Genomic DNA, 60,948 nt, shown 5'->3' on the forward strand with positions numbered 1-60,948 from the left:
ACATGTACACATACACACACATACACATGCATACACATACACATATATATACATACATACATACATACATACATACACACACACACATACACATACATATACACAGTTTGTCAGCCCCGACAACCACCACGCACGCGCGCTGCCACCAATCACAACATCAGCCACCTCCCTGCACCAGACCCAGCAGCCACGGGCGCCCACACCACAAACAAACGGCAGCAGAAACAGCAGCCACAACACCCCCAGACAGCCAGCACCACCCAATCAAATCAAAGCGATCAAAAAAAAAAACGCGACGGCAACCACACGCCAACAGGATCACAGAGACCAGCCAGCGCCAGCCCGCCAGCAAGCCCAAACGCCAACACACAAACAAGAGACACCCCCCCCCCACCCCCCCACCAAAAGACCCCACCACCCCAACCCAAACCCGCACAAACACACCACCGCCCAAACAACCGAGACACAGCATCCAGACCAGACACGGGCGCCGCGCCGCCACCACATCAAGTCGCCAACAGAGACCCCACAGCGCAAGGTCGGGCCACACGGGCACGGACCCCACCCAACAGGAAGCGAGACCCGCGCGACGCCACACACACATAAATAATAAGATTAAACAAAAATAATAATAATAAAAAAATAATAATAATAATAATAAAATGAAATACAAATTAAATTAAATTAAAAATAACAAATACAAATAATTAAATAAAATAAAGTAAGTAAATAATAAAAATTATTTGAAAAAAAAATAAATAAATAAAAAAAATACATTAAAAAAATAAATAAATAATATATATATATATATATATATATATATATATATATATATATATATATATATATATATATATATATATATATATATATATAAAAAATAATAATAATAATAATAAATTAATAAAAGCCTGGCAGGCCACCAGAACGCAGTCCCCGGAATCCGCGCCGGCCGACGAGGCAATGAGGGGTGCGCCGAACCCCAACCCCCCCACATGCATGTGTACAAGGCCCCCAGAGTGTCTACTGTGTAGTTAAAATTAGGAGGTCAGCCATTACAGCCGACCTCCAGTCCCTATTCATCCTTAGTTAAAACTAATTTTTTTTTTTTCTTGTCTCCACAAGTGTTGATGAAAAACTTGGTCCCCATTCCAAATAATTACCAGTATGTGTGTGTGTGTGTGTGTGTGTGTGTGTGTATGCTGGGTATATTGCAGGGTTTTTTTTTTATTTCATGCCATGTGGCGCATGGTCATAATTGATACCTTGTCCGACAACTTGGCATTTTATTATGGGGACTATGCATCTTTCTGCATCACAATATGTTTGAACCGTTAATTAATTTAAGTCATTGGTGTCAAAGTGTGAATGTTGTCTGTCTATCTGTGTTGGCCCTGTGATGAGGTGGCGACTTGTCCAGGGTGTACTCCGGCTTCCGCCCGAATGCAGCTGAGATAGGCTCCAGCACCCCCCGCGACCCCGAAAAGGACAAGCGGTAGAAAATCGATGGATGAGTGTCAAAGTCCACATCTGGCGCACCACATCATTTTACATGGCCCACGAGCAGAGGTGGGTAGTAACGCACTACATTTACTCCGTTTCATCTACTTGAGTAACTTTTGGGATGAATTGTACTTCTAAGAGTGGCTTTAATGCAACATAATTTTACTTTTAATTGAGTATATTTATAGAGAAGAAACACTACTTTTACTCCGCTCCGTTTATCTACATTCAGCTCGCTACTCGCTACTGATTTGTATCGATCTGTTAATGCACGCTTTGTTTTGTTTTGGTTTGTCAGACAGACCTTCGAAGTAGGATCTATCACCAATCAAATGCAGTCACTGGTGACGTTTGACTCCGTTTCACCAATCAAACAGAGCCAGGCGGTCACATGATTAACTGCACATAGAGTTTCAGCGGCAAACAACAACAATGGCAGCAAAGCAGCACAACACAATGGCAGAGACAACAATGAACGCTTCGCGTCAACCAGAAGAGGAAGAACATCCCTGGCCTCACATACAATCCATGTTCACACTTCAGACATTTCAGCTTACATGAACTCAACGTCAAATTTGAGGAAGCACATCGCGGTAAGTAACGTTCGTAGATATTTTTTTGCTGTCACCGTAGGCTAATGTTAGCTTCCCTGCTATGAATCACTGTCAAATGTACAGGGTGTGGGTATGATTTATTAACGCACTGCAGCCTCATACACACACACACACACGCATGCACATACGCACACGCACACACACACAAAATGGTTATCATTTGGAATGGGGACCAAGTTTTTGATCATCACTTGTGGGGACCACCCTTTTCTACAGGTTGTGGAGGCATTAAAAAAAATGAGGTAAAACGGCCACTGCCCAGTTAGCTCATACACGTCTTTAAATATCTGGATTGATGAAGTAATGTGCCGATCATTCTTACTGGGGACCCTGGGGAAAAAGAGTTAATATGGTTCATGGGGACCAAATGTAAATAATTTTGCATAATTCACACAAATTTGTACGTGACTACTGAGGACCATTTAAAAAAAAAAAAAAAAAAAAAAGTTCAAATGAATTATGACATGATCCTCAGAATACAGCACTATTGTCCTCTTATAGGAAGTTTCACCACTTAAATGTTAAAGCAAATCCTGCATCTTCTGTGAGATGACTGAAAACTGCTATTTAGCTGTAATGAAGTTGTCTGCAACTCCAACTACCATATATAGAAGGATGGAAAATTCTGAATGTGAATCATACATTAAGGTAATAATGTTTTATAATCATGCTGTATGAAAATGTCATCCGGAGGAACACTAAACCAGATTTTGTTTTTGGAAAAATATATTAGTTTTAACTAAGGATGGATACCATACATAATCACAGTACTGTTAATGCCAGGATAACAAATGTTTCACTTTTCAAGAAAATTTATTTTCGCTTTTACCAATATTTGAAACACGTAAACAAAGTAACCCAAATGTCCCTGTTGTGGGATCAATAATGGATTATCTTATCTTACCTTAAACCACAGAAATAAAATACAAACTCATTTCAACTTTTATTTTTACTTTTTATTTTTAACATTGGACATAAAGAACATAAACAACTGTTCTACTTAACCAATCTTGCTGATTATCTCTTAATCTACTATTTTACTATTTTAAAAACCACTTAGGCATCTTCAGAATGGATCTGACTATCATTTAAAAAGGTTTCCCTTTAGGGGACCTGTTTTTTTGTACCCATACCGTCAGAGGTCCCCTAAAGGTGACTGTGTAAACCAGGGGTGTCCAAACTTTTTCCACTGAGGGCCGTACACGGAAAAATTTAAGCATGCGGGGGCCATTTTTATATTTTTCATTTTCAAACCTTAACAAAATATACGGATTTTTTTTTTTAACCTTTAGGGCTACCGGGGACTATAAAGGCTCTCAGTCATTAAACTGTTAAAAATAAGTCAAATTATTATTTTTATTTTTTATTTAACGCTTACAGTACATCTCTATATCAACTTGAGGTTGATATACAGTAAAAAAAAAACAACTTAGTTTTTTATAGTAAAACTGAAATATGCAGTATTTAGTAATTAGAGCCTTAAAAGATCAATAATGCAGGACACCATTGATTTTAATTCTTTAATATTTTGGAGTAATCACAGTGAAAAGTTAAATAAAATCCTACGAAATATATTTGGGATCCAAAAGGTCCCCCACTCATAAAGTGATACATTTTTATTAGTTTTTTTCACTCTTAACACTTAAATTACGAGATCAACTTCAGATATATCTGTCGATTTTACGTTTGAACTATTATTTTGTTTGTATTATGCTCTTTTGTCGAATAAAACTTTGATGTTTTTATATGGCAACCACACAATATATGCAATATTTTTTCCACATAAAACATTTTAAAGTGATATTTTTTAAATAATAATTCATTATAACATAGATTTTTAGTCTTTTTTTTTTTTTTACCAATGGCAAAAAAAAGAAATAAACAAAGACAAAAGAAAAAAAAACAGCCTGCATGGCAGCTTTGTGTCAACATTGCAACTTTTTCTTGTTAGATTTCACCTCTTTCCACTTTTTTAAAATGTTTTTTGAAATTTTTGAAATATTATCAATTTTGCAATTTTTGCAGAATGTGTGGCGGGCCGGTAAACAATTAGCTGCGGGCCGCAAATGGCCCCCGGGCCGCACTTTGGACACCCCTGGTGTAAACAGAGCGATGTCCCCATTAAGTAAGCATTGCAAGAACACACACACACACACACACACACACACACATAGCAAAGCAGAGTAATTTAGCCACGATGGAGAGTAAATAAAGTTCAAGCTCAAAGTTTTGCTTGTTGATTTCAGTGAATGAATCGGCTTGGCGAAGTTGGGAGAATGGCCGTTCCAGCAATCTGAGGGTTACTGGTTCAATCCCCACCTTCTACCATCCTAGTCACGTCCAAGGGCTTTATAAATAAAGTTGGTATGGTATGGTATGGTATGAGCAAGACATTTCACCCTTGCTCCTGATGGGTCCTGGTTAGCGCCTTGCATGGCAGCTCCCGCCATCAGTGTGTGAGTGTGTGTGTGAATGGGTGAATGTGGAAATAGTGTCAAAGCGCTTTGAGTTCCTCAAATGCTGTGGAATAAGACCAGCGGGTCAACCACAGCATTTGAAATTGTGGAACGTGAATGCAAGATGCAGTCTCTCCGACCCAATCAAACTCGTTGGCGCTCCCTGTTCTTCGCTGTAGAAAGGAGAAGGAGAAAGGAGAAAAAGCACTCCGCAATGTGTGCATAGCATTGCGGACAAAGATGTAAGTTGGCAGAATTCACATTGTTTAAAGTGTAATAGAACACGTGGGCATTGCTGATTAATGTGGGTGAATCCACCTGTTTTAAGATCAATATAATGCAACATAATATAAGTTTCTTTACGTGGCCATGGGATAATTGTAGTTGATTTGTTGTGTAGTTTGTATGTTCATTTAACGCACATAATGAAAATGAAAAAATGGATGTATCAAAAGTTGCTAAAAGCTAACTTTCATCTTTACATCTTTTATAGGCTCAATACAGCTGCAATGGCATTTTTGACTGAGTACGCTGCTGTAATGAAGCCTGTTGCCATGGCCCTGAACATCCTCCAAGGGCAATCATCATTGCATATGGGCTTCCTGCTGCCAACACTTCACCAGTTGCAGGACAAGCTGAAGAAGTTGGAGTGATCTTGCCAAGTGTGTAGTGCAGGAGGGGATTCAGAAACGTTTTGGAGAGATGATGAAACAACCTGAGCTGATTGCAGCAGCTATACGCCTACCAAAATTCGGGACATCCTGGACCACTGATGAGAGCATCTTAAATGACGGTAAATATACTTATGCACATGTACACATGTTCCAAATGAAGATGTGTGTATATCAGGGGTGGGCAATTAATTTTTACCGGGGGCCGCATGAGCAACCCGAGCACTGCTGGAGGGCCACATCGACAATATTTCAATTAAATTTTGCTCAATATTATTTTTTATATATACCGTAAGATAAATAATAATAATAATAATAATAATAATTAATAATAATAGTAATACTTCAACATAGTGTGTGTAACAGCATTCCATGACTAATATAAATAAATTAACATTAATAATAAATGACAGTAAAATAAGCACACGTATGACTGAGCAGTCATAGTGTAACTTTGTGTGGTATTTGAGTTGTCCGACTTTTTGTGTGGCCATAAACGCACCAGTGGTTTAGTGCTATGCGTGTTGGTGACAGATGACAAGTTGGTTTTGGCCTGGTTTGTACGGCAGAAAATGACTAGTTTTTCCAGATAGAAGTGTTTTACTCATGTTTTTGGTGTGGTTATGTCCGAATATAAACAGTTTTGCTCAATAAAGTGATCGATATAATTCCTGTCCTCGAAGCATCTCGATAGACGTTACAATAATTGAACGGTGTTCAATTGAAGGGTGTTGACGAACACCGTTAGGGCCGCTTGTTGTCACTGTCACTCAAAGTTGCATTGCAAAATTACATAGAATAAATATGTTTATTTTGTTTAGAATTCAGATGGGATTTGATTTGGTGCGCGGCATATACTTGCTGCGCGCAGCGGACGTTTGAGCAGTGCGCAATTGCGCAGGCGCGCACCTTAGAGGGAACGTTGCTTTGCAGTCCATGTCTTGTTGGAAACACGCCATTCCTCATCAACTTTTCTCTTTTTAGCGTCTCGGGTGTAAACCGTGCATCACTTGTCGCTGTGCACCTTCACTCGCAGGTTACACACGGACATACGCCCATAAATAACACTTTTCTAAATAAAAGCAGCACAGTTGTATTGCGCGCACGACACAGATGTTTTTTCAACTTTATTTTGTGATTGCAGCTGTTCACATTCACTCACAATCACGCACACGCATACGTCCACACGGAAGTAATACAAATAACGATTTTCAAAACAAAAGCAGCACCGTTGTATTGCACACTCGACATAGATACTTTTTTAAATTTATTTTGTAATTTATAATTGGCCTCACGCGGGCCGGACAGGGACGCACAAAGGGCCGGATGCGGCCCGCGGGCCGCAGAATGCCCAGGTCTGGTGTATATCAATCCATTTAATGTTATTTTTATTTAAGTTCATATTGTATCAGTGACAAATTATAGGCTGGCAAGAGTTAGGAGCACATAAAAAACCAGCAGCTTGGAAGGCTATACAGTAGAAAGGAAAAAAATATGTTCAGACCTAATTCTTTTGAAATCACTTTCTCTTGCCACAGGCCTCGACTATATGGACACTGACTTGGACTTAGTCACTCTGATGAAGATGACTTCTTTGCATCGCTGAGTACAGGACAATGAAAAACAGGAGTGCTGGAGAGGTACCTTTCATGTCCATCTACTGGAGGTATGAATCTCTTGTATTCCTTTCCTCAAATCAAGAGCCTGTCACTGAAAATCAACACAGACCTCCCAGCATCTGCAGCCTGTGAGAGACTTTTTAGTCACGCAGGACTCCTGTTCATGGCTTCACAGTGTCAACCTTGAGAGCCAGTTGTTGTTGAAACTGAATAGTCACTTAACTGAGTGATTCTGAGTGAAAATGCAAAACTTCACATGCACACACACACACACGCACAGTCGCACACACACACTCACGCATGCATACAAATACCAATAAGAAGTGCACAGTGTGTTCCCAGATGCAGCCCACATCTATCAGAGTTTATGGTTTGCGTAAAGGCTAACTTGTTGTTTTCCTTTGTAATCTCTGCCTACTGAGCCTAAGGTGCTGTTAAGTTATTGTGGCTCAATTTGCCTTAATTTGTTTTATTTTAATGTATTATTATTTAGTATATTATTGTTTTAGTTGCTTAAGAGATATTCCTGGCTCTGAATTTGTTCATTGCTATTTTTATGTTTTTGTGCATTATTTGTTGCCGTCATCATTAAACGAACAGGTTACTCATCAGTTACTCAGTACTTGAGTAGTTCTTTCACAACATACTTTTTACTTTTACTCAAGTAAATATTTGGGTGACTACTCCTTACTTTTACTTGAGTAATAAATCTCTAAAGTAACAGTACTCTTACTTGGGTACAATTTCTGGCTACTCTACCCACCTCTGAAGAAATCACTAAATGTACTTTTTTTGTGCAATTGCATATGTTTTAAACCAAGGGTGTCAAACTCATTTTAGATCGTGGGCCACATAGAGAGAAATCTACTCCCAAGTGGGCCAGACTGGTAAAATCACGGCATGATAACTTAAAAATAAAGACAACTTGAGATTGTTTTCTTTGTTTAAGAATAGAACAAGCACATTCTGAAAATGTACAAATCATAATGTTGTTGTTGGTTTTTTTACACTTACATGTTGCGGTTAATAGTATTCTATACCTTTATTTGTCGTTATTTATACTTTCTGAATAAATTATGTTATAATGTTCATCAGTCAACTCATTGGTGTTCATTTTCAATCCATCAAGATACAAAAATAATATCAAAATCAAATTACAGTTCGCTCATTTTCCTTGACTGGTGCACGAACATCATGTGGTTTATTTTTTTTTTTTTTTTACATATGTAGCATAATCTACAAAGATACAAAGAATTGCTATTGCGACATCAAGTGGACACATTTAGAACAACAGTTTCTTTCATTCAAAAATGTTGGCTCATTTTTATACTTGGCAAACTCATCCCGCGGGCCGGATAAAACCTTTTCGCGGGCCTGATCCGGCTCGCTGGCCGTACGTTTGACACCCCTGTTTTAAACTTTATTATTATCTGATCATGGAACAGTTATTATTTTATCATATATTCCAAACATTTGTGTTAGAATAATTAATTAAACATCTGCTAGTCACCATGACTTATGATTTCAAAGCAAGCTATTAGTATGTACATAAATAATATAATCATCCAATTATTATCTGTTTTGTATTTATATTTATTTAGTGTTACAAGCGACCCTCTGGGGGCAGTAATAACTTCAATGTAGCCCTCACAAAAAATAAGTTTGACACCCCAGACTTACATAGTTAAATTCATAAGGATTATATCTTACAGCTAATTATTAAAACAATTTCAGTACCTCATAAAATATGACAAATGGTCACACAGTAGAATATTGGAAAATACAAATTCACACTTAAATTAGCCAATTAACTAAAAACCTTCCTGGTCTGAATTGAACTATGGAAATTCAATAACGTTATTCAAATGTATAAAACAAACACATAAAGGCCACCTGATCACTGTACCTACAAGAAAATAAAATATAGTTGGTCTCCGCTTTGCAGTTTAATATAATATACAGTAACTTCTTCCACTGGGGACACTTTGTACGATGTGTCGGCGCGTATCTGGGTGACTTTTTTGTCCATTCATCCAGAAGAACATTTGTGGTGTCACAGGTCATTGATGTTGCACCTGCTGAATATCCTCTCTTCCATAAAAATGGAAGCCTACAATTGTCCAAAAGGTTTTGGCGAAACCATCAGGTGTCAATATATTTTTTCTTTCCATTTTTACATTAAAAAAATGCATTTACTGCATGCAATTGCATGTCTTTTATTCTTTACCATTATCTAATAAGACAACACATATTATACTATCATATATTTCAAACTGTCATAATTCCCACACGACAGTTTTGGACTTGGCCAATGTTTTCCTGGGCTTTATGTTTGTTTCTGTTTTAGTGCTCCTTCCCCTCCTTGTTTTCAATTTCCTGTTGGTGTGCTGATTTGACTCACCCGTCTCTGGTAGCCAATCGGGATGCGTTATATGCCAGTCTTGTCCTCTAGACGAAGCTGCGTCATTTTTGTTTTACTTTGCATACTTTGTTACCCAAGCCTGTTTGCCCTTTGTGTACTTGCCTGCTCCACATCTATGTTTTTTTTTTGGTCCTTAAAAAGAGGCCTCTTACCTGCATTTCGTCTGCCATCTCTACATCACAGGGTGCAGACAAACACCAGACCATAGCAAGCATTGTTTTTGTTCAAATAAAATACTTGAATATCTGCATGACTTATGATTTATTATTTTACATTGTACGTAAAACGTAAGTCAATCAAATGCATAGGCAACTGTGTAATGATATTATGAGGCGACTATACATCTATGTTCATATATATTCACTGTTACAAGCGGCCCTGTGAGATCCACATCACAGTCATGGCTGCCCCTTGACTGTGATGTGGACCTCAATAAGGGGTACAGGGGGGTCACAGTTGGTGTTTGCACAGGGCTTTAAAGGGGTGTGGTTTGAATGGGAAATAAATTGTTTGATAAGTAATTTTTTTGTAGAAAATCAACGGAATGAAATACAAAACTTTGTTTTTGTTTTTTACCATGTATGTCCAGTCTGGGAATGGATTTACTTGGTAATGATACTGAAGCCATTGTGTTACTATTTGGTTTGAGCATCAGACTCCTCTTGGTTGGATTTTTGTGATTCATATTGCTATGTGGTTAGCTGCTGCATGCTGTAAATCAATGTCATATTGGCAAGAAGGCAGCCCCAGAAAGCCAATCAATTTGTGTGTGGCCACTCTAAAGGGACGAGCTTCACCCTTAACGACCGTTTTCCGCCTTTCACTAGTGTTTGACTTGTCTCCATTCAATAGTGTAATATTATTTTTTTAACGTTATGAAGTGCAGGGGACAAACAATGTATTTTGCTTTGATGACACAGTACTCTATCAGGAAAAAAAATAGCATTGCTTTGACACTTCTTTGGATGAAATAGCATCTTGAATGTGTCCTATCAATTTCAGCATGAAGGAATTTACACAGCAACTACTCATCTTGCCAATTTCTCAATTTCCATTAGTAACATCTATCCTTGTCGTTATGCATCAAGGTTTTTTATTTTCTACTGAAGCTGGATGAGTGTTGACACATAGCATTCAAGGATGCCAGTGTGTGGGCGGCATACGACGGGGTGATGGTTGACAAAAAAGGTAAAAGACAATAATTTGAGTAAGGCTGCAGATTTTGTGAATGACAAAAACATACAAATGGTTTGTATTTGGCAATCCCCTATAATTTGAGTTCCAGTGAAGAGTTTTATAATAGCATGCTCATTTTTGAATTACATTTAAAAATGCTGCACTGGCTTCAAACTGCAAAGGCCAACCAAAATAAAGAATTTGTCAGCCATGACGGAAGGTCTCATCTTTTTTACATTTGTTGAAATAATCATTTACACGGTACGCTCTAAATATACCTAAATGTCTTGACTGTCAAACCTGGATGAGATGAGATGCGTGGGTGAGATGTCTGTGAATACAAACAATGTTGATGGTCCATAAGTGGGCAGCCCATTAGGAAATTTGATGCGCATCAGTGTATGCACATCCTCGTGTGTGTGTGTGTGTGTGTGTGTGTGCTGTTCTGACATCACTGCTGCCGTCACTGCAGCCACCTCACAGTGACTCCCTTGCGTGTGAAAGCCTGACAACCTCCCACGCTTTCCCCATCAACTCCTGTGATCCTCCCACCTCTTGCTGTATCTCCTCCCTAACAGTTCATGTCTTACTATTGTTGCCATTTTGATCCATTTTCACCTCCCTCGAACCATCGTTGTTTACCCACCTTTGTTCTCCTTTCACCTCCCTCCCTCATCTGCGGCGTGGGTCTTTCCTGTCCGCCGTCATGCTCTCCTGCACCCACTATACTGTGTCTCTATGGAAACATTGAGTGGACAAGAGTGGCTCAGAGGTCTGTGAGAAACCAATAGAGCCAAAAAAGATCACGCACTTCTTCGTTCTCGAGTGCGGCGCACCTTTGTGCACACAAGTGCGAGCCTACACCGGGAGTAAATAGATTATGTGTAAAAGTACCAACCTGTTATCCCATGGGAGCCCCTGACGGCATGTTCCCTGTGCGCCCATGATATAATTAGTGGTGTGAAGTGGAAGGGAGTCAGCTGGGAGGGAGTCGCCTTATTTCATTGTACTGTTGGTCTGTTTCATTACTAGGTGGAAAACAACAGGAATCGACCCCTCCTCCTCACATGTTGTTGAGCCAGCTGTGCTGCGTTTCTGTTTCTCCAACACATCTAAAGGACAGGTGATTTGCGATAAGAGGCCTCATACTGACACAGCTTCATGGCTTTGGGTCACACTACATTGCACCGTCGGGATGTGACTGTTTGGCTTAAGTGGATCATTGCTGCATTAAAATCACAGGTAGGCGGCTGCATGCGCTAGACAATAAAAGCTGAAGTATTGTTGATGGCAAATAACATAAAAACAAAGCAACTTTGGGATTTTTTTTTTTTAAAAATCACTCAATTTGAAAGGTTTGTTGAGTATCCCCTTTATTAGAAAAAAGACATGAATGAACTACAACCAATGACTACATTAAAGAATACATCAAAACAGGCAGCAGTAACAGGGGTCAACAATTAAACACAAAACCTGTACCCCAGGTCCAGACCCACCCCATTGACACCCCCCCCAAGCTCAGTAAGATAAAGGCATTCCAAGGACGTCTCACATTTTTAGGCACTTGATTTCCCTGCACTACCATCTTTGGTCAGAGTTGTTGTTACCTTATATTAGATTAAAAAAGGTTGAGCCTCTTGTGATATTGTAACAAATTAGATCGCGAGAAGAGATCACAGCAGTTATTTTACTGCTGCCAATGCTTGGAAATGACCCAAAGATGGTTTTCAGTCTGACCACCTCCACAGAGTAAACTTTTGCCTTAAATAAATCAAACTACGAAATGGTTCAGTATACTTCACGTAACGACAGAAAGGACTCTGGCACATTTCATTACAATTTACCTGAAAACCATGGATTGTATTCACACACAACAGACAGCAACCAATATGCTGTACAGTCTATCAGAAAGGCATTGTTTTTGGCGTGGTGTACAACCAGTAGGATTACCGCTGAGTATTTTTTGGGAAATTCTTGCAAAAATATATAAATTTTCTATTAAATTAAAAGCTTTTGCCTTTGTTATATATGTATATTTAGCTACTCATGCATTGTCTAAATTCCCGTACATTAAAATTCACGTGTGTGTCTGTAGTTGTGCATGCATGTACTTTGAATATAGCACTTTACACAATGGTAAACCCAATCTTGTATACTTCTTTAAGTAAATTTAAGTTACATTAAACTGTCTGAAGAACATAGTCACACAGGATTTGGCAGTGAGAGAATAGTCCCATGTTATCCATGCACAATATTAACCACAGGCAAGGTCCACATTCCAAACAAACCCAGTAAGAACACCACAGTAAGAATATGAGGATACACAGGATTCCAAGGACATGGAAGTGCATTTAAGTGTGCATGAAGGAACCCATTTTTAGTGTCAGGGACACCACAGGTGCGCACAGCATTGTCGGGCACAATATCAAACTTTTTTTTTTCTTCTTCTTTCTTGTCAGAATTTCAAGATGGAGTTTACCCATATAACCACCCACGACATGTCTATTTTAGGCCAAAAGTCAGATTTTCACCATTCTCCACAATTCTCTACAATTACCATTAATACAAGCATCATTGCCTTTCGCTGTATTTTTTTGTGTTTTTTTTAATAATTACATTTATGTTTGCATGACTTAAACAAGTCCGGTCTGTGTGTGCAGGTGTAACGGGTATGGTTGGTAAAGGAGAGTTGATGCCCCTTGGGGTATGTAGTAGCTGCAGTAACTCGGTTCTGTTAAATAGGGGGCGCTGTGCTCGGCAAGATACGGGGCAGGTTGATAGAAGCATGTCACATGGTCTGTGTTGGGGATAATGTTCTGCTCCCCCAGAACTTTTAATGCCAGCACTGTGATCATGTTGAGAGTCTGTCTCCTCTCATGACCCATCAGACACACGGTGCTGTCGTCCACCACACGACGTAGAGTCATTAGGTACTGGTACTTGCTTCTCTCCTCACCAATGAAGTGATTCTTCAAGTAGGACAGGATCTTCCTTTGCTGCTCCTGCACATCAGGAAAATCAATAAAAAAGCGTGAGCACATGTAGCGCTCCAGTGTCTTTATTTGAGTCTCACTGGCTGGTCGATAGTCCCTAACCAGTAGGTTGCTGTATTTCAACAAGCCGCCACCTCGAATCTCCTCAGGATTCCTTGTAGCGATTAAGCGATAGCGCAGGTGGTCCATGGCGGCCTCAAAGTCACCATACATGCTCTCTGCCAGAACCTCGACAGCAGGAATGCAGTTTTCTGCCTGAGGAGCTTCGGTTTCTTCAGTCTTTTTCTGAATCTCATTGTTCTCAGACACAGAGCTGGAGCCCTCATCTGCATTTAGAGGGGTGGGTTCCCTCAGGTCACACTGAGAGTGAGTCAGTGCATGCGAGGTTGCACTGGAGATTGGAAAAGAGACGGTCTCTGGAAGCTGTGATGACAATGAAACAACATTCTGCTCCATTTCATCCTCTGGTTGAAGAACAGGGAATCCTTGCAATGTAATCTGTTGATCACTGTCTGTGTTTATCAAAGGTGCATCTGATGATACCTGAAGTATAGGATCCTCTGGTTCCATTGGAGGAGTGAAGCAGAGAAGGGGAGGGCTGAGGGACGGAGAAGGAGGAGTTAGACAAAGAGGGGAAGGGTTGAGGCTGAGTATAGGAGGGGTGAGGTAAGGTGGTGAGCTGAGGCAGGACGAGGTAGGGCTGAAGCTCAGGGGTGGAGAGCTAAAACTGGTTACTGGGCTGACGGTGTGCAGCATTGAAGACAGGCAGTGGGAGGGAGGGTTTAAGCATGTTGGGGGGCTGATGCTTGGTGGGGAGGGAGTGAAGCAGGGTGGGGACAGACTGAGTACAGGAGGCTGGGGACAAGAATCAAGGGTATTGTAAGGAGGTATTGAGGTCTCTTGAGGGGTCTCATTTGACCCTACAAAGTTGGCCAGTAAATTTTTGTTTTCCTCTTCCTCTTTAGGTTCAGCTTCTGAGGTATGTGTGGACTCTTGGACATTGGAACAGGACTCGTCTGTGTGTGAAACTAATGAGTCCAAAGTATTGGGAGAGTCAAACTGTGTCAGTGGCAGGGCATAATCTGCATCGGAAGACTGCGTATGCTCGTCCATTTGTGATCTCTCATCCTGGCTTTGAATATGTGTCTCACACGAACCCTCTGAAATCAACTGAGAAGATGATAGCTCTTGAGGTAGTTCAAGGGTGGGATCAGGAGTGAAGTTGGAGTCCAGATTTGACGGAGGATTACTGTCTGTGCTGCTTTCAGACCCATTGGCTTGTATGATCAAGATGGTGGCTTCTGTGGCGACAGAGCTAACAGGCGCGGACTCAATATTTACATTTTCACTAAGTTCAAGTTGAGGGCCTGGAGAAGCGTTTGGATCTAGACAGGAAGCTGTTATGGAATCACTCTCAGGAGCCAGGCCGGTGCAAAGAGTGGGGGGAACCTTTCTACACATCCTACGTGGTGGTTTAGGAGATGCGCGTTTAAGCACCACCATGTGAGAGAGTCTTTCTGAGGGCTTACAGGTCTTTTTGTCAAAAACAAGGTCAGGTGTTGCGGGTGTGTCCTGAGTGTCTATGGTGCTGCCAGGTGATCTTTCAATCTGCAGTGTCCTGTGTGAATCCTGTGTGTTGTTGTGTGAAGGTTTTGTGGCAGACGTGGAACAGAAATAGTCATCTCTCTGCATGCCGTCTATATTGTCCTCTGATGTTAAACTCTCTTCTAAAATGTCACTTTTTTCTGTTTCATTTTTAATATTCGCTTCCAACTGCATATCAACCTCAAGTTCTATTTCATCCTCTAAATGAGTGTCTGCTCTCACTTGTAAAGATGTATCAACATCTGGTGTATACACGCATTGTGTTTCATCGTTGGCATCCTCATTTAAACGCTTAGGGACCTTTATTCTTTCAGACGGCTCTTTGTTGTCACAGTCCTCTATCGGCTCTGTCTGGACAGACTGTGGGTTTTTTTCCAGTTCAGTTTTCCCTGTGAGTTTGTCCTCTTCCACAATGGTTGCTGCACGGTTTAAATAGGCCATTTCTGATTGTTCCACGTTTGTCGGGCATTCTGTTAAGTCATCGATTTTTAGTTGCGTCTGAGTTTCAGTGTGCTCAGTGGTTTGTTTTTCTCTTGACATCATGTTTAAAGATGTGTTCGCCAAAGGCTTTAGTTCACTAATGCTTGCTCTGTTCTGTTTTAACTCTGTGGTTGGTTTGTCTGTGTCATCTCCTTGCGGCATGGTGTATTTTGTCACTTTCAAACCATTTTCACTCTGGGCATTCTTTGCACGCATCTCATCTCTCTGGTCTGCGTTGCCAAAATGAGTTGCTTTTTCTATATTGGATACATCTTGACTGGTGGATTTTTCTGTTTGTGCATCGCTGGTCTGTTTAAGCAGAAGCGCAGCGTCTTTAGTTTCCTCCGTTTGGTCCCTTAGAGTAACATCATTAAGTTTATGCTGTGACTCCTGCTGCATGTAGGACTCAAGAAGACGATCCAGAATGATTTGGAAGGAATCAACGCTGAACTCAAACTGCCTCCTCAGCACGCTTACGAATTTGAGCTCCAGGTTTTTGCCGCTGTTGTTTGACAGCGAGATGAGGCTCCAGCGGTCGTGCTCACTGAAGACCTTCACCATCTTCTGGACGTAGGCCTCTTTCATTGTGGCGCTGCTGATCCTCTCTCTGTTGACCCCTGATGGTAGGCAGTCCAGCAAGCAGCCCAGCACTGACTCTTTGATCACCTGTGGGAACAAACCAACAACATGACAGAAACTATAACTAATGACTGCAATACTGTCTGCTTTAGTACACTATTCCTGCCTGTATAATTCAGTTACAAATATTAATAACAAATCAACCTTCTTTTGAAATAATCTATAATTGAATTAGCTGAGGTTACAATTATCTCCCTGTCGAAAAGAAAGCACCAGAATCAATATTGCAGTCTGCCAGAGACACAAACAAGAAGTAAAATGAAATTGCAGGAGTGATTTTTACACAGACTTTTCTTCCTCTTCTGAACACAAAAACTTGGCGAAGTCATACCTGAAACTCTTCCTGACTGGGCAGCTCTACCCCAAAGATGATATCTAGGTCCTTGTAGCTCATTCTGTTGTCTTGGACCAGAACGTGGCTAGCTGTAGAGCCATTTAGACGCACATCTCTTACAGTGATTCCTTGCTTCTGCAAACTGGCCCGCACAGCGATGATGATGTCACGAGGGCGGAGCTCCAGTGTTGGGAAATTACCACGGCCGTGGATGGGGACGATGTCTGACAGAACTTGATGGAGAACTGCCACTTGCTCCGGCTTCAAGCTGTGGAACCGCTGGCTGGATTTGGTTTCCGACATGCTACTGCCCTAAAAAGAAGGAAAAGAGACAACACGAGAGTTTATTATCAATATTGATATTAAAAAAAACGTTAATGGACTCTGACACTGACAAACATGGACTCTGACACTGACAAACAGACAGACACACATGCAAACACATGAGTCTCTGCCAGTCGTCAAGTCACAGCTTGGCTGACAGCTTTTCTACAATCCTAATGTAACAAGCGATGCACGATGACGGAAATTTTAACCAATATCAATAACTGATACTTTCCAGACCTTTGCAACCGATAAACGATAACAATAACCGACATGTATATATATATATATATATATATATATATATATATATATATATATATATGTATATATATATATATATATTTACACAAGATTTTGTTAGAAGAAATTAATTTAACAGTTCACACGTTTTCTCAAAACGTAGACACTCTAACAAAAAATATACAAATCTATAGTACTGATAAGTATAATGCCAACTGATTCACTCTTCACTTAAATAACCCTAATTTGAGTACAAGTACCCCTCTGACAATAATTCTTACCCATGTAAACAATTAGAATACTATATAGAATTGAGCTAAAAAATGTTGGAATTTATTGATGTTTCAATTTTTCAATGATTTCAATAATAGAAGACGTTTCGCTTCTCATCCTAGTAGGCTGAATCAATTCATGCTCACAGACTTAGATCGGTCAGATCTAGTCTTACACTTAGATTGGTCAGATCTAATCTAGGAGCATGAACCGATGAGGCCTATTTAAATGACAGGCGAAACGTCTTCTAAGACGAACCAAACAGTCCAGTTGTTATCGATTGAATGCCCTGAGAATACAATGACCTGGATCAATAAGAAGAGCTATAGACATTTTGAATATAATTTAATATAAGGAAAAAAAACAACAACCTGTCCAACACAACATACATAAATGAGGCCAATAGAATAAGCCAATACGATTATGCATTGTCGTTAGCAACAACACAAAAATACATGTCACATCTCTTGCGTGGCGAAGTTGGTAGAGTGGCCGTGTCAGCAATCGGAGAGTTGCTGGTTGCTGGGGTTCAATCCCCACCTTCTACCATCCTAGTCACGTCCGATGTGTCCTTGGGCAAGACACTTCACCCTTGCTCCTGATGGCTGCTGGTTAGCGCCTTGCATGGCAGCTCCCGCCATCAGCGTGTGAATGGGTGAATGTGGAAATACTGTCAAAGCGCTTTGAGTACCTTGAAGGTAGAAAAGCGCTATACAAGTATAACCCATTTATCATTTATCATTGATTGGCAATAATCAAATTACATTTTTTCCCTGAAAGTTATAAAGTAATACAATATTGAAATAAGTGCTGGCCCCTTAGAAAGGCATCATTCAATTGTAGAACATAAAGAAAACTGCCTCTAGATAAACCATGAAGTTAAACATAAACAACATCTCATTTTGTCGTCAAATTCTTTCGCCCTAGGGTATTTTCTTTCAAACTGTTGCCTCTTATTAAACACTTTCTCATCAGTCCTGTGGTTTTACGTTTGCTACGGTCGCCGCTATTAATGCTAGGTCTCGGCTCAGTGGCACAGGCAGCTTCGTACTGCTTCCATAAATCTTCACTGAAGTGAATTTCAAGGTGGCTTATCAGATTTGTTGCGTTGACATTCGTCCTAAACCCTCCCCAATACATTTTCACAGAACAAGTTTTGCAAACTATGAGTGAATGTCTTCTTCTGACATGCTAACTAAATAAATCCCACACCAGTGACTGCTGCGCCTTGATGGTTTTCTTTGTACACAACATGCCGTTGCACGCAGTATAATGACATCACTTGCATGTTCGAAATAAACTCAAACTCAAAATTTAAACTCAAACTCAAACAAATATGGGACTACGCTGTAGGGAATGGAGGGGACGAAAAGCTCGGTGACAGCACAAGCCAAGACCAACGACATACATTGACATGATAAACCTTTATTACTATATGCTTTTTTTGCTTTTTATTTGTTTATGCTTTGCTTTTTCATTATCGGAATGATCTATGTGACGTCATAATTACCATTATTGGTCTATAATTATCGGCCACCGATAATATCGTGCATCCGTAAATGTAACTGGTGTGTTGACAAGCCAACACATGGAGCCAACAAATAAGCTGCAAAAGATATTTGCATAAATAGCCCTCTCCAGTGCAACCCGATCGCAACAAATTTAGTGTTTCACTGGGATCACGTGAACTGTAATGCATAATACACTCTGCCAGACTCCAATGAAATAGAGTGTATTAACACTCCCTCTCAGTTGAAATATTATATGGATGAAGCTATGAGCCACATCTCAGGATATACCAAGATGAAAACCAATACTAATACCAACTAATATGAATGTGCCATGGTTCAGACAGCTTAAAAGGATGTCTGTTGAATATTTCCACCAGCGATACAAGGGTTAAACTGAATGAGTCATCGCCAGCAGACTTCATTAATCACACCAACGTCACTAATTAAGAACACACATCTGTTTTTGTGTCCGTATGCATGCAGCACGTGCATATTTTACTGACAATAACTCTGGCACGCATCCATCCATGCGTGTGAGTCTGCTCATGAAAGCTTTTCCATTACACTCTTGGAATATGGATCAAAATCTGCAAGGGCAGAATTTTATATCATATTCTTGATTTTGTTTATTTTCCGGTGTACATTTTTGCAGGCAGTTAGTCTCAACTTCTACTCTCATTTTTGACAAATTAGCTCATTTTTCAGGAAGCCAAATCACATTGAATTCTCTTTCATGGGACACAGTGTGTATTAGTGGGCACATGTCAAAGTATTTTGGTGAACAAGTGCTTGAGTTTGACTGGTAGAAAGTGCTCCGTAGCAAGCCATTATGATTTATTGTTTGCTTTAATCAATGCGTGTCACTCACTGACTGCTGCTGAATGCTATGATTTGTCAATACACTCAGGGAAATATTGGGATACTAATGAACAATGATGGGTTTTGTTCCTCTGCAGCAATTTATCAAGAATTGAGTCTGTAATAACCACCAACAATTTACAACAGGCAGCCTTCATAATGCTTTCATTACATCTACCACTTTCAGCACACAGGAATCATCCTTCTACTCATGTACACAAACAGTACTTTATGTAGCTACAGCAACGTTGTACAATAGATTTGCTCATTCAGAGGAAAAATATATGCTTACCTGGGAGCAAAAAAAAACAAAACTTCAGTCAGGGAAAACAGAAATCTTCTAAAAATGTTGCCAGTCTTAGCAATAGGAGTTACAGAAACAACAAACACAGAGCATATGGAACCTCTAGGATGTTGACACTGACCATAAAAAAAACAATACAACTGTGTTTGGAAGGCAGAGACACTGCAGGACAGCTCTCCAGCTGGCCCCTGTATCCCGTCCTCCCCTCCCCTCCCCTTTCACACTCTTCTGCAAACTTGCAGCCCGAGTGACTCATCCAGGCGTATCAGCTTTGCTCGCACATAACGCTCAGCTTTGGTACACACACAGGATCTAAAACAAACAAAAAGCACTGATATCCTCTCCGTGTAACCAGGCTGTTGCCAAAGTGGTCCAGATCTGTAAATTACAGTGCGATGAGGTTTTAGTGAAGGGGCAATTATTTATTGATATCAAGTATGTAGTGGTGTACTGTCTTTTGTGTTGAATTGCCAGGCAGGGCACCAGAATGCTGCCATTGTCCGGTCCTATGAGCCGGACTAATGGGTAGGGTATAAAAGCCAAAAAGAAGGGGATACTATAAATCAACATTTAATAATCCAAAACATAATCCAAGTAGTTTCTATTAGTAAGTTTCACAAGTCATTATTTGAAAGTATAAGTGGAGTTTTCCATAGTTCAACCCTGCCATTCATGTCAGCCTTGATACTAAATTTTATCAGTGAAATGTGGGTAACACTTTTATAGGGGAACATATTCTAAGTAGCACAGACTTAATTTACAGTTATTTGGACACTAGGGGAACATATAAGGGTTAGGGTCAGGGTTACTAATAAGCAATAATTATGAGGTTATTGAGGGAAGACTCTTAGTTAATGGCTTACTGGTTGTATAATGAGGTCATGCAGAATAGGTTAATAATAATAAATTAAGAGCCAATATGTTACTAATTTGCATGTTAATAAGCAACTAATTAATGGTGAGTATGTTCCCCATACTAAAGTGTTGCCGAAATTTGAAATAACAGCTATTATAACGACTGGTTCAGATTACCTCCACAATAAAGCAGAACATGTACACAGCGGAAAGTGAATGAGCCAACTTGACAAAAAGCACACCGGTCTTACCTGTTGCTGAGGCAGCGCGGCTGGCTGTCTCCTATGGTCTCGCAGCGGGATCGAACCAACCGGCACCCCCGTGAGTCACGTCTTGGGATGCTGTGACGGCGTCGTGGTTCTGTTATGTGGACGTCCACACCCGCACTGCTGCTGCTCTTCTGTCCCTCATAAGACATGTGATGGTTCAGGAGCTGTCCAGCAGGAGCGTGGTGCTGAAATGAAGACTCCACTCCGGTCACCCACCCAACCCCCGCTCTTGTTTTCTTCTACGGTCGCCCGGAGCGTAACGCAGTTTCCATGGCGACCTGCCGTCATTCACTTATGATTTTGCGTGCGTGTCTGTGTGTGTGTGTGTGTGTGTGTGTACATCATAATAAGGGTGTGTGTCAGTATGTGTGACGAAGGCTGTGAGAGTGCTCAGAGGTCAAATAGGCGTTACCAAAAATGTCAGAATCGTTACAGAACCAGCATGGCGGGTAAAGTTTGAGCACGTGCTGCGTGGGACTAGCCTATAGGACAGGGATGTCCAAAGTGCGGCCCGGGGGCCATTTGCGGCCCGCGGCTAATACTTTAACGGCCCGCCACACGTTCTGGAAATGCTATTGCAAAAATTTAAAAAAATATTTAAAAAAAAGTGGAATGAGGTGGAATCTGACTCGAAAAAAGTTGCAATGTTGACACAAAGCTGCCATGCAGGCTGTTTTTTTTTCTTTATTTTTCTTTTTTTGCCATTTCTCAAAAAAAAAGAAAAAAATAACTCAATGTTATAATGAATTATTGACCTATTCAAGGCTCCAATTATTTCAAATATTTAACTTTAAAATGTTTTATGTGGAAAACATTGTGTGGTTGCCATACAAAAACATCAATGTTTTCTTTGACAAAAGAGTATAAAACAAACAAAATAATAGTTCAAACGTAAAATCGACCGATATATCTGAAGTTCATCTTGTAACTTAAGTGTTGAAAGTTAAAAAAAAAAACTAATACAAATGTATCACTTTATGAATGGGACACCTTTTGGGTCCCAAATATATTTAATGGGATTTTATTTGGCTTTTCACTGTGATTACTCAAAAATAATAATGAATGGTGTCCTGCATTATTGATCTTTTTAAGGCTCTAATTACTTCACATCAAACATTGCTTTTTGAATGTTTTGGGCAGTGGGGGAAATACTGCATATTTCAGTTGTATTATAAAAAACAAAGTTTTCTTTGACAGAAAAGGCATAAAACCTTTTTGGTTTTTTTAAACTTTATTTCAACCCGAAGTTGATATACTGTAGAGATTTACTGTAAGAGTTAAAAAATATATATATATAATAATTCGACTTGTTTTTTTTTAAATTTTAATGACTTAGACCCTTTATGGTCCCCGGGAGCCCTAAAGGTAAAAAAAAAAAAAAAATCCATATATTTTGTTATGGTTTGAAAATGAAAAATATCAAAATGGCCCCCGCATGCTTTAATTTTTCCGTGTGCGGCCCTCAGAGGAAAAAGTTTGGACACCCCTGCTATAGGAGAACTAGCTAGTTAGTTTGTATACTAACTTCAACTAAAATCCTCCCTCGCCCACACAAACACACGCACATTATATCCGGTGTCCACGCCGGGTATAAGGAGCTATGAGTCATCCATGCTGCTCCCTCCTTGACCCAGCCTTAATCCCACCCCTCCTTCCCCTTCCCCCACCCCCTTCCACCACAATATAGTTTTTAATAACAATAATGGTTCTTATTTGTCACTCACCCAGACTCATAATGGGTGTGTGTGTGCAAAATATGTTTCATTCTCCGTGCGTCACACAAACTCAAGTGAGGAAAAACACACGACACACACGTTAAGATGAATGGCGTGGAGCTTTTTTTTTCGGGGAAGACAAGTCAAATTACTCCTTCTACAAGACAGCCTAAATGACGTCACTAGACCTACCGATACTGGGTGCGCACTATTTTTAGCCCGCGCTGAACTTGTTGGCTTCGGACACGCGCGCTTGTCTACTTGGAGAACAGTCGTGACGTAGGAGGCGCGGTCACGCGATGCTAAAATCGTGACGGCGGCTGTCTTCGAAGACGACGACTCGTACGAGAGCGTACACGTACCCTTCCTCCTCGCAACGTGTGGGCGCCTTCGTTTTGAAATTACCCAAAATATGTGTAAAGACTTACACATGACAGTTATTACAGTGAGTAAATAATTTTTGCAAACCGTTCAAAAGAGCTTTCATCAGTTCTATTAAATAGTAAATCGAGAAATAAGCACTGCAGCCATTTTTTATTTTATTTTGAAGGTAAAGCGGAAGTACACTTGCTTGTATCATCTTGGCTCGTACAAAGGTGGTAAATAAACACACTGGAAATGATGCGTGGTAGTCGGCGCTGGTGCATTCGTCCGAGATGAACTCGCTTGTGTAAGACACGTTTTTCACTCTTTCACTCACTCATCGTTTCTATATGTAGACTATAATGTACTACGGTATATGTTTACAAGGTAAAGTGTGTGATGTTCCCACACGCAGTTTTACCCGGCCCAGTTCCTTTTTTTTTGGCGGGTTAACAAACCGAGCAGCACTTTCCCCCCCTTTTTTATAACTTCCCACAAATGTAATAATATTCTATTTTACCCACACTGTCAAATTGGTATGCATTTTTACAGGACGTTTATTAATCGTGGCTCGACCAAACTCGACTCCTTAACAAGATGAATGAGAATTAAGTAAAAAGTGACACCAAGTGGACAAATGTGAACATGACACTGAATACAGTTCAATACAAATCCATCCATCCATCCATTTCTACCACTTGTCCCTTTCGGGGTCGCTGGAGAATCACAGTTAGGAAAAGAAATGACTGAAACCAAAAGTGTTTTGAGTAATGTACAGTACAGGCCATAAGGATCTATGTAAACATGGATAATTGGTTATAGCCTCGACAAAAGTCCCAATTTTATATATATATATATATATATATATATATATATATATATATATATATATATATATATATATATATATATATATATATATATATATATATATATATATATATATATATATATACACACAAGATTTTGTGAGAAGAAATTAATTTAACAGTTCACACGTTTTCTCAAAATGTAGACACTAACAAAAAAAATAAAAAAATAAAATAAAATATATATATATATATATATATATATATATATATATATATATATATAAATATATATATATATATATATATAAATATATATATATATATATATATATATATATATATATATATATATATCTGTTATACAGTGCTCAATACCAGGGTGAAGTGAAGTGAATTACATTTATATAGCGCTTTTTTTCTCAAGTGACTCAAAGCGCTTTACATAGTGAAACCCAATATCTAAGTTACATTCAAACCAGTGTGGGTGGCACTGGGAGCAGGTGGGTAAAGTGTCTTGCCCAAGGACACAACGGCAGTGACTAGGATGGCAAAAGCGGGGATCGAACCTGCAACCCTCAAGTTGCTGGCACGGCCGCTCTACCAACCGAGCTATACCGCCCCAACATTCCGCTCTACCCAGGGTAGAGCGGAATATACGTTAGGTCAGAAAAATCATCCCTACAAGCCTGTTTCGCAGGTTTCTCTGCTTGTTTGTTTTATAAAATCCCCTGACAAGCAATTATTAAACTGATTATTAAACTGATTTTCAACTTAGCTAACGGCTCTTTGATCATGATGTCAGATTTGTAAAATAGCTGCCCATCTCTTTAATGCCACTGCACATGTCAAAATAAAAGCATTGATGTACACACAATTACACTCCACACAATGTCACTTGCGCATGTCAAAATGAAGGCATACACAAAATGCTCTTTAGAAAATGAAGGGCAGAACAACTGCTTTATAGAAAACTGTTTCAAATTGTCAAGTATTTATGATCACCGAGCTATAGCATGTTTTTGCGCTGTAATTTAAAGGCCTACTGAAACCCACTACTACCGATCACGCAGTCTGATAGTTTATATATCAATGATGAAATCTTAACATTGCAACACATGCCAATACGGCCGGGTTAACTTATAAAGTGCAATTTTAAATTTCCCGCTAAACTTCCGGTTGAAAACGTCTATGTATGATGACGTATGCACGTGACGTCAATCGTTGAAACGGAAGTATTCGGACACATTGTATCCAATACAAAAAGCTCGGTTTTCATCGCAAAATTCCACAGTATTCTGGACATCTGTGTTGGTGAATCTTTTGCAATTTGTTTAATGAACAATGACGACTGCAAAGAAGAAAGCTGTAGGTGGATCGGTGTATTAGCGGCTGGCTGCAGCAACACAACCAGGAGGACTTTGACTTGGATAGCAGACGCGCTATCCGACGCTAGCCGCCGACCGCATTGATGATCGGGTGAAGTCCTTCGTCGCTCCGTCGATCGCTGGAACGCAGGTGAGCACGGGTGTTGATGAGCAGATGAGGGCTGGCTGGCGTAGGTGGATAGCTAATGTTTTTAGCATAGCTCTGCGAGGTCCCGTTGCTAAGTTAGCTTCAATGGCGTCGTTAGCAACAGCATTGTTAAGCTTCGCAGGCTGGAATGCATTAACCGTGTAGTTACATGTCCATGGTTTAATAGTATTGTTGATTTTCTGTCTATCCTTCCAGTCAGGGGTTTATTTCTTTTGTTTCTATCTGCAGTTAAGCCCGATGCTATCACGTTAGCTCCGTAGCTAAAGTGCTTCGCTGATGTATTGTCGTGGAGATAAAAGTCACTGTGAATGTCCATTTCGCGTTCTCGACTCATTTTCAAGAAGATATAGTATCCGAGGTGGTTTAAAATACAAATCCGTGATCTACAATAGAAAAAGGAGAGAGTGTGGAATCCAATGAGCCAGCTTGTACCTAAGTTACGGTCAGAGCGGGAAAAAAAAGCGTCCTGCACTGCACTCTAGTCCTTCACTCTCACGTCTTCATCCACAAACCTTTCATCCTGGCTCAAAATAATGGGGTAATCGTCACTTTCTCGGTCCGAATCGCTCTCGCTGCATTGTAAACAATGGGGAAATGTGAGGAGCCTTTCAACCTGTGACGTCACGCTACTTCCGGTACAGGCAAGGCTTTTTTTATCAGCGACCAAAAGTTGCGAACTTTATCGTCTATGTTCTCTACTAAATCCTTTCAGCAAAAATATGGCAATATCGCAAAATGATCAAGTATGACACATAGAATGGATCTGCTATCCCGGTTTAAATTAAAAAAAAAAATGTCAGTAGGCCTTTAAATTGCAGTATTGGCTGCCGAGAGGTATTTATTAACTATACATTCAAAAATGAACATTGGTGGCGTGGCTTGGTTGGTAGAGCGGCCGTGCCATATTTTATAAAATCCCCTGACGAGCAGGGAAACCTGCGAAACAGGCTTGTAGGGATGATATAGCCTCTGTGTTTTTTCTGACCTAACAGTACAGGCCAAAAGTTGGGACACACCTTCTTATTCACTCCGTTCTCTTTATTTTCATGACTATTTACATTGTAGATTGTCACTGAAGGCATCAAAACTATGAATGAACACATGTGGAGTTATGTACTTAACAAAAAAAAGGTGAAATAAAATAACTGAAAACATGTTTTATATTCTAGTGTCTGCAAAAAAGCCACCCTTTGCTCTGATTACTGGTTCGCACACACTTGGCATTCTCTCGACGAGCTATAAGAGGTAGTCACCTGACATGGTTTTTACTTCACAGGTGTCATAGTTTTGATGCCTTCAGTGACAATCTACAATGTAAATAGTCATGAAAATACATAAAACACATGGAAATGACAAGGTGTGTCCTAACTGTATATGTGGTTGTACAAAGTGAATGTTTAAAAAAAACAAAAGTTAGTACTTCACTAAAAAAGAGTTCACTCTTCACATTTAAGCTGGAATGTTGTTATTTATTTTCAATGGTGCTTTAGATATGAAACTTAGATTTAACTTACAGTGTACAAATTATATAGCACTATACATTCACTAAAAATAAGTAAACAAACAGCCTTGATATTGCTGGTAACACACGTGAGTGTACAACATTAAGATCGTGCCAGTATTTCATGTTAGCCCCATTGTTATCAAACACTGCCTCCTGAGACATTTCATTCACTTCTTATAGGTTCCCTCCGGGTACTCCAGCTTCCTCCTACCTCCAAAGACATGCACCTGGGAATAGGTTGATTGACAACACTAAACTGGCCCTAATGTGTGAATGTGAGTGTGAATGTTGTCTGTCTATCTGCGTTGGCCCTGCGATGAGGTGGAAACTCGGCGACTCGGGCAGAAGACAGGGTACACCCTGCGTCTGACCCCGAAAGAGACAAGCGGTAGAAAATGGATTGATGGATGCTTCAAATGGCTCTGTAGCATTGGCGGCAAACTTGCATATGTCACGCGAAATTGTCAATTATACTCAAATACATTCCTCTTTCAGTCCCATACGCTCTGAACTTCTGAACCAAGTCGTAAATTATGCTTTTTGATGAAAATTAAATTTTACATATTTATTCAAAGATTTGTGGGCTCTTTTCTTTTGGTCGCTCTGTATCTATCTAACTACAGTTTACTGTTCTGTATTTAATTGCTTGACTAAGGAGGAGCCTACCTAGATTTGTTTCAGAAAGCAGACTATTTACAATGCTCAGTTACTTACATAAATATAATATAGACAAAAGTATTTGCATACATGGGCTCTGTACATGCAGTAATTTAAAATGTAAGAATGTTTAGTTACCAGCTATTGCAGACTTTCTACAATATGTTATCTTATTTGTTATATTTTGAGCCATTTATTCTAAAAAAAATCCTTAACAAGCTCAATGATTACTGACTTTGGACCTAAAAGAGGGCCAGCTGGCTCACAGCCTTTGTTTTAGTTCATCCTAAAGGTATTTGATAGGCTCGAGGTTATGGCTTTGTGCACGTTCTTCTGCACCAAACTCATCCAAACATTTGCGATATAGAGCACAGAAACTGTGAGAACTGTGCCCACAAAGTTGGAAGCATCTCCCTATTGATTGAGAAGTGTGTCTGAATACTTTGTCTTCTCTATACTGTATCGGCTTATTTTTTAAAGTAGTGCTTTTTGCCATTTGCTTGATTATAATTTTTACTTGGCACTTTTTCAATAATCCGGGTCCCACCTGAATCTTTCCTTTTCCATTCGACCCCTACCCCCTCTTCTCCTCTGTCAACAGGGAACAGATGAGAGGTCAAAGGTGTCACCTGTAAAGGAAGCGGCCTTCTGCCGCTCGCATGCCATTGCCTTATTACACACATACGTAGTTGACTAGATCGGAGGGGGGAGGTGAGACTCAGCTGGGAGCCATTACAGGTGTTATCAAAGCAGGCACAAATATCTATACATGAACATACCCGCGGCCTGGTGGATGATGGGAGTTCTCCAGAGTGACACTCAGCCACCTCTGACCCTTTGTGTGTCCTTCCTAATTATCATCAGCGCACACTTAACTGCGTCCACAATCACCATCATCGCCCCCAAACTGACACAAATCTCCATTTTGCCTTTTTACCAGGCACTTTGATGACTACGGTTCCTGTGGGGAGTTTGTGCGCACACATGATTTTTTTTTTATGTCCTCAGAGTTACACCCAACACACTTCCCATTTTCCACTGACCCATGTGATCTAGCAGCTGTCAATCATCCGGGCCAGGAGTTGGATTACAGAGAGGAAAATGTCCCTCAGCAGTTAAAAGGAAACACAAATATTTGTAAAGTGTTTCATTTACTTATCTACGTGTAGCTCTCAGGAGCAATCCAATCTCTTAAAAGCTAATAGATTCTGGCATATTGTTCTGTTTACTCAGGGATGCGCTGTTGTGGTGGAGACAGCTGCTCTACAAACATCTGTGCAGGCCTGCGTTTGCCACTGTGATTGTCAGCGTTAAGAGTTGTTACCAAGTTTGAGGCGCCATCGACACCACCTTCTGCTTCCCAGGGGTCCGCCGTAGAACTTGCAGACAGACAAGGATCCGGTGGGTCTCTGGTTATGTCCATGTGGTTGACCTTGTGCTTCTGCACAAGCGAATGTAGGAATTTAACCATATGAAACTTTCATACCATGTTTATGAAACTGTCATACCATGTTTATCAATATTATCCCGGTATTGTTGAATGTGCTCAAAAAGTACTTGTAAACCCACTCAAATCTTTCAAAAAAATTTAGATTTTCTTTGAAAATAAATACGCGACACATACAAACATACACTTTCCTTCGTAGAAGAAGCGTTACATATTGTTCTGGTTTCTTAACAGCCATATTATTGTTATTTGAATTTTTGAATAGGTTTATTTTCTAACGTATTACTTTTAGAGCAATGCTATTTAACTGGTGGCCCGAGAATGATACATACCGGCACCGAGTTGAGTAAAAAATTTGGGAGCATTTTGCAGCAAATTCCTAAAAACACTCCATTTGTATACGCAAACTTGGACCACTGTAAACACATTGGTAAATTTTTGCATTGACATTTCAGATCCAAACTTATGATTTACAAAACTGAGGTGTTTCTTAAGGCACCCCTTTAAGTCCGGCAATTACAAATCATTTTGGGAATGTAATTTGTGTTGCTGTAACTTGTTTACTTCAGATGCAGTCAGTAGTCATTTGTTCAACTACTTTAGTTATACTAGTAGTGTTCCTTAAGGTTACATTTTAGGTCCTCTAGTTTTCATCATTTGGGCTATTTAACTGTTGGCCCGCAAGTTCAGTTGAAACAACTTCTGGGAGACTCATATTTTTGTAGCAGATTCTTAAAAAGTGCTGTCATAGAGATGATGTTTGACTAGCTTTTTGCAGAAGGTCCTTAAAAATAGCAGATTGCTACTAGGCCAGAATCAAATGTGTACTCTAGAGCAGAGGTTCTTAACCTTTATGACCTCAGGGCCCAACTTTTCCACTACAGACGCGCCCGGTCACCCCCTAATATGTTAACAATGAAATAGTAATTTTACTCTTAATTGTTATCGTATTCAATAACTACATCTAACCTACTTACAGTTTAACAGGTTAACAACCTTGTCAGATGATATGAAACCATGTGTTAATCACAAATATATATTTTTTTACCACATAGACCTTAGTCTTAGGTCAGGCTGATAATAAAAATAAGTACTAATCAAATATACTGCATAAGGAGGGACTAATAAATAACTGATGAAAACTATGTACTGCTAAAGTACATAAAATAAATTAATAAAAAATAACAATAAATATGTTTCAGCTGAGATAGGCTCCAGCACCCCCCGCAATCCCGAAAGGGACAAGCGGTAGAAAATGGATGGATGGATGTTTCACTGTCAATTACATTTAAGTTAAAAAAAGATACAACTTCAACACATTAGTAATATTTTTTGCCCTTATTTTAAACTTCTCTATGACTTGAGCTCTAGACTTCTTCTGTTTAAGATTGTCATTAATGACACAAGGGGTGAAAAAGTGTATTACAACTGAGTACCACTGCAACACATAGGGACCACAAGTATTTATATTTTACATTTTAGTGCGTAAAGATGGGCTCTAGGAGAGGATCAGGCACTAACTTTGAGCATGTGTTGGAATGTTCCAGGCGCAGGAAAATGCAGATTGCAAGATACATATTTTTTCCTGTAGGAGATATGGTAATACTATATCTCCTATGAAAAAACTAGTGTCATTAAAAAAAACACAGACACCTAAACACATCAATTAAATGTGTTTTAATTAGCCCCTTAAGTCATCTAGAAGTTAGAACATTATAAAATTATATTGCTGAATAGACAATATGTCTAATATTTTCATTTTCGACAGTCCAAATATGTTGACAAGCATAAGTAGGACGGTAGTGTGGGCATCATCGCCTCCTTTCTGGGCAACTGCCAGTTTGCACGTTCTTTCTAGACATACTAAATAAAGACGCAAAGTATTATGAGCATTCATGAAGACAGACACGCTAAATGGGTTGCTCTCCTTATTTTGCTCACTTAAGAGACGCAATGCTCACTCAGCACACAAACTTAATAGATCAGCTTTACATGTTCTATCTAGTTTGCAAATGTTTTGATAAAAGCAAACAAGTAGGAGATGAGGCCCTTAGTGTGCAAGAGTATTAGGCAGACACATTACAAATATGTATTTTTTGTTTATTTTTGAATTTTCACAGTGTGTTTCACAAAGAGTAACGATTACATCAAATGTTGGCTTTTCAAAAATATTCAAAGACTAATATAGTCCGGCATTTTTTCAATAACCCTGGTAAAATTTCAATCTATGGAATATTCCTATTTCAGTTTATGATGTACTTCTGTTGAAACAGTAAGCACTGCTGCCAAAATATTGACGTGTAGTGTCTTCCCTCACCATAAATTTGACATTTTCAATAAGTCTCATTCAGATGAGACTTTTTGAAGTCTCAAGTCTCAAAAATGGTGGGTCGTTATGAATTGAATGACTATAAGAGTATTGTCTGGCATAACGATGCTGGCATTCTTGAACACACTCTGCCTTTTCATCAGCCCATAAAACCTTTGTAAAATCTCAAATCGGGTATTTCTTTGCCAATCTTGACACTTCAACTTGCGTCTTCAGGGGTGGTTTCAGCCTGGTCATGATCCGAAGCACTTTTGGAGACTTCTGGTGGTATACAAGTAGAAATTATGGATGGTTGCTTTTAATAGCAATAAATAATAACCCTTCTTCTTAGGGTAATTTGTTGTCACTTTTTGGCGTTAATTTTTCAGTTCTTCTGAGACACTATTTATTCGTAGCAACAAACTGTCTCAATAGTTTACATATTATTGTTACTCCAATACAATTGTTTGTGCAACTTTTAGGATAGCAGAACATTCATACAGTATTTTAAAACATTACTCATTGCATTACACTAAAGCTTGGCGTGGTGCTGTGCCTTCCATGTGTTCAGGTAGGACAGGCCCTCATTTCTATCGTTTTCCATCCGGCCTTCAATTTTAAATATTCAATTACTATGTGTGAAGGGTCAGGTCAAACACAGGAAGCTGAGCTGATTGGTTCTACTAGGGTATCGACGGGCATGTGTGACCAATCGGCTGCTAACGCTGCTTCTTACAAGTGTGTGTCTAATCGTTTCAGCTCAAAGGTTTCCCCGTTTTCCATTCACCTTTTGACCACCGCTTCCTGTCAGTTGTGTTAATGCTTTTAATCAGGTTTACTGTCTCGTGCACGTTTACACACGCGCCACTACAGCTGGCCCTGTCCTTCCTTGTTTTCCAGAGCACGCTTCATTAAGACCCAACACATCTTCGAAACATAACACACACCTGATCTTGCTACCCCTTCCCTTTATTCACCCTTTTAACCCCCTACTTGACCGTCACCTCAACCCCTCATCCACTCAAATATCTCATGTGGAGAAACAAGCCATTAATGTCCACTTTTTACTCTTTATGGAAGCATCGAGAGTGTCCAAATCAGACCAAAACACGTGTCGCACATTTCCTTAATCTGTATTGCATTATCATGAGTTTACACAGAGAACCGTGGCCTGGAGCTAAATTAAACAAATGACTCACTGCCCGGTGATCTATCCCAACTGTAGAGCCAAAACTGTCATCGGTTTTACTTGTCCCCAGTTATGTGTTGTGTTACGTTCACATGGGCCCTTTTGTTCGTGTTTTACAAACATTAACTTGCTCATTAAATGGCTGACATTGCTTACTAAATACCTACTAATTTTCAGGAAGTTCAGTATCTGGACTGAATTATTTAGGAAGTACACTCACTGGACTCTTCTTGAGGAATACATTTATATTCGAGAGAGTGATGTATCAAATATTAACTGATAAGGCTTGGCGATAAGTAGGGGTGTCCGGATACGATATTGATATCAGCAAAAACACATGTATCGGGTAATAACGTCTAACATCCAAAATCTTTGATATAATCTCTGACGTGTTTACTTGTGCAAAGCTGGACAAACTGTAAACATGGTAGACTATAGGATACCAGAACCTAGCAGCTACACAGCAGCTAAGCACACAATAGCACACAAGCCAGACATACATAATTAGTGTCCTTAACTGAACAACATTGCAGTCTTAAAGACCACATTTTTCAATATAAATAAATATCAAGTAATTATGTTGCATATTATTTACACGTAGTGTACATACACAGTGTCCAAGGCAGAAGCTTATTAGAACGTATCCAGTAACAAACATGTCTGTGTCATTCAACTGGTACTTTAACTTTTTAACTTTAAATTCTTCAGGACAACCTAAGATCATCAGCCCGGAGGTTGGGTCTTGGGCGCAGTTGGGTGTTCCAACAGGACAATGACCCCAAACACACGTCAAAAGTGGTAAAGGAATGGCTAAATCAGGCTAGAATTAAGGTTTTAGAATGGCCTTCCCAAAGTCCTGATTTAAACGTGTGGACAATGCTGAAAAAACAAGTTAATGTCAGAAAACTAACAAATTTAGCTGAACTGCACCAATTTTGTCAAGAGGAGTGGTCAAAAATTCAGCCAGAAGCTTGCCAGAAGCTTGTGGATGGCTACCAAAAGCGCCTTATTGCAGTGAAACTTGCCAAGAAACATGTAACCAAATATTAACATTGCTGTATGTATACTTTTGACCCAGCAGATTTGCTCACATTTTCAGTAGACCCATAATACATTCATAAGAGAACCAAACTTAATGAATGTTTTTTGTGACCGACAAATGTGCTCCAATCACTTTGGAAAAAAAATAAGAGTTGTAGAAATTATTGGAAACTCAAGACAGCCATGACATTACGTTCTTTACAAGTGTATGTACACTTTTGACCCCGACTATGTGTAATAAAAACATTTAGTTCTTGATTTGGCACATTAGCTTTTTGTTTGTAAATATTAACACGCTTTTTTGATAGAAACAAGTTGCATACACTCTTGAAATCCAACAGAAACTGCGAAATAGAAACCCGGCCATTTATAGTAGGTCTGGAATAACTGAATAACTATCTAAAGGGAGTTTTTTTTAAAAAAAGAGTGAAACCGACAGAGCACAATTGACGTGAATGACATTATTATCACACCAGTCGAATGGTGATAGTTGTGATTTGTGTGTGCCTGTGTGGTGCATATGGTAAAGCACTCAGCAGGTCTGCTGTTAGTCACACTCCTGCGTCTCAAATTGAATTAGCGTTGACAGCGCCCAGCGCCAAGTGTGTATGTATTATTGTGTGTGTGTGTAAGAGGTGAGGGCCCTGGCTGTTGGCAGGCTGTCTTGTGTGTTGGTATGAAACAGAAGAGAGAGATTGAGAGAGAGGACCATCCCCCTGAAATCAATTAGTGTATGTCTATGGCGGTGGGGGTGTGATGGGCACATCCTGTAGAGGGCAGTCCAGACAGACAGCACCATCTGGGATAGCAGGCAGGTCGACCCTGGGCTGACATGAAAGCGCTGGGCCAGGGAGTAAAGGACAGGAGTCTCCACCAGCATTAAATCACTTTTTTTTTTTTTTGCTACCTTCACCCCATCCCCTCACCTGCCATCGGATACATCACCCACAGTGCGTCAGTCCTTATTCAATCTTCCTCTCATCTTTTTGTGTATCTGTTCCCGGAGTGATATGACCTGTCATACACAGGAAGCACAAAGAGGGATAAGGGATTTATCTTTCTCGAGGAGATAGGCCAAATGAATATCTCATGTCTTCTTCCAGAAGAGTTGATTTATGGGGTTTGGATTAAATAAAACCATGCAGGTACCTTGTCTGCCTTTCTAAAACACACACACACACACACATGCAATGTAAGGAATTAGCACATGCATTTTCTGTTAGGCGGAGTGACCCTGCATTGACAGTCTAGGTCAGAGTGTTTTCTGTGTTAGATGGTTCAAGACGAGTGCTGACAGCGTGTTCCATCTGCTTTGTGCTGAAATGCAGATTACAGAAAACTAATGACCAACATTTTGCAATGATTAATCCATCCCTTCATCCATTTTGTACCGCTTGTCCCTCTCGGGGTCGGGGGGGTGCCTGGAGCCTATCTCAGCTGCATTTGGGTGGAAGGCGAAGGACACCTGGGACAAGTCACCATCTCTTCGCACCAATCATTATAATGAAGCTATATTCATCAACATTTTATTTTCATTTAATCAATCCATGAAATATAATGTATTCAATTTGAAGTGACTATGATGTTTTGAGTAAATTTAGGAACACTGCTATGTTTTCTCAATTTATAAAGTAAGACTGGGAGATTATTATTTTTAAAATGTAAATACACTGTAAAAACTATAAGGTAGAGCCCATATCACCACTAATTAACCTTCTAAGGACAAAGGCTGACTTTTTTGTCCTTTCAGAAAAGTTTTGCTTTATTTTTTAGCCACCATTTTTTTAGTCTTGTTGCTCCATTATACAATATTTTTTCTTTAAAAAAAAAAAAGTTTTTTCATTGTTACATTTTAAAATATAATGGTCAAATTCGTTCTTAGGTGTACGATACATTGGCAGTTATTCAATAGGATCCCAAAGCCAAAAAGGACACACAGTATACAGTAAGTCCTTCCGTTTTTAAAGGGAAAAACAGTCATTTTGGAGTCATATTTTCTTTTCTAAAATCTCTCAATTAACTTCTGCCCTAAACAAAATTACCATACATTTTAATGTGTTGTTTTTTTAAATGTATTTTAACCATTTGAAGTCATTTTGATTAAATGATGTCACAGTTGTGCATAACATGTTTTATTTTACTAATTTAAACTTGTGACATTATCTAATCAAACAGCTTTCAAAAAGATCCACATTAAAAAAAAACAAACAATTTTATATGTACTAAAATTCATTGAACATTTTCAACAACAAAAAATAATCAACAAAAATCCAAAATCTTGTATGTGCTTCAAAAACCTACAGTTAAGGACTTGTAGGTCCTGATTGGCTTTGAAAATAATTAAAATCAAATACCCACAGAGAGTTAAATACTGTACATTGTTTTTTTATGATTTAAAAAAATCTATCAAGTTAAACTATTATTTTGTAAACATTAGCCACATTGACTGAAAATGTCTACTCGTCATTCAGTTTTATTAAGTAACCTCAACTTTACAATTGTTGAAAATAATGAATGCAGAGTATCTCTTGGAAATTAAACATAATACTAAGTTTTAAATGTTGCTAGTTGTATACGTTTTCTCATTAAGTCTTCACATAGGAAGCAGGCGGGTTTGGACTATTTATCACTTGCTTATTACGAGGGGTGTTACTGTAGTCAATGGAAACCTGGTCCTTTGAATTGTAGTGTAACTAATCTGTGATTGTCAATTATAAAACCATTCCCTTTTCAATTTGATAACTTCCTCACATTTTATCCCATTGAATTAAAACATGCTACTAAATGATTATTTTATATTTAAATGGAGGCAGCAATTTGAAGAAGTTGATTTATTATAGTGTACAAGAAACATTAACACTTTTGGGTTAATATTAAAATGATAAGTGCAAGGATATTACAATTTCCTTTGACAGAAGTGAAAAGATGTAGGGTTGTCAAAATGAATGCATTATTGCGGTTTAATCCATCATCATTTTTAATCAATCCATCTGAAGTGCAGAGTGACTCCCTGAAAATGGCAACGCATGTTGCGCAGTTTGTCCATGCCTTGTACAAATGGGCAGTTAAACTGGCTTCAGAACCACACAAGTCAATATGGAAGAAGCTAAACAGCCTCTTGGTCATCTGGATGCAGACAAAACATGACAGAACAGTCAAGCGACATAAAGTGTTATGTATACTCTGCAGGAATGAGTTTTAAATCTTTATGACAAAGAGTTAAGTAACCCGTCCACTTTAATGTGGAAAACTGTTTCAAAAAACATGTACATGATGTTAAAGGTAATAAACACTTTGCTCATGGAAAATTAAACCTGATTAACATGGATTAAACATAAAATATATTTAATCATGATTCATCTAAATCAGGGGTGTCAAACTCATTTTAGCTCAGGGGCCACATGGAGGAAAATCTGTGCACATGCGGGCCGGACTATTAACATCATGGCATTAAAGGCCTACTGAAATGAGATTTTATTATTTAAACGGGGATATTAGGTCCATTCTATGTGTCATACTTGATCATTTCGCGGTATTGTTATATTTTTGCTCAAAGGATTTAGTAGAGAACATCGACGATAAAAGTTCGCAACTTTTGGTCGCTGATAAAAAAGCCTTGCCTGTACCGGAAGTAGCGTGACGTCACAGGTTGTGGAGCTCCTCACGTCTGCAGATTGTTTACAATCATGGCCACCAGCAGCGAGAGCGATTCGGACCGAGAAAGCGACAATTTCCCCATTAATTTAAGCGAGGATGAAAGATTTGTGGATGAGGAAAGTGAGAGTGAAGGACTAGAGGGCAGTGGAAGCGATTCAGATAGGGAAGATGCTGTGAGAGGCGGGTGGGACCTGATATTCAGCTGGGAATGACTAAAACAGTAAATAAACACAAGACATATATATATATATATATATATATATATATATATATATATATATATATATATATATATATTATATTAGCCACAACACAACCAGGTTTATATTTAATATGCCACAAATTAATCCCACATAACAAACACCTCCCCCCTCCCGTCCATATAACCCGCCAATACAAATCAAACACCCGCACAACACACTCAATCCCACAGCCCAAAGTACCGTTCACGTCCGCAAAGTTCATACAGCACATATATTTCCCCAAAGTCCCCAAAGTTACGTACGTGACATGCACATAGCGGCACGCACGTACGGGCAAGTGATCAAATGTTTGGAAGCCGCAGCTGCGTACGTACTCACGGTACCGCTTCTGTGTATCCAACTCAAAGTCCTCCTGGTAAGAGTCTCTGTTGTCCCAGTTCTCCACAGGCCAATGGTAAAGCTTGACTGTCATCTTTCGGGAATGTAAACAATGAAACACCGGCTACGTGTTTGTGTTGCTGCAGCCGGCCGCTAATACACCGCTTCCCACCTACAGCTTTCTTCTTTGCTGTCTCCATGGTTCATTAAACAAATTACAAAAGATTCACCAACACAGATGTCCAGAATACCGTGGAATTTTGCGATGAAAACAGATGACTTAATAGCTGGCCTCAATGGTGTCCCAAAATGTCCGCTACAATCCGTGACGTCATGCGCAAACGTCATCATACCGAGACGTTTTCAGCAGGATATTTCGCAGGAAATTTAAAATTGCACTTTACTAATCTAACCCGGCTGTATTGGCATGTGTTGCAATGTTAAGATCTCATCATTGATATATAAACTATCAGACTGCGTGGTTGGTAGTAGTGGGTTTCAGTAGGCCTTTAAAACTAAAAAGTAAAGACAACTTCAGATTGTTTTCTTTGTCTTCCTTTGGCCAAAAATAGAACAAACACATTCTGAAAATGTTACAATAAAAAAATAGAAAAAAAATACCGGCAGTGATAAAGTTTAGATCCATGAAGGAAAGAAGAAAGTGAATTAAGGTTTATAACTGAATACATTTACATATGCATACAAATGTGTTTTCTTTTGTATTATTTTTTAAAAATGAAATAAGTAACGTTTATGACAACCTTTTTCCAAAACAATATAGAATGTGAGATATAACAGGATAATGCATACATTTATCATTTGTTTTCAAAACGCTTACAAAAAAGTGGGACCCGAAAAATGTACTGTGGTACCCCATTTTCATGACTTGATGGGGTCCCTGGGACCCCATTTTGAAAATTCCTAGCGCCAACACTGATGGGGTATTTGTGCGTGCAAAACAGCAGCAGGTGGCTGTGGCCTGCGAGCCTTTTCTAATACTAATCAAATATCATCCCGGGGGCCATGGATCATTAATTTGCGGGCCTTGACTTTGACACCCCTGATCTAAATGAATCCACTGCAACCGTGTGATCATTCAGATTCAAATTTTTGACAGTAATAGAAAAAAGAATATCTCTTCCAACTCAATTTCGTTTGTGAGATGAGCACAATTTCAGATGTTGGCATTACTTTGAAAATACGGAATGAGAACCGTTGCGTTAATTTATTACTCTGTTAATAACTCTGTTATTGTTGGGAGTGTGGGAATTAAACTGGGGCTGAAGAAAAGAGCGCATTTTTTGCTTAACGTGTTGTAGCTCCACAGAAATTAGCAAGAAAAAAGGTGCAAACAGACTGCCTGAAAAGTTTCAGGTCATTAACACTTTAGCTGATAAATGACATCATGCAAGGCTGCAGATGTCTAGTGGTGGAAAACTTTCTCTTGGGCCTCTCTGTCTTTCTTTTACACACACACACAGACACACACACACATGCAGGCCAGGTGCTATGCCACATGTTTAAGCCGTTGGTCCTATCATCATTTAACCTCTGCTCTTGTAAGACAGAGGCCTGTCAGGGAGCACATGCCAAGGCACTTCTCTACAGACAAACACACCAAGCCTAATGACACTGGGGTGTAAATGCACCATGCAACATGCTGATGTGAAGTTCTATGAATCCACAATGAGTATTTTAAAGTTCCCAACTAGTGAGTAACTCCGAGAGATAGTGGAGAAGGCGACAGTGGAATACTTTCCGTATCCTGCAGTACGCCTGTTTGATTGGTCTCTAGAAGAGCACTTAATAACTGTTAAACTGCCCTTGCTTTTCACATTACTCACTTAGTGTAATTCAATTTCAGCCGCAGCTGTTTTCACTCGAAACTTTTACAGCTGAGCTCAGTCGTGTCCAATAATCTGACCCAATAAATAACCAGCTTTTATTAAGTTTGTAGAGAAAAATAGCATCCAATGTAAACACGCGTTAGAGAGGCAAACACAAGGCAGGCTGCAGGGCATGTGTAAATCTGAGTCCCTGCTAATAATAGGAGATAACGTGCACGTATGTGGCGTGTGTGTGTGTGTGAGCGAAGTGTATGTTAATCTAATGAAGGCAGAGTATATTTACACTTCCAGACTTGCTTCTCCTCTTTCAGGATGCCATTTCACATGATTGGAAGCAAATGACTGCAGGGTCAAATTTCTCTCCCCTTCACTCCTTGTCAATCACGCCAGAACAGTCGAGAAACGTCGCTCTCGGTGTTATTATGAAGTCGAATCAGCAGTTTCCTTATTGTTTTAGCCGCCACCTTTAAGGCGATGGCAAGGTAATTATTTAAAAAGCTGAAACAGGTTGATTATTGACAGGCGCGTAAAACGTTTTCAACAAGCATTGCACAATAATGATTACAGTTATTTAAAATCGGTCACAAATGCAGTTTATTCAGAAGAAATAACTTATTGCAGAATATAATCAATACCACTATACATAGTTGATGCCTAAGAATAAAGTAAAAGAAACAACTTCCCTTGGTTTATTCTAAGGCAGAGGTGTCCAAGGTGCGGCCCGGGGGCCATTTGCGGCCCGCAGCTAATCGTTTACCAGCCCCCCACATATTCTGCAAAAATTGCAAAATTGATAGTATTGCAAAAATTAAAAAAAAACATTTAAAAAAAAGTGGAATGAGGTGAAATCTAACGAGAACAAAGTTGCAATGTTGACACAAAGCTGCCATGTGTGGTTGCCATAAAAAAAACATCAAAGTTTTATTTGACAAAAGAGCATAATACAAACAAAATAATAGTTCAAACGTAAAATCGACAGATATATCTGAAGTTGATCTCGTAATTTAAGTGTTAAAAGTTTAAAAAAAACTAATAAAAATGTATCACTTTATGAGTGGGGGACCTTTTGGATCCATAATATATTTAGTAGGATTTTATTTAACATTTCACTGTGATTACTCAAAAATATTAAAGAATTAAAATCAATGGTGTCCTGCATTATTGATCTTTTAGGGCTCTAATTACTAAATACTGCATATTTCAGTTTTACTATAAAAAACAAAGTTGTCTTTGACAGAAAAGGCATGAAACCTTTTTTTTTTTTTTTTTTACTTTATATCAACCTGAAGTTGATATAGAGATTTACTGTAAGCGTTAAATAAAAAATAATAATAATTTGACTTATTTTTTATATTTTAATGACTGAGACCCTTTATGGTCCCCGGAAGCCCTAAAGGTTAAAAAAAAAAAATCCATATATTTTGTTAAGGTTTGAAAATGAAAAATATCAAAATGGCCCCCGCATGCTTAAATTTTTCCGTGTGCGGCCCTCAGTGGAAAAAGTTTGGACACCCCTGTTCTAAGGCATCAAAGTCTGCCTGTAAGTCTCATGTGTACACTGCAAAGAAGAGCTGACGAAATATAAGATTAAAAAAAAGACTAGATTTTAGGGGGAAAAAAATATTAAAAACTAGTGAAATTACCTGTCTATGCAGCTAGTTAATTTTACTTGATAAGACATCCTTGTGTAAATCTAGAAATTGTCAGGACCTTTAAATTATAAATAAGCATTTTATTCTGAGAACAGTAATTATTCAACTTGCAATTCTTAAATTAGGTATCCAGAGCCTGTTGCAAAATCTTTAATTAAGATTGTCTGTGTAGAGAAAAGCAAAATATTGTATTTGAATATAGTTATTTTATAAATACTATCATTAATGCTAAAATTAAGATTATGACGTTAAGTCAATGACTAGAAATAACTAAATAGTTCTTAAAACTAGAGATATTTTTAGAAATACAATTTAAAATCCTGGCAAATGTGTAAAACATAATGGATTTACGGTTGGGGAAAAAAAAGGTTGATGGTCATAATTAATGTCTGAGTAACAAGAAAACTGTATTGAACGGTAGCGCTGTTTATTTTTTTACCTACTGATTTGCCGATATAAAAAGAAAAAAAACAACACACATTCCAAAAGTCACTAGTACTTGAATGTGCAAGTGTTTGTGTGTGCGTTTACAGCAGGCACGAGACATTGATACAACGTTGATTATACATACATGTCCTTTAAAAATGACTACTAAACAACGTTGCAAAATAGTTTGTATTTGTAAATTGAGACAACGTTGATGTCTCCACGTCGTTGGTTGGGAAATGACCAAATTTCAAAGGTCAAATCAACATCACAACCTGTCATTGAATAAACATAGTCAAAAAGCATGTTATTTCAACGTTACATTTGTGTTGTAAAATAGTGGTCGGAAAATGACCGAAATTCAATGGTCAACTCAACGTCACAACCCAACATTGATTAAACGTCATCAAAAAGCATGTTGTTTCAACGTTATGTCTGAGTTGCTCAACGTCAGGACCTAATTCAACACGATTTCAACGTTGTTTTAATGTCTTGTGTCTGCCGGGTTACCCTGTGTACTGGAAAAGAGGCAGGTGCAAAGTTCAGCTCTCCTGGTATGAAAGCAATTTGTCTAATTGAAAGATCAGGAATTAGTTGGGAGTTCAAACTGATTGTCCGCGCTAGGCAAACATGGAAATGACACACAGTATCAAATAACAGCCCAGATTACATGTGTCTGCAGACAAAGGGCAGGCTGTTTGATGGCAACGCACCTGACCGCTCACTCAAACACGGGTGATCCCCCGGCCTGAGTTCTTCAATTAACTTCTTCCTGCTATTTCCATGTCCAGCACACATTAGCTCACTGTCATGCGTGGCCATGACAGGCTAATTGCTGTTTGGCTACGAACGTTTGTCGGGAAACAGGTCATTTCCCCCCGCTTTGCCCAAATCGAGGTTCCTAGATTGCAGGGAAGGAGGGAGCGGGGGTAAGTCTCAGCTAAAGCAAGGAATTATCACATCATGCCGTTCAACTGGCCTGCCCCCTTTCTTGGCAGATAACAACAGAGTTTGCTCAGGGTTTATTAATATCACGCTGCAAAAGTCCTGTAGCATTGACTTCCTGGAACTATTATAGCAACAACTACGGACCCAAATGTAATGGATATCAGAAGAGCCATATTCCATTTCTTTGTTGAATATTGTCTGAAATATTATTATTATTTTAAATTTTTTCAAGCAATTTTTTGTAATAAAGTATATGAAGATGATTCAAATAGCCCCATTTGTCACGTTTTACCTGACACATGAAACGTGACAAATTGAAGCAGTAGAGCAGACCTGGGCATTCTGCGGCCCGCGGGCCGCATCCGGCCCTTTGTGCGTCCCTGTCCGGCCCGCGTGAGGCCAATTATAAATTACAAAATACATTTTAAAAAGTATCTATGTCGAGTGTGCAATACAACGGTGCTGCGTTTGTTTTGAAAATCGTTATTTGTATTACTTCCGTGTGGACGTATGCGTGTGCGTGATTGTGAGTGAATGTGAACAGCTGCAATCATTAATTACAAAATAAAGTTGAAAAAACATCTATGTCGTGCGCGCAATACAACTGTGCTGCTTTTATTTTGAAAAGTATTATTTATGGGCGTGTGTCCGTGTGTAACCTGCGAGTGAAGGTGCACATGCAGCGACAAGTGATGCACGGTTTACACCCGAGACGCTAAAAAGAGAAAAGTTGATGACGAATGGCGTGTTTTCAACAAGACATGGACTGCCATGCAACGTTCTCTCTAAGGTGCGTGCCTGCGCAATTGCGCACTGCTCAAGCGTCTGCTGCGCGCAGCAAATATATGCCGCGCATCAAATCAAATCCCATCTGAATTCTAAACAAAATAAACATATTTATTCTATGTAATTTTGCAATGCAACTTTGAGTGACAGTGACAACAAGCGGCCCTAACGGTGTTCGTCAACACCGTTCAATTGAACACCGTTCAATTATTGTAACGTCTATCGAGATGCTTCGAGGCCAGGAATTATATCGATCACTTTATTGAGCAAAACTGTTTATATTCGGCCATAACCACACCAAAAACATAAGTAAAACACTTCTATCTCGAAAAACTAGTCATTTTCTGCCGTACAAACCAGGCCAAAACCAACTTGTCATCTGTCACCAACACGCATAGCACTAAACCACTGGTGCGTTTATGGCCACACAAAAAGTCGGACAACTCAAACACCACACAAAGTTACACTATGACTCCTCAGTCATACGTGTGCTTATTTTACTGTCATTTATTATTAATGTTAATTTATTTATATTAGTCATGGAATGCTGTTACACACACTATGTTGAAGTATTACTATTATTATTAATTATTATTATTATTTATCTTACGGTATATATAAAAAATAATATTGAGCAAAATGTAATTGAAATATTGTCGATGTGGCCCTCCAGCAGTGCTCGGGTTGCTCATGCGGCCCCCGGTAAAAATTAATTGCCCACCCCCGCAGTAGAGTGTTGAATATCTTAAAAATTTGTTTTGTGGCAATTCCAAACCCCACACCCAGGAATGGGGCCATATGAACCCCTTTTGACTGTACAAACACAAAAACCAGATGAGTTCTTCAGACACAGGGGCTGAAAGAAATAAAATACTTTTGTGAATAGCAACACAGAATTTGCTATTTCAGAGAATTTGTGATGTGAAGTGTGTCGGGTCATTTCAGATCTGTACAAATACCAGCATCACATGAAGGGGCGGTATAACTCGGTTGGTAGAGTGGCCGTGCCAGCAACTTGAGGGTTCCAAGGTTCGATCCCCGATTATGCCATCCTAGTCACTGCCGTTGTGTCCTTGGGCAAGACACTTAACCACCTGCTCCCAGTGCCACCCACTCTGGTTTAAAAAAAAATGTAACTTAAATATTGGGTTTCACAATGTAAAGTGCCTCGAATCACTAGAGAAAAGCGCTATATAATTCACTTCACATATATTTTCCTGCTTATTCCCCTTCTCAAGTTCCACACACAAAACCATTGGTCGGCACACTTGTAAAAAAGACTACACCTGCTGTATTACACTACATATTACACACTGGCTGACAATGCTATCTTTCCCCATGAGAACACTATATTTTGCCATGGGTCTTAAGCTCTTAATGCGAGGGCATATTCCTCCATTCATCCATTCATTCATTTTCTACCGTTTGTATCTCTCGGGATGGCGGGGGGCTGGAGCCTATCCCGGCTGTACTCAGGTGGAAGGCAGAGTACAACCTGGACAAGTCGCCACCTCATCGCAGGGGGCTGCCTCGAGGGCGCTAACTTTCAAATGCATTATTTTTGCTCCTCGCATGTAAACCATGTCCCACATAAAAGACATCCGTGCATTATGGTTATATTTGTTGTCAGATAATGATAGAGATTTGGCAAAGTCTAGCTCCGAACATCAGATTTCATCGAGTGTATAGCCGAGGGGTTTCAAAGGTTTTATCCAGTCCGCGGGATGAGTTGGCTGAGTATAAAAATTAGCCGACATTTTTGAATGAAATAAACTTCTGTTCTAAATGCGTCCACTGGATGTCGCAATAGCAATTATTTGTAGATTTTATGTAGATGATGCTACATATGTAAAAAAAACAAAAAAAAAACATGTTAGTACATCAGTCGAGGAAAATGAGCAAACTACATAAATAACATACTGTAATTTGATTTTGATATTATTTTTTTATCTTGATAGATTGAAAATTAACACCAATGAGTTGACTGATGAACATTATCACATAATTTATTCAGAATGTATAGATAAGGACAAATAATATAGGATACTACTAACCGCAACATGTAAGTGTAAAAAAACCCCAACCACATTATAATTTGTACATTTTCAGAATGTGCTTGTTCTATTTTTAAAGAAAACAAACTGAAGTTGTCTTTATTTTTAAGTTATCGTGCCGTGATTTTACCAGTCCGGCACACTTGGGAGTAGATTTTTCCCAATGTGGCCCCCGATCTAAAATGAGTTTGACACCCCTCGTATAGCCTATTGTAACAATATATGACAGCAAATTGTTGATTGCTTTGAGACAGCTTTTATGTGTGTGTATGTATAGGGCTGCAACAAATAATCGATTAATTTGATTTGGAAAAAACTTTTGAATTATTGTTCCGTTGCTTCGATTAATTGTTCAACTTACTGCATGAAGTGACTGTAACTAGCAATAGCAATGGTGTTTTGGTGTTGTGATCTTTGTGGCGGTGATCAGTGAAGATTTTTATTTGTATTGATGCAATTTTAATTAAAAAAAGTATATGAAGGTTATGGCAAGCAAACAATGTTTATTTAAACTAATTTCAAATAAAATGCTCATTGAGACTTTAAGTTGTGTTATATCCGATTCGTCGATTAATCAAACAAATTGATCAATAGATTACTCGATTACTAAAATACAGACAAATGCATGTGTACAGGGACGTAATATTTGGGGGGTCATAGGGGATCCTACACTTTTTTTAAAGGCTATTATTGACCCGTGCACTTTTTACCGTCATTTTTGCCAAGTAACATTACGCTTTACTGAGTGGAGACGAGTCAAGGCTGAAAATGGCTGCTCAAGTGCAAGCCTGTTTCTCTTCAGACCGTCCACAAGCTCATTGATTGGCTCTCTGGCACAGCCGGTTCTTGCTAATGATTGACAGCGTGCAGCAGCTGAGCAATCAGCGGTCCGATGCGCTGATGGCCAGTTGGATGCAGGTGGAGCAACGAGTTGGCCTCCAAACAGAAATATGAATCACAATCAAGATCAATCCCCGGTGGCGTAATGGCTTGCATTCTTGCCTTTTGTTGCAGAGTACAATGGTTTGATACTGAGCCAGAAAACAAGTGTGTCTGTTTTTACTGTTACATTTGTTTTTGTGCACAGAACAGATTATTGAAAAATGTGTCTGTCATGTATTTTCCATATATTACTCCAAAACATATGTTTAGTCCCTTTAAGCTACAGTACGCTTCATACTTAAAGAAGAACTGCACTTTTTTTAATTTTGCGTATTATTCACAATCCCTATGTTTTTCTTTTTTTAATGCATTATACGTCCTAAAATACGGCAAGTACAAAAACATCCAAAAACTGCATACTATACTCCATTTTCATCTCCTGACCTGAATATCAACCAGGTATTAGTGATATTGTTATTATAAGCGTTGACACAGATGAACTAGTTTTGGTCACGGAGAGCTAACTAGCTCATGCATCTACAGTGTTGGCACTGAGCCGGTGAGCGGTTGCATGGCCTGAGTTGGTGAAAAATTGGATTATAGATCATAAATCATGCTTCTCACCTGCATAATAGAAAGATGTGGCCATAGTCCGAGAAGTTTGTCAACTTTGATATTCAGATGGCCATTTTTTTTTTTAACCTCCGGGTGGATTATAATTAATTATTCATCTAAACGTGAAGATATGAACATCCCATCAGTCGCCATCACATTGGTAGCAGACATTGTACAGTAAGTGATTGTTTCATTATGACCCCGAAGGGTATAAGCGGTAGAAAATGGATGGATGGATGGATGTTCGTAGTTTGTATTTCTTGTTTAGCACTTAGCAATACTGCTGAATGATGCTTAGTGTTTCAATAGCGCTGGATCTGTTTAGCACACAGCTTTTAAAACATGTAGCTCATCCTCCTTACTAAAAAATGTAATGTTCTGGATCATCATTTGTCCCAAAGTAGTCTTCCATGGCTCTCATTAATCCTGTCATAATTAGTAGTTTTGTTGTTAAAGGGAAAAGCCAACGTTGTGAAGGGGCTGTGAAATTAATACTCCGCTGCATGCTTTAAATGACCAAAATACTTAAATATTACAAGTTATGACAAATGTCCCCAGGGAAGTTGGCATGTTGGGTAAATCGTAAATAAAAACTGAATACAATGATTTGCAAATCATTTTCAACTTATATTCAATTGAATGGACTGCAAAGACAAGATATTTAATGTTCGAACTGAGAAACTTGTTTTTTTTTTTTTTGCAATTAATCATTAACTTAGAATTTAATGGCAGCAACACGTGGCAAACAAGTTGGCACAGGGGCATTTTTACCACTGTTACATGGCCTTTCCTTTTAACAACACTCAGCAAACATTTGGGAACTGAGGAGACACATTTTTTAAGCTTTTCAGGTGGAATTATTTCCCATTCTTGCTTGATGTACAGCTTAAGTCGTTCAACAGTCTCCGTTGTGGTATTTTAGGCTTCATATTGCACCACACATTTTCAATGGGAGACGGGTCTGGACTACAGGCAGGCCAGTCTAGTACCCGCACTCTTTTACTATGAAGCCACGTTGATGTAACACGTGGCTTGGCATTGTCTTGCTGAAATAAGCAGGGACGTCCATTGTAACGTTGCTTGGATGGCAACATACACTACCGTTCAAAAGTTTGGGGTCACCCAAACAATTTTGTGGAATAGCCTTCATTTCTAAGAACAAGAATAGACTGTCGAGTTTCAGATGAAAGTTCTCTTTTTCTGGCCATTTTGAGCGTTTAATTGACCCCACAAATGTGATGCTCCAGAAACTCAATCTGCTCAAAGGAAGGTCAATTTTGTAGCTTCTGTAACGAGCTAAACTTTTTTCAGATGTGTGAACATGATTGCACAAGGGTTTTCTAATCATCAATTAGCCTTCTGAGCCAATGAGCAAACACATTGTACCATTAGAACACTGGAGTGATAGTTGCTGGAAATGGGCCTCTATACACCTATGTAGATATTGCACCAAAAACCAGACATTTGCAGCTAGAATAGTCATTTACCACATTAGCAATGTATAGAGTGTATTCCTTTAAAGTTAAGACTAGTTTAAAGTTATCTTCATTGAAAAGTACAGTGCTTTTCCTTCAAAAATAAGGACATTTCAATGTGACCCCAAACTTTTGAACGGTAGTGTATGTTGCTCCAAAACCTGTATGTACCTTTCGGCATTAATGATGCCTTCACAGATGTGTAAGTTACCCATGCATTGGGCACTAATACACCCCCATACCATCACATATGCTGGCTTTTGAACTTTGCGCCTATAACAATCCGGATGGTTCTTTTCCTCTTTGTTCCGGAGGACACGACGTCCACAGTTTCCAAAAACAATTTGAAATGTGGACTCGTCAGACCACAGAACACTTTTCCACTTTGCACCAGTCCATCTTAGATGAGCTCGGCCCAGCTTGTTGATAAATGACTTTGGCTTTGCATAGTAGAGTTTTAACTTGTACTTACAGATGTAGCGTCGAACTGTAGTTACTGACAGTGGTTTTCATAGTGTTCCTGAGCCCATGTGGTGATATCCTTTACACACCGATGTCGCTTTTTGATGCAGTACCGCCTGAGGGATCGAAGGTCCGTAATATCATTGCTTACGTGCAGTGATTTCTCCAAATTCTCTGAACCTTTTGATGATATTACAGACCGTAGATGGTGAAATCCCTAAATTCCTTGCAATAGCTGGTTGAGAAATGTTGTTTTTAAACTGTTCTACAATTTGCTCAGGCATTTGTTGACAAAGGGGTTGACCCATCGCCCCATCCTTGTTTGTGAATGACTGAGCATTTCATGGAAGCTGCTTTTATACCCAATTATGGCACCCACCTGTTCCCACTTAGCCTGTTCACCTGTGGGATGTTCCAAATAAGTGTTTGATGAGCATTCCTCAACTTTCTCAGTCTTTTATGCACTTGCGCCAGCTTTTTTGAAACCTGTTGCAGGCATCAAACTCCACATGAGCTAATATTTGCAAAAAAACCAAAAACATTTTCAGTTCGAGCATCAAGTATCTTGTCTTTGCAGTCTATTCAATTGAATATACTCACTGTGATGCATGCATCGGATAACTGTTTCAGATGTCTATGTTTTTGTATCTGTCCTTATTTCAAATAAACCTCTATAATAATAATAGGTTGAAAAGGATTTGTATTCTGTTTTAATTTACGATTTACACAACCTGCCAACTTCACTGGTTTTGGGGTTTGTACTTACAGTGTGTATATAGCATGTTGACAGAGGTTTCTGGAGTTTTTTTTGAGTACTGGTCGGGGGATTAGAACTACTCTCATTGGCTTCATTGTCAACTGACTTTTGCTAATGTTTATTTGCGAGTCAATGCTTAAAAAAAGAAAAACATATGTTCTTGTCTTACATAAGGATTGTATCTGCAGAATTTCAAAAAAGTGCAGTTCCCATTTAAGCCCGTTGCTCTGGCCAATTGGCACAGTTTGGAGATATCTCTTCAGAATGTGAAAAATCCAAATATTTTTAAAACATACATTAAATCATCCCTGACAGGTCTTTTTTAATTATTTTTGTTGGTTTTGCCCACGTAAAGGCGGACCTTTCTGCGTTGTCCGTTACCCTCCTTGGGCTTGAGATGCTTAGAGGAGGTGGTCAGTGGCCAGGTGCCACGAAGTTTGGTGCAGTCGGCCTCCTGTCTTGTCTTCAGATAGTTTAGTGTGTCGGGAAATAGCAGTGAGTTGAGAGTTCAGGGGGAAGCTGTAGCGGTATAGACAATATGGGCCAGTGGTGTCTGAGAGTTGAGGGAGTAAAGACGAAGCAGACCCTTGAGCGCATAGAGGCCTGTGGAGCGGGATCAAGCAATGGGGGCTCCCCGGGGACCGAGAAAGACATGGATCCTGACAGTTGGGAGCTTTTTTCCCCTGAATCACAGAGAAGAGCGGGAGGTCTGTTAGTGAAGGTACTGGTGACAGGCCTCTGAGTCTGTCTGTTCCCAGAGAGGAGAAGGCTCTGCTTGGCAATGTGGGGCTCGTCGAGGTTTTCCCGTAAAAAGGCAGAGCGAAGGTGTGAAGAGCAGCGTCCTGGCATGAGAGCGTGGGGAACGGAGGAAGCGATGAAGAAGACGAGAAGGGAAGGAGACTTTTAAGCGGGGAAGCAGTGCTGGTTGAGGATCCCAACCTGCCTGTTGGTAGATGCAAGAAACATACATGACAACAGTTTGGAATGAAAGAAGTAATGCAAGCCGCTGTAGGATACCTTGAAACTGTATGGCAAATGGCCTTAAGTCCAAGCTGAGAGGAGATCTCCAAGGATAAGACTCAAGTAAACCGTCCAACACACCCCTATAAGACAAACACATCAAGGTTGCAGAAGCAGGAAACATATTTTCCAGGTGGAATGCTGCACTGCCCATGCCAACTTTATATGAGGGTTTTATGTGCTATCACAAGTCTGTGGTTTGACTTAACATCTCTCCTGGGCCTTGTAATGAAGTACTTTCTACAGCTATAAGAAGTGTTGATGTTCGGTAAGGTTTCCCATACCTGTTCCTTCCTGGATCCCTGAAGCCCTTGGCAAACGGGTTTCTGTCAATTTTCAGTTTTGTGATCTTGGCCAGACGTGAGGGGAAGACATGTTAGTTGTGCGCTCGGATAACAACAAGGTCATTTTTTACAACATTTCAGTACGATGCAGAGTTTTATAACAACATAGTGATCTGCCGTGTCATAAAGAAATTTGGGGAGATGTTTTTTTTCACTGCCTAATAGGCTCTGGACTCCAGCAGGCAACCCGGTCGTAGCTCGTTATTGAGTTTCTATAATAACACAGTCACTGGTCATAAAAATGAATCCTGCTGAAAAGAGCTCGCAGTGGACGTGTGTTACTGGCGGAAGGTATAGCCAACAGCAGGGTCAGCTCTATACACACACAGTATGTCACTATGAGCAACAGGCGCCCACAAAAAAACCAGGACAACTTATGACATTGCAGAGACTACATGGAAGTGAGCCTCGCCACCTTCATGATGTTAAGATTAGGAGTTTGTGAGGTCAGACAGTACAGAGCTGGGCACCGCATAACAATCACTACACATCTGCTTTTGGAATATATCTGGCAAACTTGGCTGGTCGAGAGCTTTGTACGTAATTACTGTGCAAACAATTTTAGCATGAAATCATGCAGTTTCAGTGAGCATTACCTGTTGATTCTGATAGGCTGTGACGGTCGTGAACTCCGTTTCTGGGAAGGAGAAGCTGTACACTCCCTCAGCGGGCAGCGACTGGATCTGGGACAAGTCCATCCGAGGGTCATGCTTTATGATGTGCACGCGTGGTTTGTACTTATGCATGGACTGCAGAATGATCTGGAATAAGAGAAGGTGATATATTGCATTAGCTCTAATTTAATCCATAACCAAAACTAAATTTTCCGTAAATGCACATGCAGAATTGAGCATGACCGTATATCTTGAAATAGGGGAAAACATCCATCATACTTTCCCTAAAAGTTGAAGTGATGTAATCAAATAGCTTAACCAGTAGTCTAAACATGTCAAATGAGAAAATGGAAAGCAGCAAATAAGAAAATTACAGAAAACAGAACATTTTTAAAGTAGGCCCAAAATAAATATGATTTTACTGAACCTCAAATTAGAACATTTGCATGTTTCGTGTTCTTCTTCTTACTATTATTATTATCATTATTATTATTTTTAAATATATCATAAGAAAGCATAGGGTATTTGCGGCTTATTTAGGACACGTTTAAGTATTGTATTCAGTTCAGTTCAGTTCAGTTTCAGTTTATTTCGAACATGCATACGATACAATGTAATGCATCACACAATTCCAGTTGTTTCATTACAGCACGTCTGAAAAGGAATAGGACGAAGCAGAGCTTATTTAATCCTACCCCTTTTCATACCATAGCAATTTTATCCAATTCCCTTGTTCTCTGTAACAGAACAGTGAACAAATAAATAATAAATAAATAATATACCATAGTAAGCAAACAAATATTAAATACATAAATAATATTTGTCTCAATAAAAGAAAAGGGTTCAAGATGTTCATCATAATTATTGTTCTGTGTACTTTGTGAACACTTGTAGTTTGAACCGTCTCTTAAACTGAATCATATTGGTGCTTTGTTTGATTTATTTGGTTAATCCATTCCATAATGTAATTTCACATACTGGTATACTAAAGGTTTTAAGTGTTGTACGAGCATACAAATGTTTTAAATTAGATTTTTCTCTAAGGCTATATCTCTCCTCAACATAAATCGTTTGCATGCATGTATAATATTAACATCAATTACACATTACATTGTAAATTGGCATGTTGTTTTATTTAAATAAATGCTTTATCAATTTACCAACATTTCCTTTATTTCCTTTCTTTTAGTTTATTTCGAACATGAACACACTTACAGTATAGTACATCACAATTTCATATAATTTCACTTATCATCATGTCTGAAAAGGAGTAGGAAGAAGCAAAGCTTATTTAATCCTACCCCTTTCCCACTTCAGAGCGTTTACACATATATAGAATCATTTACTGACCTTTTTATATAATAAAATAACATCTGTGAATTAGTATACACAACAGTTTTGTAATATGTAATTAATTAATTCAGTCATTATTAACATACTGAGATGAAGAATATCTTACTTTCAATAAGGTTGAAAGTATTTCTCATAATTATTCTTCTTGTAAGCACTATTATTTTGAACAACCTCTTAAACTGGATCATATCAGTACAATGTTTAACTTCTTTACTTAATCCATTCCATAATTTAATTCCACATACTGATATGCTAAAGGTTCTAAGTGTTGTACGTGCATACAAATGTTTGAAATTATTTTTTCCTCTAATGTTATATTTCTCCTCTTTAGTTGAGAAGAATTGTTGTACATTTTTGGGTAGCAGGTTATAGTTTGCTTTGTTTATCATTTTAGCTGTTTGCAATTTTACCAAATCACCGAACTTTAATATTTTTGACTCAATAAATAAAGGGTTTGTATGTTCTCTGTATCCAACATTATGTAGTATTCTAACTGGTCTTTTTTTGTAAAACGGTTAACGAATGTAGCGCACATTTGTAGTTATTTCCCCATATTTCTGCACAATAACTCAGATATGGTAACACTAGCGAGCAGTAGAGAAAAAATGACATCAGACACTGTGGCACTTTACACATTTTTGATTCGAACAAAGAAATTAGCATCTTCAAATGTATTTTCTGATTTTTTTTAAATATACAATGATTACTACTGAATCACAATCACATAGAAACATTTTCAAAGCATTTTTAAAATAATTAACACATTTCCAACCATACTTGAAAGAAGAACAAAATATGTTTTCAGCATTCATTGTTTTTTCTAGAAGAATTATGAATCTCAGCATAATTTGTAGGGTGAATTTAAACTGCCTGCATATACTTCCATGACTCAATATGCATTTCTTTGTAGAGGATTAGATCCAACCAAACTGTCTTAGTCATCCGTATTTGAAATATGCAGCCAATGGCAGCTAAATGTTAAATGTGGATGTGCAAGATTCATACAAAAATATTGTTTTTTTTGCAGGAGTGGGACATGATTGACTTACATGCCCCTTGTCGTCCATCTCATTGTTGGTGAGTTTCACTCGGTCAAAACTGATGACTTGGCGCATCCAAGTCTCTCCCGCGCACGGCGAGTCTGCGTGCACGTAGAGCCTCGGGGAGATGCAGGAGTGGTCCGTGTTTCCTGCCACCATCCACTGGGAGCTATGGTACACATACCTATGGGAATGTCAATAAATAATCTTAATAACAAAATCGCATATAAGCCTAAAAAAATCAAATAAAATAAAAAATCTCACCTGTAACGTTTGGAATCCACGGGCATGACGTCCATTGCGATGTAATACTGCTGGCGGGGGTCCAGGTTGCGCACTTTGACTCTCACCGATGGAAACATTCTCCTGGTGGTGTGAAGAATGTAAATGATTATCAACTAATTAAATGTGTTGTATACATACAACAACATAGTATACAATGTTCCATTTTGCAGCCGTGCAAGTGGTGGCGCCTGAGGGGCCCCACACTGTATGGAGGGGACATTACCACTCACGTGATTTCATGACGTGTTCTCTCGGTAAGGAATTTCATTAAATAAGTGGTTACGGTAATAACTTATTTTTAAAAGACAATGTACATATATTATGCCTATATATTAAAATGTTATTCTCCTGCAGATTATATTAACGTCCACTCAATGCTTTTGCTGCAAGGTTTGTTTCAAGATAAAGTCGGTTAAGAGTCGAATAAATCTAGAATTAAATCGAATGACAAAGTTTCTTGTCAAGTCTCTTGACTGTTTTAAATCAATACATATGCACCTAATTGCATTATTGCTTCTATTAATATATTTCACATAATGCTTGTAGGAGTTGAAGTATTTTTTAAATAAAATAAAAGCATGTTCATAGATTACAATATAATAAATTGTTGATCTTTTTTATATGGTGAGTGTTTATAACCACTATGTATGTATTAATACAATAACAATGTCTATTACCTGACCGCTTCTATGTTAGCTACCTCTCTTTGTTTATGATGTCTATGTTCTGCTGGATCTACTTTCTATTTTTTGCTGCCTTTTTTTTTTTGTTTTTTTGCTGCAGCTGTTACATATACTGTAATATTGCACATGGTAATTGGGATTTGTTATATATTGTATATATTATGTACAAATATAATATAATATAATAATATATCAGTATATATTATATACTGTACATATAATACATACATATTACATATATGTTATATTTTATACTACTGCCTATAGTTTCTCTTGTTACATTCTTATTTTGACTGTTATATTTTTATTCTTATTGTTATTTTTTATTTTTTATTGTTATTGTTATATTTTCTATTTTATTTCCATGTATACCTCCATTATTTACTTTTTAAATTGTTTTAAATTCTATCTCAATTCTGTACACTGCTGCTGGAATTTTAATTTTCCTGAGGGAACTCTCCTGAAGGAATCAATAAAGTACTATCTATCTATCTATCTATCTATCTATCTATCTATCTATCTATCTATCTATCTATCTATCTATCTATCTATCTATCTATCTATCTATCTATCTATCTATCTATCTATCTATCTATCTATCTATCTATCTATCTATATATATATCTATATATCTATCTATCTACTTTATACATGCATTATTCTTTCCAGCCTTACCCTTTCCATCCTTTGAAACTGAGCTACTGTGTGGAACAATTTCCCTTGTGGATCAATACAGTTTGTCTAAGTCTAATAATAAATAATACACTTTATGCCCAAAAGTTTGCATGGATACTATGTGATGGAAGAGTGTGTATTCAGATTACCGTCCCGCTTTAGTGATGATCATCTCGGTGCCGATCTCGAAGAATCGTTTCCAAAGTTCGGAGCCCTGCAGCTCAACGTGGGCTTCACTATTCGGTCTACTTTCACTGGGGTTTGGTTTAATCTCTTCTTTGGGCGGTTCGGCCTTCTGGGACGGATCCGCGTCACAGGACTTGTCCTTAGGCCTCCTTGCTGCTGGATCCTGCACGTTCCTTGGAGCCTCTGGTGAACCTGCAAGTGAAACAATTGAACTTTTTCCAATACTGGAAGACCAGTGACAGATTTTAAATAAATGCAATTTAAATTAATTTAATTACTAAACACAGTATTTTTTTTAGGTCTATTTTGTGGAGAGAAAAAAAAAATATATATATGCCCTTTTGTCTTACCGGGGAAGATGTCCGACATGTGTTCATGTGAACTTGAGTCCTCTGACACTTTCATCCTTTTGCAGGGTTTCCCCACCAGCGCCTCCACAGAAAAGGCGTGCGCCCTGGAGCTGAGACCCTGCATCTTGGCCGATGACATCCTGCGTGGTGTGTATCCGTCCCAAACTTGACTCTGCACCCGCCAGATTGTAGTATTCGGGCTCATTCAGAACGGGAAAAGGGCGCGTTAGAACCTCAGGGAGTCATCCTCCTCTCCCTTTGGATCCTTTGCGCTGCGTAATTAATCCGATTGCATTCCATGCGCACTCCGAGATACCCCACATCCAAATCCTTGATTGTTGACACGCCTCTCCTTGCACACGACATTATCCCCCCTCTCCCCTTTATCCTTCTGAGAGGTCCCACGCATGCCTCGGCGGGCTTGGTTCCCTGGTTCCGCTCCGTGCGTCATAGGGGGAGGGAAGATCCATGCATGCGCATTCCTCACACGCGTGCAGGCCCATGCACAACTTTATGTCCTTCCCCCCCCCCCCCCCCCCCCCCCCCCCCCCCAGATATATGAACACAGTCCATTTTTAATATTGGAAACTGTTTCCAAGTCAGCATAAGTTTTCACCACAACCAACAATAATGATGTTTTATTCGTGCGTAAAATGTTGAAATAACGTGAAAAGTGGTATTTTTAATATTAAAACCATATCGATAAAAAGTTAATATTGAATATCGATAACGAGTTCATATTGATTTTTTTTTTTAAAGTTAATTGGATTTATGAAATGTATATTTACGTCCTCCTTAAGGGGCAATTGTCCAATAGTCTGTGTGCGCTTTTGGTATATCGGCCCACTTTTTAAGACGCCTATAAAAACATTGTTTATAATACTCTACTGAAAAAAAGTTGTGTATTTTTTTTTTTAATGATAATGTTGGACGGATTGAGCATAAGAAAATTGCTTTAGTATTATATCCATCCATCTTCTTCCGCTTATCCGAGGTCGGGTCGCGGGGGCAGCAGCCTAAGCAGGGAAGCCCAGACTTCCCTCTCCCCAGCCACTTCGTCCAGCTCCTCCCGGGGGATCCCGAGGCGTTCCCAGGCCAGCCGGTAACATTAGTATTATAGTAAATTATTTATGTTTGTTTTATTCAAAATGTTAAGCCTCTTCATGCTTTTAAGAGCAGGCTTAAAACCCACCTTTTTGATTGGGCTTTTACCGGATATTAATTATTTTATTGAAGTCATTTGTATTTTAGTTTTTATCCTATTAGTTATGCAAGATTGTATTTAGTTTTATTTATTTATTTACTGTATGTATGTATATATTTTTTTTCCTGTTAATCTTCATATGTCTCACCTGTATTTTATTATTTATCTCTACGCATGGTTCTTACTATTTTACAAGTGTTATTATTTTTTTATTTTTCAACGCTCAGATGAGCCACCTGCCTCAGGAGTTATCGGCCGTGCTTGTGGGGGCGCTCTTGTGTCAGCGTCCTGGTAGCCATGGTCTGATGACCTCCTGGTGCAGATGGCTCCTGTGATAGTGTTTACTCACCTGTCTCCTCTGTATACTCAGCCATGCAATCATTGGTCCAGTTGCATATGTGTGTAATTTGTGTGTGTGTGTGTGTGTGTGTGTGTGTGTGTGTGTGTGTGTGTGTGTGTGTGTGTGTGTGTGTGTGTGTGTGTGTGTGTGTGTGTGTGTGTGTGTGTGTGTGTGTGTGTGTGTGTGTGTGTGTGTGTGTGTTTGTGTTTGGTATTGTTGTCCGTTTGTACGTATGTGATAATTGGGGATATGGGTCACCGGGGTATTGTTTTTAACTTTGTAAAAGCACTTTGCCTTGCATTTCTTTTATGTATGAAAAGCGCTTTATAAATAAAGCTTGATTTGATTTGACTTTGTATGTATTTTGTTTTTACATGTTATAATCTGTGTAAAAAAAAAACTTCTTCATTCATTATTTTTATTTTCATATTTTATTTAATTATTTATTTATTTTGTTATATGTGCATATATTCGTATTAAGACAACTGACAATAAAAATACTTTGAAAAAATATATATTGTTCAACTCATTTTAAACAGTGGATAATAGGGCTGTGAATTTTTGGGTGTCCCACGATTCGATTCAATACCGATTCTTGGGGTCACGATTGGATTCAAAATCAATTTTTTTTTCAATTCAACACGATTCTCGATTAAAAAACGATTTTTTCCAGATTTAAAAGGATTCTCTATTCATTCAATTCATAGGATTTCAGCAGGATCTACCCCAGTCTGCTGACATGCAAGCAGAGTAGTAAATGTTTGTAAAAAGCTTTTATAATTGTAAAGGACAATGTTTTATCAACTGATTGCAATAATGTAAATTTGTTTTAACTATTAAATGAACCAAAAATATGACTTCTTTTATCTTTGTGGAAATATTGGACACAGTGTGTCGTCAAGCTTATGAGATGCGATGCAAGTGTAAGCCACTGTGACACTATTGTTCTTTGTTTTTATTTTTTATAATTGTCTAACGATAATGTCAATGAGAGATTTTTAATCACTGTTATGTTGAGATTGTAACTAATATTGATACTGTTGTTGATAATATTCATTTTTGTTTCACTACTTTTGGATTGTTCTGTGTCGTGTTTGTGTCTCCTCTCAATTACTCTGTTTATTGCAGTTCTGAGTGTTGCTGGGTCGGGTTTGGTTTTGGAATTGGATTGCATTGTTATGGTATTGCTGTGTATTGTTTTGTTGGATTGATTAATTTAAAAAAAATAAATAAAATAAAATCAATTTTTTAAAAATGAGAATCGATTCTGAATCGCACAACGTGAGAATCGCGATTCAAATTCGAATCGATTTTTTTCCCACACCCCTAATGACTTAATGCAAATAAATACATTTTCCAGGTCTTGTGAGGTTAACGAGGTGCTTAAATGATCACTTCAGAGCACTAATTGCAGGTATAAATATTGAAGTCTGTTAATACAGACCATCTGGAAGGTAAAATATTACTCTTGAAGCAAACATTTCCTATATTCATTTTTAAAGCCGTCCCTTGTCTCCTGTTTCCCTGGTGGAGAAAGTTCCATTTTTTTTTTCTTTTACGGTGATTTTGCGCACCGGTCTGGTTTTCATAAATGCGGAGATCCGATGGAGTTTGGCGAGCATGGGGGTGTGGGGTTGCGCCGTAATGACAGCTCGGGATTATTACATTACTGCGCGACATGAAATAGATCCGCTTTACACAAATAAAAGTCGGCACAGTCTCTATTTAAAATGTTTTAAATCACATGATATAATTGCTCTGAGGAGAAAACAAATGAGCGCTGTGTTTACAGCACGGTTGGTTTGGCCGCTGATGGAAATCTCTGACAACAGCCGGGAAATGGAGAAGTATGACCAACAGAAATCACATGTTCTCTGTCATCATAACCCGCAGCTTGGATTTATGTTTATTCCTCTCCCGGTTTGTCATTTGCCTTCACGTTGCATCCCCGACACATGTGCGGGCTTGAAGGGAAAAGTGCAACTTGGATTAGCCGCAGGCCTTCTTTTTACGGTGGCCGACGTGCGGCCACGTACAAAATCATCTAAAACCAACAGAATGAAAAAGATGCAAGGGGTAAACACTGCAATCACTTAAATGCTGCAAGATCAAAAAACGTGCAAAAAAACTTATGTAAAAGCAAAAACCCACACAAAAAAATCCCCCCCCAAAATTGCATTAAATTAATGTTGCAAAGTAAAAATGCTGCAAGATGAAAAACGTAATAAATTCAATGCTACAAATACAAAAAAAAAACATTAGAAAAATGCCGTATAAATTGACTGAACATAACTGAAGTTTGCCAGGCTATAGCACTAAAGCAGTGGTTCTTAAAGGCCTACTGAAACCCACTACTACCGACCACACAGTCTGATAGTTTATATATCAATGATGAAATCGTAACATTGCAACACATGCCAATACGGCCGGGTTAGATTACTAAAGTGCAATTTTAAATTTTGCGCGACATATCCTGCTGAAAACGTCTCGGTATGATGACGTTTGCGCGTTACGTCACGGATTGTAGAGGACATTTTGGGACAGCCTTGTGGCCAGCTATTAAGTCGTTTGTCTTCATTGCAAAATTCCACAGTATTCTGGACATCTGTGTTGGTGAATCTTTTGCAATTTTTTCAATGAACAATGGAGACAGCAAAGAAGAAAGCTGTAGGTGGGAAGCGGTGTATTTCGGCTGGCTGCAGCAACACAAACACGTAGCCGGTGTTTCATTGTTTACATTCCCGAAAGATTACAGTCAAGCTTTACCATTGGCCTGTGGAGAACTGGGACAACTGAGACTCTTACCAGGAGGACTTTGAGTTGGATACACAGACGCGGTACAGTGAGTACGTACGCAGCTGCAGCTTCCAAACATTTGATCGCTTGCCCGTATGTGCGTGCCGCTATGTGCATGTCACGTACGTAACTTTGGGGACTTTGGGGAAATATATGTGCTGTATGAACTTTGGGGAGGTGAACGGTACTTTGGGCTGT

The 60,948-nt window shown here is 38.9% G+C and overlaps 2 protein-coding genes and 1 long non-coding RNA gene across 8 annotated transcripts; 1 reads left to right on the forward strand and 2 right to left on the reverse strand.

Annotated features, from left to right (window-relative positions):
* Positions 1-11,801: 11,801 nt before the first annotated feature.
* On the reverse strand, positions 11,802-21,366 carry LOC133648951 (uncharacterized). Its single transcript, XM_062045530.1, has 3 exons — positions 21,132-21,366; positions 16,510-16,824; positions 11,802-16,205 (listed from the first exon to the last, which is right to left on the reverse strand). The coding sequence occupies exons 2-3, from the start codon at positions 16,813-16,815 to the stop codon at positions 13,095-13,097; spliced, it is 3,417 nt and encodes a 1,138-aa protein (XP_061901514.1). The 5' UTR covers positions 16,816-16,824; positions 21,132-21,366; the 3' UTR covers positions 11,802-13,094.
* Positions 21,367-23,402: 2,036 nt separating this feature from the next.
* LOC133648954 (uncharacterized) lies at positions 23,403-58,551 on the forward strand. Of its 6 annotated transcripts, none has more exons than XR_009825954.1 (5): positions 23,470-23,534; positions 28,335-28,870; positions 28,967-29,134; positions 51,837-56,557; positions 57,405-58,551. It is a non-coding gene; the product is annotated as an uncharacterized LOC133648954 (long non-coding RNA). The 6 variants fall into 6 exon arrangements; XR_009825957.1 differs by lacking the exon at positions 57,405-58,551 and having other exon boundaries at positions 51,837-54,405; positions 56,476-56,927; XR_009825956.1 differs by lacking the exon at positions 57,405-58,551 and having other exon boundaries at positions 51,837-52,000; positions 54,219-56,927.
* On the reverse strand, positions 50,201-56,045 carry tbx22 (T-box transcription factor 22). The gene is made up of 7 exons (XM_062045531.1): positions 56,024-56,045; positions 54,496-54,597; positions 54,241-54,415; positions 51,821-51,985; positions 51,165-51,229; positions 50,878-50,963; positions 50,201-50,803 (listed from the first exon to the last, which is right to left on the reverse strand). The coding sequence occupies exons 2-7, from the start codon at positions 54,591-54,593 to the stop codon at positions 50,262-50,264; spliced, it is 1,131 nt and encodes a 376-aa protein (XP_061901515.1). The 5' UTR covers positions 54,594-54,597; positions 56,024-56,045; the 3' UTR covers positions 50,201-50,261.
* Positions 58,552-60,948: the final 2,397 nt, after the last annotated feature.

The sequence above is a fragment of the Entelurus aequoreus genome, linkage group LG04 (assembly GCF_033978785.1).
Source record: "Entelurus aequoreus isolate RoL-2023_Sb linkage group LG04, RoL_Eaeq_v1.1, whole genome shotgun sequence".
Lineage (NCBI taxonomy): Eukaryota > Metazoa > Chordata > Actinopteri > Syngnathiformes > Syngnathidae > Entelurus > Entelurus aequoreus.

Bases quoted from the DNA above. Each gene is read 5' to 3' on its own strand.
- LOC133648951 (XM_062045530.1), bottom strand. From the start codon at position 16,815: ATGTCGGAAACCAAATCCAGCCAGCGGTTCCACAGCTTGAAGCCGGAG. The intron at 16,206-16,509 runs GTATGACTTCGC...TTGTTCCCACAG, and splicing joins CCAGTCAGGAAGAGTTTCAG to GTGATCAAAGAGTCAGTGCT.
- tbx22 (XM_062045531.1), bottom strand. From the start codon at position 54,593: ATGTTTCCATCGGTGAGAGTCAAAGTGCGCAACCTGGACCCCCGCCAG. The intron at 51,230-51,820 runs GTAATGCTCACT...CGTCTGGCCAAG, and splicing joins CAGCCTATCAGAATCAACAG to ATCACAAAACTGAAAATTGA. The intron at 50,804-50,877 runs GTATCCTACAGC...ATCTACCAACAG, and splicing joins ATTTGCCATACAGTTTCAAG to GCAGGTTGGGATCCTCAACC.